The 72,089-nt window shown below is 41.1% G+C and overlaps 1 protein-coding gene across 1 annotated transcript; it reads left to right on the forward strand.

Annotated features, from left to right (window-relative positions):
• The first annotated feature begins 24,331 nt into the window (after positions 1 to 24,331).
• LOC140628531 (FXYD domain-containing ion transport regulator 5-like) lies at positions 24,332 to 51,903 on the forward strand. The gene is made up of 4 exons (XM_072817825.1): positions 24,332 to 24,828; positions 24,935 to 24,977; positions 45,842 to 45,903; positions 51,774 to 51,903. The coding sequence occupies exons 1-4, from the start codon at positions 24,449 to 24,451 to the stop codon at positions 51,901 to 51,903; spliced, it is 615 nt and encodes a 204-aa protein (XP_072673926.1). The 5' UTR covers positions 24,332 to 24,448.
• The last annotated feature ends 20,186 nt before the right edge of the window (positions 51,904 to 72,089 follow it).

Genomic DNA, 72,089 nt, shown 5'->3' on the forward strand with positions numbered 1-72,089 from the left:
TCAATGTCTCAGCCACTGTGAGGTCCTTGGTGATGACTCCAGGCCCACAGCTCCGGGAGCTGCCCCACATCCGGCTTCCAGAAGCTCCTCAGTGTTCTAAGGATTCCATTCATCGATTTTTAGAGCATCTGAAGGCTAAGCATGAGAAATGGAAATGGAGAATTTCTTTCCTTCCTACCGTTCTCTCTTTCTCCTTGAACCTTCTTAGTAGTTAGGGAGTTGGAAAACTGAAAAAGACCTAAGCAAATTGCCTAGCATTGCTCAAATGAGAACAGCCAAGCCAGGACGCACTCTGGTGCTCATTCTACAAATCTGTGCTTCCTGTAACTCAAACAGGTCTGTGTTTTAAGGAATTCATGGCATATGGGCCATAATATTCAAAGTGCCTGGCATTTCCTGCAATTTATGATCAGGCAGGGAATAGGTTGTTTTCTCCTTTTGAATGAATTTTTACATGCTTAGCTTTGGAGTTAATAAACTTGACATAAGTCTAGTTGCTAGAATAGGTAATGCTTTTTTGTTTCTCTTGCCGTCTGGACCCACATCTTCTCTTTCTCACCCCAAACCTCATCCCTACCCATGAACTGCCGTCACTGTTTCTTCTCTGGCCTTTAGAGAATGAGCAGTGAGATATTGTTCTCAAAGTCTGCATCGCAGGGGAAGAAAGATGATTTTGTTTGCTGTCTTCTCTATGAACAGAGAAATTCACAGTCCCTCTTCAGTGACCTACAGCTGTTAGACACTTGTCTGTAGATAAAGAGCTCTTCTTTTGGCTTGATTTTTGTTTTTCTGGTTTCCAAAAAGCCTTGTTGATTCAGGTAGCAGGGAAAGTCTGTGAATTCAGAAATAGCCTAACCCATGTGCTCTGTGTTTGGCAGAGTCTTTCGGAGTTGTCTTGAGTGTGAGAACCGTAGCTAGGTCTGTTTGGTCCAACTTGCTGAGAAAGTAGCCATTGCGTATTTGTTGTGGGCATTTAATGCTCAGTACAAGTTATACCAATTGATGCCAGTGAACTTAAGCAAATACCTGCACTAGTAATATTGATGTTTATGTTATGTTCTTGAAGTGAATTGGAGTTCCCTGTAAGCCTGACCCTCTCTTCTCCATCAAATCTCTGGTTGGCAATGCAAGCAGTGATTTTTTTTTAAGAACCTCAAATTGTGTTTCTCAGGAGTGCCTTCTAAAGGAGATTTTCCCATGCTTTGTTTTCTAATATCTTATGCGTGCAGTTCTTACCAGCTTGCAAGAACTCTTTAAAATGGAATCCCCGAATATGCCTGTCAAATGCGTTCTTTTCTGAGACAGACTGTCATGGGAGCTATTTAGAGCCTACATCATTCTGTTTGAGGGATGAATGCTGCACTTTCCTAAGCATATTCTTAACTCAAACAGCAAAAGGCTGCAAGTTTGCTGAGTATTTCCAGACCCAGGCAATTTGTCAGTGAGCTGTAGATCTTCAGGATTTTCTCTTGCACTAGGAGCCCTCCAGAAGTGCCACTGGAATTTCCAGAATGAGTCGTGAGTATAATGACTCCACTGGCATGGTCCTGGGTTCCCTGGCATCTAGAGAGAAGAAAGTCCTTCTCTCTAGGTTGAAACTACCCCTGCAATACACCTTGGTTAAAATATCTGGAATTCCTAAGCTAATATAATAATGAGGAAACCTCTAGGTTTCAAAGATCCCAGTTCAAATATAAACATCAGGAAAGCTAGGAAGTAAGTCTCCTGGGTTTGCAATTCATTACAGATGTGCAATTCTTGGGGTCTACGGGGGCACACAAAGTCCTTCTCTCACTGGGGGAGACAGAGGCTGGGTCAGAAAAGAGAAGCGCTTTCCAGGGAACTCAATTCAGCCAGGTACACAGTATCTACATTGGATCTTGTTAGTGGTTGATGAGGCAAGAGGGTTCCCATGGTAATTCCCTGAGGTTAGCCAGCTGTGACAGGGGAAAGTGATAGCCGAATGATTCATGAATGTGTATAACCAAACTGTCCCACGCAGAGTTCACAGGGTCACATAGAGACCAGCGTCTGAGGTCAGATTTCAGGCTGCTTACATGTTCTGTCCTGTAAGAAGACTGAAAAAGCAGTAAGTGTTGACTTGAATAATACCCCAATCCATGATTCAACACCAGTTAGGAAGGAATTTGTAGGGGCATGAGATGAAAAAGTGGCCTTTCTTTTCCTGTCACATGAGAATGGATGAGAAGAAAAATAGCTCATAATTTTACTTGGATTTCATTGAGTGTAGGTTGGTATCATTTAATTTGTTTGGATCTTATGGGACTTCTCAGATTCACAACTGATTTACCTGGGTTGTGAATTGATTATTTTAAAACTTGAATGATGGATGGTAACATTCCATGGTTCATGGTGAGATGAATTGAGAAGGGGAAACAATGACCCATGGTGTAAGCCAGAGGCACGTCAAAATCAGAATCTGTACTAATTAAAATAACTTCCTCTTGAATCTCAGATTACCTTGGGAAAGCGTATGATTTTCTGTACCAGCATTTCGAAACATTTGAGCTTCCGTGATGCCTGCTTGAGTCTATTCCAAATGCATTACCTCCTACAGATAGAACATGAGAGCAGGAATTGACTTTGTAAATAGTATAGATGAAATGAGGCCCAGTGATTTGACTTGTCCAGGCTAATAAGTGGTAATCCAAGACCAGAATATCAGAAAGCAGGGCTTTGCCTCCTAAGCAAGTTTCTTTAGTCTTCCCTCCCTTTAGCCACCCCAACTTTGAATTTGGTGGTGGTATATTTATCAAAAGGATTCCACTCTAGAGTCATCCAGTCTCATATTTTATTCCTTTTCTTAGAAATCGTAGTACAGCAAAGAAACGTTGATATTGCATTGTCTGCGTTATTTGCTTATTACATCACAGGAAGCACATACGAAATTGAAGAAGTCACTTTTTATAGTGTTTTTATAGTGTTCAGTTTAGAAATCTTAGTAGTCGCATTTATAAATGTTCCTGAATTTTTTTTGAGTAAGTCTACTTTTAATATAAGAAACTGCGACTCAAGCCGGTAGTCAAAAAACGTGTTTTCCTATAGGCATAGGCTTAGAATAAACTGAAACCATATTGAAGCAGGTTTATCAGCTGAAGTTGGAGAGGCGTTGCTGATCTAATTTTAATGTGTTTTTAGTCTGACAGTTGAGCTGGTAAATTCTTTGCTCTTAAACAGATTCTATTAAGAATTATATATTACTTGAGACTGTTTGATCCAGCATAGGTTTTACCCCGTATTTTCTTAAAGATTAAAAAAAATTTTTTTTTAAGTTTTATTTATTTATCCATGAGAGTCACACAGAGAGAGAGAGGCAGAGACACAGGCAGAGGGAGAAGCAGGTTCCATGCAGGGAGCCCAGTGTGGGACTCCATCTCGGGACTCCAGGATCACGCCCTGAGCCAAAGGCAGGCGCTCAACTGCTGAGCCACCCAGGTGTCCCCTCTTTTTTTTTTTTTTTTTTAAGTCATCTCTACCCCAACGTGGGGCTCAAACTCACAACCCCAAGATCAAGAGTTGCATGCTCTTCTGATGAGCCAGCCAGGCGCCCCCCCCTCCTGTATTTTCAGTTAGTCTCACAATTGGTAGGGAAAGGTCCTGGTTTATAATATGAGACAATCCCTTTTTTCTCTTTTTATTTATTTCTGAATTTTGTTTTTAGGCAACGAGTGTGTATTTTTGCTTGTATAGGAATTACAAATGCTTTTTACCATTTTTCGGAGACTGGAAATCCTACCCATGCTCCATGACTAGGTTCAAATACTAGTTCCCTTGTGAAGCATTATTGGTTTCTACTCCTCCACAGGTATCAGAAGAAATTCTTTCCTCTTCAATACTCTTAAACCTATTTCATTATAAATGTATGCCAGTACTTAATTTAAATCTGCCTTCAGGGACGCCTGGGTGGCTCAGTGGTTGAGCGTCTGCCTTTGGCTCAGGTCATGATCCCAGGGTCCCTCTGCCTATGTCTCTGCCCCCTCTCTCTGTATGTCTCTCACGAATAAATGAATTTCTAAAAATTGTTTAAATCTGCCTCTGAGTTTGTTTTGTTGAGCATCTACTACATGCTAGGTACTGGTCTAGGCCTAGGTATAGAATAGTGAACAAAATCTCCAATCTCATGGAGATTGTATTCTACTGGTTGTAGACAGACAATAAATGATTTAGTATTGAGAGAAAGACAAAGCTAGGTAAGGGATATAAGGACTGCTGGAGAGAGAGATATGTTACTATTTTTTATGGGCAGTTGGGGAATGCTTTGCTGAGAAGGTGACATTTGAGCAAAGATCTGAAGGAAGGGTGGGAGTGAGCCATGCAGATATTTGGCGGAATAGCGTTGCAAGCAGAGGGAAGAACAAGTACAAAGGCCCTAAGGCAGAATTGTGCTTGGCATGTTTGAGGAATAAACAAGGAAAACAATGATGTGGAATGAGTGGGGGGGGGAAGGTAGAAGGAGATAAGATCAGACTTTGAGCAGGACTTGGATTTTTACTCTGGGTGGAATGCAAAGTCCCTGGAAGGTGTTGAGCTGAGGTGTGACAGAGCTACACTGTTGAGAATAGACTTGTTGGCAGGCCAAGGGAGTAGAGGAGATAATGGTGGCTCCTCCTGGGAAGTTGTGAGAAGAGGTCATATTCTGGATATATTTTGAGAGGAGAGCAGAATGGTAGAATTGAGGGACTGGACATGGAGTGTCAGAAATGATGACTCCAAAGTTTTTGCCCTGAATAGCTGGAAAAATGGAATTGCCAAATACCAAGATGGGAACGCCAGGAGCAGGTGAAGGTGGCAAGATCAGGAGGGGATTTTTGTTGTTGTTAATGATTTTTTACTTTAAAAAATATTTTTAATTGAAATATCATCTTCTAATAGAAAAAAATAGTCATTGAATTTTCACAACGTGACTTCCCCTGAAACCTGCATCCAGATCAAGGAACAAAACACTGTCATAGACACAGAAGTAGTAATTTCAAGTGGATATTTGGATAGCAGGTCTGTTGTTCAGAAGACATGTAAAATTTGAGATTCATCAGCATATAGATGGCAGTTAAAGCCATGAAACAAGATGAAATCAGGAAGTGGGTGTGGGTAGAAAAGAGGTTTGAGGATGAAGCTGTGGGATCTTCTAACATCTAATGATTGGGGAGATGAAGAGGACACAGTAAAGGAACTGAGAAGGAGCACACAGTGAAGTAGGATACACCAAGAGAACATGAGAAGAAAGGAAGAATATCTCCTAAGTACATAGATTCTGCTAGATATTGGGGAGAAAGCAGTGAACAAGATAGACCATGTACCTGCCCTCAAGGAGCTTATGTCAAGGTATACAGACAGGTTAAAAAAATCATCTATCTATCTGTCTGTCAATCTATCCATCCAATCTGTCATCTCGCTATAAAGTATAAAAAAGACTGAAGAAAAAGCACAATGAAGATATTTGTGGGGGGATCTGATTTAGTTAGGAATGGCTTCTCTGAGGAAGTGATATTTAAGTTGAAGCTTGAAGGATAGAAAGGGATTATTCAAGATAAAATGTGGGGTATGTATTAATTTCCTAGGGCTGCCATAACAAACTACCATAAACTGGGTGGCTTAAAACTACAGAATTTTATTCTCTTACAGTTCTGGCAGCTAGAAGTTAGAAATCAAGGTGTAGCAAGGTCATGCTCTCTCTGAAGTCTCTAGGGAAGCATCCTTTCTTGCTTCTTCCAGCTTCTGGTAGCACTTATTGGCATGTGGTAGCATCCCTCCAGTCTCCGTCCCTGTCTTCACATGGCCTTTTCCTCTGTGTCCTCTCTTCTTATCTCACACCAATTATTGGACTTAAGGTCTACATTAAATCTAGCATGATTTCCTCTCGAGATCCTCAACTGATTACATCTGCAAAGACTCTATTTCCAAATAAGGTCACATTCTGAGATTCTGAGTAGACATGAATTTGGCTGGAGTTGGGGGGGGGGGCAGTAATACATCGTTCAATCCACTACAGAAGATGACCAGAAGAAATAATACTTTGAAGCAGTGATGTGATGGAGTGCTTTGAACCCACTCTGAAGAGCTAATTGTTAAGTTTTTAGCAACTTCGTCATCTGGTTCACTTAACATCAGTAGCTTGGTACTGGCCATCATGGGAATATTTACACCAAGGAAACTGCCAAAGGCTACAAATCGGGATTAGTTGTTAGTTGTTTTAATTCTGGAGAGGCTTAAGAGTTTTATTTTAATTCCAGTTAGTTCACATACAGTGTTGTATTAGCTTCAGGTGTATGATACAGTGATTCAACATTACCATACAATACCCGGTGCTCTTCACGACAAGTGCACTCCTTAATCCCGGTCAATTATTTCACCCATCCCCCTTACTCCTCTCCCTACTGGTAACCCTCAGTTTGCTCTCTATAGTTAAGAGTCTGTTTCTTGGCTTGTCTGGAGAGGCAGTTGTTAAACATTTAACCAGTACACCATTGGTTTGAAGACTCTTGAGTCCAAAAAAAAAAAAGTGTCTTGTAGGGCTGGACCATAATGAAGTGTGGTGCAGACTAAGGCATGCAGGGCCTTGAATACCTTAGCAAGGCTCTTGGATTTTAACTCAAGTACACCTGAGGTTTCTAAGAATTTTAATCAGGAGAGTGGCAGGGTCAGATTTATGTCATTGTTCTAGTCGTTTATATGCCAGTCTTTCCTAGGAGAGAGTGAGTTCCTTAAAAAGGATTTTATATTCATTGCTTTCTGCATCCCTCATGAAATTTTGCACATAAAAGACATTTGATAAATGCTAGTTCATGTAAACAGGGCTCTATAAATACCACACAGGTTGGTAAAAACAATGGTTAGTGAAGCCAGCAAACTCTATCAATCAGGAATACGTCATGGGGGAATCACAGGACAGTTCCATCATTATGTATGCCATCCTTTTAGCAGACGCACATTTAGAATTTATTGTCTACAAGCACTGGGCAGGAGGCGGGGGTGAATACAGCGGTGACAAATACACAGTCTTACCTGTAACTCGGAATCTTGTAGAAAATGCAACAAAAGCCTTTCAGAGCCCTTTTGTGATTAAATGTGTGCCAAAGTGAACATGAGAGGCTATCTTGAATTTGGGGAATTTGCGGAAGTTCCCATACTAAGCATAATTCTTGAGAAAGTATTGCCATCCAAACTGTGCTCCGAGTTCAATATTGCCCCTTACATGATCTTGGAGGCTTGTTATACCCTCTACTTGCCCACATCCACTATTCTGTCACCTTTATCCCTGCAGACTGAAGTAGTAGAATTCTAGGATGGCTCCCAATGACCCTTACCTTTGTATAATCTTCTCCCCTTTGAGGCTGGATGAAGCCTGTGAATATAAGATACTCAGTCTGTGTTGATGTTTGTTATATAACAAAAGGGAGATTATCCTGAGTGGGTCTGACATAATCAGGTGTTCTCTTTAAAAGCAGAGGGTCCACTGGCTGGTGGCAGAAGAGGAAGGCAGAGGTTTGACGCCCAAGGATTCAATGAACAGTGGCTGGTTTAAAGATTAAGGGAGCAGTGTGAGAAAGAATGTAGGTGAATTTCTAAGAGTGGAGCATAGCCCCCCTGTTGACAGCGAGCAAGGAAATGGGGACCTCAGTCCCAGAGCTGCAAAGAACTGAATTCTGCCAACAATTAGAATGAGCTCAGAAGTGGATTTTCTCCCCAGAGTCTTCAGACAGGAATCCAGCCAGGCCAGCACCTTGATTTCAACCATGTCCCACCCTGAGCAAAGAACCAGCCACACTATGCCTGACTTCTGACCTTGTACAGAACTGTGAGGTCCTACATTTGTGTTGTTTTAAGCTGGTGCTACATTTGTGGTAATTTCTTACCTAACTAGAGAACCAGAACCAGGGCTTCCACTTCGGAGGGCTGGCTCAAGAATAGTGAAGACAAAATGCCCTTCACTTACCCTGCTAAGGTGAGGTGAAGAAAGCTCAGTGCTAGTTTGTAGAGCACCAGCTGACCACAGAGAAATATCTGTAAGGCAGCAGAAGTTCCTAAGAGGGCAAGAGTGACATTATTACAAGGTGTTATCAATATGATTATGATTTCACAACTGTCCTGTAAATTCTAATCACGTTTATGGTATTCTGTGCCAATTCTTAGGTGATATGCTATTTTAAAAAAAGATTTTATTTATTTATTCATGAGAGACACAGAGAGAAGCAGAGACATTGGCAGAGGGGAAAGCAGGCTCCCAGCAGGAAGCTCGATGGGGGACTGGATCCCAGCACCCTGGGGATCATGACTTGAGCCAAAGGCAGACTCTCAATTGCTGAGTCACCTAGGTACCCCATGTTATGTGCTATTACAAATAACAAGCATGCCACTCTGTGGACCTTGTAGGCAAACCCTGGCCATGGATAAAGAAACCACATGAAATGCTACATCATGTTCTTTCACAATCCAAGTTGTTCTCTTAAAATCTAGTGTTTCTCTTTTTGCAGGTTAGGCAGGTGCTCTGGAGGGTGTGGGGCCTTGGTTAGAACTCCAGACTTCAGGGATCCCTGGGTGGCGCAGTGGTTTGGCGCCTGCCTTTGGCCCGGGGCGCGATCCTGGAGACCCAGGATCGAGTCCCACGTTGGGCTCCCGGTGCGTGGAGCCTGCTTCTCCCTCTGCCTGTGTCTCTGCCTCTCTCTCTCACTGCGTGCCTATCATAAAAAAAAAAAAAAAAAAAAAGAACTCCAGACTTCAGTTGCTCTAGAGAAGCAGCAGCTTGCACAACAGAAGCCTAGTGAGAGAAAGAGAATGCAATATCTCTAGAAATTTCCAACTGGTGCAAAGGGGCATTCTCAAAAGAGAATTTCTGATGCAGGGAGGCATCATGGCTCACTTTACTTGTACATATTGACATAACTGGCTTTCTGAGGCATGCTCAGATGAACAGAGATGATAAGTGATAGGTGCTATCGAGGAGAAAGACCTTCCTCTGGTTCTTCTAGTTGGACTTAGAGTCAAATTGACATGAGTGAGATTAATAAGAGAAAATCAAATTTAATAGGAGTACCTACAGGGAATCCACAGAGACATGGAAATTTCAAAGACAATGAGGCAACACGAAACTTATATGAGCTGAGGAGAGGGGTAGGGTCTGAGGATACAGGGAGGAGGAAGACTGTTAGTAGGAAGATGAGAGGAGAAGTTTGGAAAAACAAGGAGTAAAGAGGAATCTCTGTTAACAGCTTTTTCTTCCTGGTACAGGCTCTCCTTTCCAATGTAAATTTAGGCAGCTGAGAGGTAGGGAGAGAGCTTTTCCTGCATCTGCTGGGTTTGATTACTTTTAACTTGAAATAATCTTTATGCCAACATGGCACATTCTGGGTTGTCTCATCCTTCACTACCTCATGGCTCATGCATTGACTAGGACTTTGTTTTTTAATGTTCATTTCCTTCTGATTCTCCCTAAAAATGAGTTCTGATTCAAATTTCATGCTTCCTAGCATCGTTTACTTAAGGCTGGGGCTCTACAGGAGTAATCAATCTTCTATGTAAAATTAATGCATGTTGGGCAGGAGGAGGGTGGGTACAGATGACAGGGAATGGCTTAAGGGAACCGGTAAAGGAAACAGAAGCATCTTCCCCTTCTCCCATGCAGATGTCCTTGAAAAATAATATAATAAACCCATAATAATACGTTTCCTTTATATAGTACTTTTGAATCAAAAGCATTTATTATCTTCATTGGACATATACACGAACAGTGAAAATCAGTAACTTCCCATTGAGAAGAAATAGATCTGGCCAAATATCTAAAACAAGATACGTGAATGAGAAGAGAATTAGCACAGCAAAGCACTGATGATGCAGAGGAGGAGGAGGAGGAAGAGGAGGAGGAGGAGGAAGGTTTTAGAAGAGGGTTGGATGGGAGGGAACTTGCTGAATGTGTACCAATGGTCTTGATTTTAGAATTTGTGTGGTTTGGGGGACCTGGATTGCTCAGTCAGTTAAAGGTCTGCCTTTGGCTCAGGTCCTGATCCTGGGGTCCTGGGATCCAGCCCTGAGTTGGGCTCCCTGCTCATTGGGGAGTCTGTGTCTCCCTCTGCCCCTCCCCACTCTTGTATGCTCTCTCTCAAATAAATAAATAAATAAAATATTTAAAAATAAATAAATAACATTTGTGTATGTGTTTTGTTTAAAAAACTTGTATTGATTTATTCATGAGAGACACAGAGAGAGGCAGAGACATAGGCAGAGGGAGAAGCAGGCTCCCCACAGGGAGCCCGATGTGGGACTGATCCCAGGACCCCAGGATCATGACCTGAGCCAAAGGCAGATGCTCAACCACTGAGCCATCCAGGTGTCCCTGTGTATTTGAGGGTTTTTTTTTTTCTGTTTCAGGTAACTTCTAGAGTGGGCTAAGAAGAAAGACTCTCTCCCACTTGATAAAGATAAATTCAAAGGGAGAAATGAATTTTATTAATTAAATCTAAAATATTTCTTACAGAAAATATTTCACGGTGGTGTAGGGAAGGAAAAATCATTTCCCCTCTGTCCTCCTAGGTTCACTGGCCAAGGCTTGTGAATCAAGTTGATAAAAGAACCGAATAACAGGAGAAAACAGTTTTGATTACATATGTGTACACAGGAGTTCACAGAGAAAAATGTTGCTCAAGTAGGCAGCCAGTCTATTGAGGCTCATATACTATCCTAGGCTAAACAAAGGAAAAGGGGTTTGGGGTTTCTGGGCAGGGGATATAAGTTATGGGGAGGCAAGGGGAGGAAATGTATGGTAAATTAGGGTTGTCTTGTAAACAGATAAGAGTCTCTGGGTGATGAGTTGTCTCCTGAGGAGTAGTTCTCTTCCCGGTAGAATACATCTTTACAAATGGAAATTTCCTTTATAAATGTAAATTTCCTTTACAAAAGGGAAAATTTGTCCTCTATTTTTAGGCAGTGAGGGGGAGGTAAAGAGCTTCTCTTGTGTCTGCTGGTTCTCAATTGCCTTTAGCTCAAAATAATTCATATGTCAAAGAGGCATATTTTGGGGTGGCATATTTTGATCTCTTCAGTAGGTACATATCAAGTTTTCTTTAGAAGTGGCTTTTTTGGTGTCACTTATTTTGCAAATTCTTCTCACATATTTTTGCCTCTTTAAGTTAGAGAGAGAAGGAAAAACCTGTCCAGTCAACTTACAGCAATATTTCCTCCGTTCATTACTTTAGGTGAGACATATCTGAGGGAACACTTGAGCAGGGACAGAACAAATCCAGGTCAATTCATTCAGCAAATAACAGTTGAGCCAGGGGCCAGGTAAGATCCCTGCCTTCATGGAGCTTACAGTCTTGTGGAGAGGAAACAGAGATTTAAGAAGTGAAACTTAAGGGCCACCTGGGTAGCTCAGTGGTTGAGCATCTGCCTCTGGCTCAGGTCATGTTCCTGGGGTACTGGAATCGAGTCCCTGCATAGAGCCTGCTTCTCCCTCTGCCTATGTCTCTGCTTCTCTCTGTGTGTCTCTCATGAATAAATAAATAAAACCTTAAAAAAAGAAAGAAGTGAAACATAATAAGATACTTGAAGGTGGCAAAGAGGATCAGAATATACCACCCCAAAATATGCCACTTTGGCATAAGGATTATTTTGAGCTGAAGGCAGTTGAGAAACAGTAGACACAGGAGGAGGTCTCTGCCCTCCCCCTTTAATGTCTAAAAGCAGGGCAACAATTTCCTTTTGTCCTGGTGTCTCATTCTCACTTACCAGGAAGAAGAGAATGACCCTTAATCATCAGAATTGACTCTTATCCCTGGAGATGGCACTGACTTGAATCTGCATAATGAACTGTACAAAATAGCCCTTATCTACCATTAATTTCCCCCATAAACTTACCTTCCCACAATTTACTGCCCCTAGGAACCCAAATCCCTTTTCCTTTGTCCCATCACTTTTTCACAATTTATCATTCCTTTGCTCAAATGGTATATAAGGCCCTGGATCTAATCACCACTTTGGACTTTTCACTTCATTTCCATATAGCCTCCTCCACCCTCCTCAACACCTCAACAGCCTCCTCCACCCACCCCCACTACACACACATAAAATTTAAAGTATCAATTAACTGTGAATGTTTTTTTTCTCCTGTTAATCTGTCTTTTATCATTTTAATTCACAGGCCTCCTTCAGAACCTAAAAGGGTAGAGTAAACTCTTTCTCCTCCCCTATGCTGGTGGTCACAGTTATGAAGAAAAAAATGAGATAGAGGATTGAGAGAGGTCACTTAAGTAAGGTAGTTAGGGAAGGCTTGTCTGAGGAGACATCTTAGTTGAGACCTGTAAGGTTAAAAGGCACAGGCCATACCAAGACCTCAGAAAATGCATTCCAGGCAGAGGGAATAGCAAGTGAAATATCTCTGGGTTAGATGTCAGCCTGGAGTATCTAACAGGCAGAAAGAGAAGGTCAGAGTGGTTGCAGTTGACTGCACTAGGGCAAGAGTTGAATGAGATGAGGTCAGAAATGTTGGCAAGGGCCAGATCATGCTGGATCTTGTAGGTCAGTGGTTCCCAAACTTGAGTGAGCATCAAAATCACCTGAAGGACTTAAACTTAGTACAGGTTCTTGGACCTAACCCCTAGAGTTTTTGATTCTGGGTATCTGGGGTGGGTCCCAGGATTTGCATTTTGGAAGGACCTGAGTTCTTACCCTACTTCACTACACCTTGAGTGACACCATTGAGGTCACCAAGTCTCAATTTCCTACTTGAGTATTAAACATCAGAAATGAAAACTTCATGAGGTGTTAAATGATCTCATCTATGTGCTAGAACAGGGAAAATTTAAAGTCTTATGATTGTTAACACAGATTACATTTCTGGGTTGCAAACAAAGGAAGTCCCAAATGTAGCTGTGGAACATGCTAAATGAAAGAAGGACACAGAAGAAGGAGGAGATGCGGAGAGTTGCAGGCATGATTTTTTAAAGATTAAATTTAGGGTTAAAAATATTTGTTAAATAGAGAGCCCAATTTGGGCCAGAGGTTAGGTTTTTAGACTGAACTTGAATGTTTTAATCTTGAATGCACTTATTCATAGAGCTGTGTGACTTTGATCTTTGAAGAAATAAAACACTCTGTTAAAGGCTCAAAAGACTTTTGTCAGAGGAGACCAGTAAGCAACTCTTAAACCTTTTTGAAGTAGAAATGATTTTAACTGCCCAATATTTTACCCATCAGGGGAGAGGGTTTGGTGAGGCTCACCCTAGGGGCTGTCTTGGACAGTACCTTTAATGCTGATAACAGCTGGGAATTTAACCTAAAGGTTTTCGAACATAATGTGTGTGTATGGGAAGAGTCAATATTTATTTAATTTTAGATAACACAATTGAGAAAGACTGGAGGTAAAACAAGGTGTGTGTGTGTGTGTGTGTGTGTGTGTGTGTGTGTCTTCACATGTGTACTGGATATTCCTGTTTCTAGTTTGTTGCGGTAAAAAAAAAATCTACTTGATCTATATGGAGAAGTTGAAGATGAGGATAGAAATTAAAGTACTCTTATTTTCTTAAATGACTTGACACTAGTCCTTACACATTTTCAAGGGCAGAAAGACCAACAACCTTATAGTTTTGTATGTAAGCAATCCTTCCATGCCTCTGTTTGGTAAGAGTCAGGTGGTAGAACCCTTGTGTTTTATGTTTGAGCTATTTGAAATGAGAAGCGGATAGCAGGAGACTTTTTCTCAAAATTTCTAAGGAAAAGGCAGACTCCTATCTTATAGGAATAGTGTCTATGTCATGCTTTGTGGGTGTGGGTTAGATCAGAGTTTTAAGTTATATCTAAAGTGATCTGCTAAATCCTCCTTCACTCATGTTCTCAAGAGAAGGGATAGGATTGGAGAAGACTTTGCTTGGGTATCCTTTACTGGAATTCAAATCCTGGGAGGCTGTCACACTTTCAACTCTGATCAATTAACAGGGACTAATGATATTGACACCTAGAGTTGATGAGGTACAAACCCAGAAGGGAAAAAACAAGAGGTGATATCTGAAGTGGTGGGCTGGTGCCAAAGTGTAGATGTTGGCCTGGAGCCCTCTCCTTTACCCCAAATGTAGCAGGCCCTATGATGATGGTGCAGGAAAGTTTGGGTAAGACTCAGGTTACTTAGACTAGAAAGTGGCTCCATTGTAGTATCCTCTTGATGGAACTTTTTAATGCATAGAATAAATACCTACCTGATATCATGTCCTTTTGACATTTCTCTAATGTGTCCAACAGCTACAGAATGGGTTTTTCCCCTAGGAGAGATTATACTGGTGGACTCATTCTTCTCATGCCTTCTCTCATTTCCCTTCCTGCTCTCAGAACTCCATTCAATCTGCCTTCATGGAGATGGTCATTCCTGGATGGAAAATTTGCAATTCAGGTACTGCTGGCAAACCAGGGAGGTGGTAGACAAGGAACTTGGTCTATGGAATCAAACAGAGTTGGATCAAAAGTTTAGCTCTGTGCTTACAAGGTTGGTAACATCAGGCACCCTTGTATCAGTCAGGGTTAGGACAATAAAACAGAAATTCCTCTTGGTATTTTAATGAGTGATAACACAGAGACTTAGGTGCTTATATGACTTGGAAAGGCTGGAGGAACAAAGGTCAGGGAAAGCCACTGCTAGCTTCAGAGACTTGGAAGCCTGCTTCAGGTGTCTAGGAAGGGAATCACAGGAGACCATCATCGATAGTCATGGCTGTAGTAGCATCACAGATGGTGATTAGTGGAGAAACCCATGGAGGCCAGTGGGGAAAAAACCATGTCTTTTGACACATACACGTGTACCTGCTGGTGCTTCTGCTTCACCTTCCAAATTTTGTGCATCTCCATTTCATTAGGGGAACCTAAAATGAATCTAGAATCCTGCTGGCAAGGAACTCTGGGAAAGGTGGTTCCCAGACTTCTAATCCCTGAAAACCAAGAGAAGCATGGAAGAAGATGCAAAGAAATGGTGAGTGCCAGCATATTCCATGTCTGGCAGAGTAAGGCATTATATCCTCGAGCCTATGTCATCATCAGTAAAATAGAGATCCTAATATCCGTAACTATAGCTATCACCAAAAAAATGTATGCAGAATGATCAATACAGAGTCCTACAACCATTTGTCCCTTTTTTGGAAAATCATCATATGATTATAGAAAACCAAAACGCTTTTTGAAAGGAAAATGTACAAAAGAACTTTTGTGCTACTTATTCTTTTTTTAATATAAGAATAATGAAAGCATTCAGAACATGCCACTCCAAAATATGTCACTCTGTATGAGGATTATTTGAGCTGAAGGCAACCAAGAAGAAGCAGACACAAGAAAAACTCTCTGCCTCCTCTTTCTTTCCCAGGAAGTGCAGGAAGATTCTTAATCACTCGAGACCACTCTAGACTTTCATCAGCCCAGAGATGGCACCAGAGGCATTACTAATTCTGATTTTCCGTTCATTTCCCCACATATTTGCCTTCCCACAATTTGCCATCTCCCAAAACTCAAAGTCCTTCTCCTTCGTCACTTCTCTAAAATATATTCTTCTTTTGTTAAGATGCTGTGTAAGTCCAAGTTATTTTTTTTAAAAATGTTTTATTTATTTATTCATAAGAGACACACACAGAGAGGCAGAGACACAGGCAGAGGGAGAAGCAGACTCCCTGAGGAGAGCCAGATGTGGGACTCAAACTCAGGACTCTGGAACCACACCCTGAGCTGAAGGCAGATGCTTAACCGCTGAGCCACCCAGGCATCCCTGTAAGTTCAAGTTCTAACCACCTCTTTGAGTTAATACTTAATAATACTCGTCACTGAATATTCCTGTGTATATGTACAATGCACATGTTAATAAATTGTTTTCTCTTGTTAATCTGCCTTCTGTGAGTCCAATTTGCAGAGCCCCAGTCAAAGAACCTAAGAGGGCAGAGGGAAAAAAGGTAAGTTTCTCCTCTTCTATGACAATAAATGCTGATTATAAAAATGCTGACCATACCAAAAGACAAAATGCTCTGGACAGTGAAGGAGATTATTGTATTCATGCCACTGCAAGAGGAAGATGGTCATTAATTAGAGACCTCAAAAAAGAGGAGAGAACACTTGGGGTTTTATAGAGGCAAGTAAACAAGGGTGTCATGGGGCAGGTGGACAAGGAATCTTATGGGAATCATCAGAAGGCATGAGAAAAGGTGGAAGTGGGTCTTATCTCTGAATACCAAGGACAAGGTGGTCCTTTGCATTTGCTCTTTCCTGGAAAAGGAGGGGCAACTTCTTAACCATTGCTGTTTCCTGGAAGCCCAGGACTCAGATAAAATTTAACATAGTCAGCAACTCCCTGTGTTGAAGACAAATAACATGAGCCACTTAACAACTCAAAGGTGATCATAAACCCGAGTGTAGAAAGAAGGATCTAAGAAATCGTCTTTCTGGGACTCTTGTTGTCATTGGTCCTATAAAACCAGTTAAACCAAAAAACAAACAAACAAACAAAACAAAACAAAACAAAACAAAAAAAAAACAGTTAAACCATCAGTTGAGATTTGCTGTCAAAGGTAAGTTGTTTTAGGATTCTGGAGATCAGGCATTTCAAAAGAGGGTTGTCTGAAGTGAAAAAGAAATGCTGATACAAAAATTACAACCCCCTCACAAAAAAAACAAAAAACAAAAAAAAAACAAACCCAAACAACCCAAACTAGATCCCCCCAAATGGATGGGGGAAATCTTTAGCTCAGGAATCAAGAGAATTGTAGATGTTTGACATATTTCTTTCCTTGAATGTAATTATTAACTGTAAAGATGTCAGAGAAATTTGGGGGAACAAATGGATTGCAGTTGCTTTGAACTACTGTGCATGCACCCTCTTTAAAGGTCAGAATTCTGTGAGTGCCAGTCAGGCAGCACAGTCCACTGACCTTGAAGCTCTTAAGTCAGTTTGTTCATACTCTTAGTCATGTTGTCCAGTCTTGGTTACCACTCCTATCAGGGCGTGCATGACCTGAACATTTCACTGGACTTCTTTAGTGGTCCAGACAGTGGTTCTGGTCTGTTGCAATAGTGAGTGTCTCAAGGGTTATATCAAGTCTTTGCGATGCAACTTGAAAGGTTTCTTTAGGTCCCGGGGAAAAGGCCAGCTGCAAGGAAGCCCAAGGTCTCTGGGCAGTCAGGTTTTAGTTTGTGGTGACTCTGAGTCAGGCAGGAGGGAAAAAGATTGGATATGTTAGTTTGGAGTTTATAGTTATTGCCAGATACTGAAGAAAACTGGAAGCATTGACAATTTAGCAAGAATGGATAATTTGGGCAAAGTAACAGGATCCAGTCCAATTTGCTGGTAGGAACCAACACTGTTTTTTCCAGAGGGAGAAGAAGTCAACTAAATCTCTGTCAGACAAGATAGCATTTGTATATCTATCAATTACCTGCACTTTACAAAGAGATGGGAAATAGTTCATTGATGGGAACAGGATCACAGTCTGGCAGGCTAGAAGAGTGTGCTAGAAACAATGAAGAGATCTCAACTGAAATGAAACTTGTCTCTGCCATTGAGAACTATTCCCTTATCAATTCTTTTTTTAAATAAAGATTTTATTATTTATTCATGAGAGACACAGAGAGAGAGGCAGAGACATAAGCAGAAGGAGAAGCAGGCTCCCTGCGGGGAGCCTGATTCAGGACTCGATCCCAGGACCCTGGGATCACTACCTGAGCTGAAGGCAGATGCTCAACCACTGAGCCACCCTGGTGCCTCTTCCCTTACTAATTCTATGAAGATTTGTTATACGGTTGAGACCATAATGAATTTTCAGTTCAGTATTTTGATTTATCTTTTATGTGCTTTTCCCTCCTCAATGAAAAGGAATTCTTTAGAAGGGGAAAATGTTATATATGTATAGAATGACACATCATTCTGAAAACAGAATCTATTTTCAATGCCAAAAAAAATTAGCAAACAAGGTTTAAACATCAACAGGATATAAATTGGGAAATTTAGAGAGGAAGGAAATGATACCACAAAATGCCAAATATTTATGTACTGGACTCTCACAAGTGACTTTTCACATATTTATTTTTGCATCTCTCCAGCAGGAACTAGGCATGACCACTGAGAAGCTCTTTATTGAAGGACAGGAATGAGTGTGTTTTGATCCTAATTAGAAACAGAGTTGTGTCTGCCTCAGTGAGAGGAGAAGCTAAAGTAACACAGCAGTCATTGTTCCTGCTAATTTGATGTTATGATTCAATGTGGTGTTGGAAAACTGTTCCCATAGGGCCAAACCCAACTTTGGGGGAGAAAAAAAAATCCCACATTTTCTACCCTCTTAGGTTCAGTGCTTGGAGGCCTGCAAATTAATATGACGAAAGGCAGATTATCATTGATTGACATAGGTATTCAGTAGTTCACAGAAAAATGTGACTCAGAGAGAAATTAGAATTTGGAACTTCTATATCATCTCAGTGGGGTATGGGGAGAAGCAGAGGTCCTTAAGAGAAGAGATGGGAGATATGGTAGTGTTGTGGCAATGGCTATTTGGGTGTGGTGTCACCTCCTCCTGTCCAAGAGAAGAGAAGATTAGAGTTGCTCCTGGGAAGGGGATTTATGACAATGGAGCTCTTTGGGAGATTGGTTTTGTCATATCCTTTGATCCTCGGAACTTAAATGCCTTCAACTCAAAATAATTCTTATGCCAAAGTGGCATATTTTGGTGTGATACCACGATCCCTTTCATGGCCCTCTTTTATAAACAATGCTTTATTGGAATACATCCATGCCCATTTATTTATACATTGTCCATGGCTGCTTTTGCCATAAGAGTAACAGAGATCTTATGGTCCACAAAGCTGCAAGCATTTACTATCTGGCTCTTCTCAGAAGAAGTTACTGATCTTTGATTTAATTATATGTAGTATATAAGTAGATATACTCCACATTTTGTCCCTGAAGATAAAAAAATCTCATACAGATAAAAACATTGTGTAGAGAAATGTATTGTGTGGCCTGGCTACTGTCAATAAACTTCAGTTTAATACATAATTTTTTTTTTGAGCTTCTACTATGTGCCAGGCCCCATGCTCGGAATATACCCCTTACCTCTGCGCTCCAGGAGCTTTTCTAGCAGGGAGAACCAGAGACAGGAATGCTTGCAATCTGAGGTAGCTAGTGGAAATGTTAGAACAGAGAAGAGCTGAACAAGAGAAGAGAGACATGGGCAGGGAACAAGATTCTGTGAGGATCACCAGGGAGGGATGGTGAAGGAGGAGTGATTTAAATGATGCATGGAAAAAACTGATAGTACATGGACAGGTAAGGATGGGAGACCAGAACATTCCACACAGGGAGAATACCATTCATTCCCTCATTCATTTAACAGATCTTTATGGCGCACCAGATGAAATTTCTGTCTTCACAGAACTTACACGTCAGAGAGGGAGAAGTGTTTTGAAGCAAAAAATAAAAATGCTCTGACAGGGGGATCCCTGGGTGGCTCAGCGGTTTAGCACCTGCCTTCAGCCCAGGGCCTGATCCTGGAGACCCAGGATCGAGTCCCACGTCAGGCTCCCTGCATGGAGCCTGCTTCTCCCTCTGCCTGTGTCTCTGCCTCTCTCTCTCTCTCTCTCTCTCTGTGTGTGTCTCATTAATAAATAAATAAAAATCCTTTAAAAAATGCTCTGATAGGAAAAAAAAATGCTCTGATAGGAAAATGGCAGGTGTTTTAGGGAATGATTACCTTGTCTTCTATGACCACAGAGAAGGATACAGGGGGGTGGGATGTATCAGGAAACCATCTTGTCTGGAAAAATAAACAGGATCAGATCATGAAGGGCCTTTAACACCAAACTGAGAACTGTGTTTTGCGTTGCCTTTTGCTTTTCCATTTTGTTCCTGTTTCTGCCTTGGCATAAGGGCTTGAAGATGATCTGTGTGCTTTATGTTAATAGACTGATGTGCTTTGGAAGATAAGCTCTGGCTAAATCACAAGGAAGAACAGGGTGGTGGTGGGGTTGAGGGGTGCAGAGAAGGAAGCCACTTCAGAGGCCAGAGTGAAGAAGTATCTGCAACAGAAAGGAAGTGGGAAGAAAAACGATTGCAGAGCTAGAATGACAGTACTTAGCAATTGACAGATCATAGAGATCGTTCTGAGGATTTTTAAACCGGGGAGAGAAGTTATTGCTACTCAAAAGACTGGAAGCACGGGAAGGGAAAGTTGAGGTGTGGGTTATGATAGATTACTTCCTTCTGCCAAAGGACAGTCCGGAACTTCACGGTGCCAAGATGTGAGCCACATCTGGATAAGTCCACTAAACATATTATTTTAAAAACACGATTCAAACTAGCTATTTCCGGGTCTGGTTTTGAGACTTCTCAGCCTGGAAACATAATTTCAAGCACCGTCATATCTTTAATAGTTTTGAAACCTACATTTTCCCATTCTAATTTATTTTTTATTTTTTAAATTTGATTTTATTTAAATATAATTAACTAACACACAGTGTACGATTAGTTTCAGAAGTCGAGTTCAGGGATTCATCAATTGCATATCACACCCAGGGCTCATTCCATCACGGGGCCTCCTTAATGTCCATCACCCAGTGACCCCGTGTCCCCCACCCGCTTCCCTCCATTCTAATTTAAAACAAAAATATCAGCTATATAACACTCTTTAAAAATGGGACATATTAGCAAATAAAAATGTAGCACTGAATCCTTAAGACATGGAAATTAATATTAGATTGACAGTTTTGTTTTTCATACTGATAGTTTGGCTTTCTCTAGACTAGAGGAAACTCTGTGACTTTTATAATGACATTTTCTATGAGTTAACCCTGCCCTTGTCCTTTGAATGACTGAGAAAGAACAGGCCATGGAAGCCCTGGGAGTGAATAGTCAATCCCTGACGCTGGAAGACAGAGTTGCATAACATGAGGCATCCGAAAGACAAGAACTGCCCCGATCCCCAGACTTTGTCACTCTCTAGCTGCTAGCCTCTCTACACCTAGTTTGACAGGTTAGTTAGTTAGTTAGCCTCTCAATGCCTCTGTCTCCTCATTTTAGGATGGATATAAAGACACTGCCATGATAATTAAATGATCAAAATGCAGGTAGAAAGCAGCTGGTATGTGGCCTGGCCTGTGGTCAATGTCAGCTATGATTATATTTCTATGGGAGGCAGTCATCCCTTGGTTCATGAGCAGGGCTGATGATGCAGGCTGGTAGTCTGTGCACCTCTGCTCAGTCCACCCAAAGGATTCCCTTTTTTTTTTCTCACCGCATCAATGTATTGAAGCAGGATCTTGGTATGAACGCAGGAAATTCCTTTTATAGATGTTACTTTTTGTATTCTCATTTTCTCTTTTAAGGATACTACATTTAGCTCTTCTGTCTCTTTTGGGCAAATTGCTTAGGTATGGGAAAGACTTTGTTTTTCTTGAAAAGTTTGAGTTTTTACTTCCTACATTCTTCCTTAAGCTCAAGGTGAATTTGAGGCTGGATGGGATCTCTAATAGGCTGATGCTTTATAAAAGTCTGTGGTAAATTTATATGTCTTCCCTATGGAGATTTTAACAATTTGAATACGATCATCTCTTTCCACTCTTACTTTCTACCTTGGAAGTTTGGAGTTAGCCTTCTAAGAGTATTTATATCACCAGGTGATACAAAAGTCACGCTTTCCACATTCCATAAGAACATTGCTATGTTATTCAGAATTCTCCAGAGAAACTGAACCAATACAACAGATAGATAGATAAATAGATACATAGATACATAGATATAAGAGATTTATTATAGGAATTGGCTCATATGGTTTTGGAAGCTGAGAAATCCCATGATCTGCATCTGCCTCCTGAGAACCCGAAAAGCTGGTGGTATAATTCTGTCTGAATCCAAAGGTCTAAGAACAAGAAGCACCCATGCCCAAGGGCAGGAGAAGATAGATGTCTTAGCTTAAGCAGAGAGTGAATTTGCCCTTCCTCCCCTCTTTTGTTCTGTTTAGGCCCTCAGTGGATGGATGATGCCCTTGCATTGGTGATGCTAATTTTCTCTATTCAGTCTACTGACCCAAATGTTAATCTCTTCCAGAAACACTCACAGACAGACACACCCAGAAATCATGCTTTGCAAACTAATCCCCTAGCCCAGTCAAGTTGACTCATAAATTCAGCCATCACAACTGATCTTCCTTCTGAAGGACTTCCTGCTTTCAATTGTGTTTTTTGTTGGGGGTGGGAGATTCTTTAAACTAAGTAGCAGAGTCAGTATAGAAAATAAGGCCTTTGCTTGTTCCTTCATCAGCATGACCAGCACAAGGAAAGTGATGGTTAAATACATAAGAAAAGGTACCTGTTTTGTTAGGTTGGTTTTTTTTTTAAAGATTTATTTATTAGAGAGAGAGAGAAAGAGAGAGAGAGAGAGATTGCAAGCAGGGGCAAGGCAGAGGGAGAAGCAGACTCTCCCTTGAGCAGGGAGCTGAACACAGAACTTGATCCTAGGCCCTGGGATCACCACCCCAACTGAAGGCAGACACTCAACCAACTGAGCCACCCAGGTGCTCTGTTAGGTTGTTTTTAAATGCACTGCCTTCTAGTTTCTTGGCTGCTTTTGGCCTGCTTTCCATGGAATTTGGGAATCTGCAAGCAAATATGCTGGGGCTATTTGCTATGGGAGGGTACTTGTACTTTTGGCCTTGTGATATAGCAGTGTGGGAAGGCAGATAAAAGTCTTGGGTCCTGAAACTCCTTTCGTTGGAAACTGGATAACTCTGGTCCATGCTAAAAAAAAAAATCAGAAAAAAAGAGGATGCTGAGTGCTGGAATTATGCCTTCAATTAAAATATATCATCTTTCCACAATTGGAGAACTAATTGACATGGACAGTCATATAGGTGTCAGTTGACTGTCAAAGTAGTTACCCGTGTGTTTTCATCATCTTGTTTTCAGAGAACTGGCAAATTCTATCATTCTGGGGAGTTTTGGGCCTTTTTGAGTAAAAGATGAAAAAAGCTGTGTCTAGAGTGATATCTAGAAGGGTTTTCATGTCTCATGCCTACTTTATTTTTTTTAAAGATTTTATTTATTTATTCATGATAGTCACACAGAGAGAGAGAGAGGCAGAGACACAGGCAGAGGGAGAAGCAGGCTCCATGCACCGCAGTCTCCAGGATTGCTCCCCAGGCCAAAGGCAGGCGCCAAACTGCTGCACCACCCAGGGATCCCTCATTCCTACTTTAAATTTAAAGCACAGTATGTTTGAGGATGGTTATCTGTGAGGCATAAGTTCTAAACTTTGCTCCCTGCCCATCTCTTATTTCTGTACTATTTTGAGCATGTTCTTCACTAGGAGTTCTTGGTACAATTAGGGACAGAAAGTGATTCTGTTCATCTCACTTATATTAATTAAAGCATGTTCAGCTTTTATACAATTCTCATAACTGAGTTTTTAAAAAAGATTTTATTTATTTATTTTTAGAGAGAGAGCAAATGAGAGCAGGGGGAAGGCAGAGGGAGAGGGAGAGAGAGAGAAGCTCAAGCAGACTCCATGTTCAATGCAGAACCCGATATGGGGCTTGATCTCAGGACTCTGAGATCATGACCTGAGTGGAAATCAAGAGTCAGACACTTGGGATCCCTGGGTGGCGAAGCGATTTGGCGCCTGCCTTTGGCCCAGGGCGCGATCCTGGAGACCCGGGATCGAATCCCACGTCGGGCTCCCGGTGCATGGAGCCTGCTTCTCCCTCTGCCTGTGTCTCTGCCTCTCTCTCTCTGTGTGTGTGACTATCATAAATAATAAATAAAAATTTAAAAAAAAGAGTCAGACACTTAACCAACTGAGCCACCCAGACACCCCTCATAACTGAATTTTAAGACCAACATTAGCTGGTCTATTATAGCAATTGTATGTATTAATTTTCTCTGCCAATTTGATTTCATTTGCATTTTTTCTCTCTTATGAGTATTCTTTGAGGATAACATCACTACTAAAAGTTCTTTTGTTCTCCAGGCACCTTTGTATGAATTAACTAAACCTATGTTTAACTCAACAAAACACATCTGCCCATTTGTTTAATTGTATGAAAATAGCTTTTCTTAGTGAGAAAGAATTCTTTTCTCATCTCTTTGATTTAACATCAAACTTTCTTGTTAATTTCTTTGTTATTATGTAAGGGTCTAATTAATGACTCACAAAAGGTTATTCATGGGAATGAAAAAAAAACTGACCTTGTCAAAGATGCCTTAATTGGAGGAAAATGTGATATCTTTCCCACATGCAGTCATGGTTTGGACATATTGGTTTATGTTCCCTGAGACCCAGTTTTCTTCTTTTGTTTTTAAATTTGAGTTCTATGGTCTGTGAATTGCCATCTCAATGCATGCATACTTGACACGTATGCATACACACTCACACAAGTGAGTGGACACCCCACCAGTCCCAGACACAGTCCACCGCGAACCCCAGTCCACACCTCGGATGGGCCTGCAGACTGGTGGAACAACATGGGAGCAGATGGAGGGGACCCAGACCCCACAACTCCCGGAAGCGTCTGAGCTTCTAGCAGCAGATCGGGCGATGGCAACGATGACAACGGGCAAGAGCAGCCTGAGAGCAACTCCTCCTGAACCCACCAAAGGCACCACGCTCTCCAAGAGACAGTCTCCAGGCAGAGACATCAGGCGGGACCCCCCACTCAGGCCAACTGGTTCCAGCGAAGACGACCCCTTCTCCTACGACGAGGACACTCTCCGGAAGCGGGGGCTACTGGTCACAGCTGTGCTGTTCATCACAGGCATTGTCATCCTCACGAGTGGCAAATGTAGGTGGTTACCCCAGTTATGTCGGAATTATAACAGGTGGAGGCCGTAGGAAGTAGGGGCCGGAAACACCATCGATGGGCACCCCAGGACTGAGTCCTCACCAGCTCACCGTGCCCAGCCTCCTCCCTCCCCTCTCCTACAGAATAGTCAGTAAAGCCCAGCCTGGGAGGGAAGACCCGGATGGAGTGGGGGGGGGGGTGGGGGGGGGCTGACGGCCCGAGACCCCTCTGCTCCTCACCCTGCCCACCCTGAGGGCTGCCTGGCTCCCTGGGCACTGTCCCCCAATTACCCATTCTGTTCAGACGAAAAGTAAAGCACTGTGGTCCTTGAGAAAAAAAAAAAAACAGATTACTTGGTTAATGAAATTAAGTAGCTGGACTAGTAGGTTTTTCAAAGTTGAATCAGGGTGTCTGACACTTGGGGGAAAAAAGGCTGGTATGTGATCAGTTTGATGCTCAGAGCCAGGCATGAGGGAACTCGGTCCTTAATAGTGAGCCCAACTCTTCCTGCCATGTCATAGATGTCAGTAGGAGAAAGCTTTCACTCAAGGGCGCTGTGATTATGCCTCAAGCAACTGTGGAACAGTGGTACTGGGAACCAGAAATAAATATGCTCTTCTTGTAGTCATTTATTGCTTTCACAGAAACAGTATATCCAATGGTTAATTGAGTACATAAGTCCTTATTTGTAGAAGACATCATGAAGCAGTCTCTCAAAAGAAGCATTTTCAAAAATTGAAAAGTTCGACACTTGTGATAAAAGGGAACTATGCTAAAATCAACTGCACATATTTTTGTAGATATTTGACTTAAATATTGACATTTTGGAGCACTAAATATAAATGGAGAACAACAATTGGCAATGTTGCTGATTGAAGTTATGTTTATATATTTCTTTTTTCTTTTCTGTTTTTTTAGAGAGAGAGAGCAAGCTGGGAGGGAAGGGCAGAGGAAAAGGAAGAGAGAATTTTAAGCAAGCTCCACACCCAGCACAAAGCCCAACGTGGGGGTCTATCCCATGACCCTAAGATCATGACCTGAGCCAAAATCAAGAGTTGGACACTTAAGTGACTGAGCCATCCAGGTTCCCCACAGATCATATTTATATTTCTATTATTAAATTTCAACTATATTTTTATTTTTATTTTTACTTTATTTTATTTTATTTTTTTAAAGATTTTATTTATTTATTCATAGACAGAGAGAGAGAGAGAGGCAAAGACACAGGCAGAGGGAGAAGCAGTCTCCATGCAGGGAGCCCGATGTGGGACTGGATCCCGGGTCTCCAGGATCACACCCCAGGCTGCAGGCGGCGCCAAACCGCTGCGCCACTGGGGCTGCTCTCAACTATATTTTTAAAGATGAAGTCTCTTTAGTTTATCTTACTAATACTGTTAATGATAACAAGCTAATATTTCATATTTGGGAGAAATTCATGCTCTTATACTTCTGTAACACAAAGCAATCTTCTGTTTTTGTATCAAATGAATGGCAGATTATTATGTGGCAAAAATATTATTACCTTTCACAGTTCATTCAACCAATCAATAATACTTTCTGAGCACCTACTATGACAAGGCTCAGGCCCAGGAGCATTAAAGAATACAGTCCAGAGTTTTTCCTGTTTCCTGCTCCTTGAATGTATCATGTTTTCTATCTTGATTCTTCATTTACTTCTGTCCACCAAAATGCTCTCTTCTCATTCTCTAAATCCTACTCATTTCCATCAGACCTAGGTCAAGTGTCTTCTTGGAAAATCCTTTTCAAACTACTTCAGGGCTCAGTGATTTCTCCATTGTCTAAATTCTCATGCAGTTTGTTAATCGTGGGCAATGTTTCTTCTACCTTGGTATATTTTTGTTCTGATTCATTTGTCTTAATAGAAAGGAAAACCCTTGGGCAAGGTGAGCATTAGTTGAGGGAAAGAGACAATGTTTTATATTTGTGTTCCTCACAGTGACTTGCTTGAAGTGCATTGTCCCTGAGAAGTGATTTGGGAATTCAGAGAAGACAGTGATGCCTGGAATAAGGTCAAGGAAGGGTTCAAAGAGGTGAGATTTGATCTGTACTTAGAAGGGTAGGTAAGATTTAGGTAAGGGGAGAAGGTGGCGGTCATATTTCAAAGGAGAGTTGAGTGAAGGACAATTATGAGTGAAATTGAGGACTTAGCATCAAACAGAAATGTATACTCTCCAAACTGTTAAAGCCTGCCAAGGAGATGGATGAGTTATGGAGCATACTGGTGTTTTAGCTTCCTGAAGCACACAGCAGAGTATTTAAGCCCAGAAAGTGGGGGAGAACAAGTGATGCCAAATGCAGTGATTTCTCATTGGCTGTTTTTCTTATAAGACTTTACTGGTATATACTTTTTCTCTACCTCTCTTTTTCCAACATGATTTAAAGAATTTTTTAATGTGGGCTATTAGGTAAGAGATTCAGAGGTTTCCTCTTTCATCATGGGAAAAACTAGGAATGAACCTCTTATAAAGATTAAAAAGTCCTTTGACTGAAATATCCTAGAAGAGAGGTCAGGCTTTAGTTAGGGGCACACAAACATAGAAACAATCATTGACCAGTAAACAAGCTTTCTCATTCATTCCTACTGGGAAAATTAAAGTTCTCATATCAAAGAAGAGTGTGAAGTTTTACTTTCCTCTTGACTTGAACACTATGATGAAGAATGCCTATGGGCTGTTTGGAATAGGGAAGTTGACAATTAAGTAACAAGATTAGGAGAAGCTCTGGGATTTGAGAAACTGAAGAATTAATGAATCAGTAATTTTCCACTAACTAAATTAAGGAAATTGCTACATATATTTGGCAACACGAGTGGAGCTGTGAATTCCTTCATCCTGGAAAAGTTCTGAAAGTAAATAATTATGGGCTTCATCCATGTAGCATAAAATTGTATTCAGTTGGACACTACCCAGTGAAAATTTTATGATACTTGAGAGTGAGAGGTTAAATATTTAAGAGGATAAAAAGACATTGAATATTTTCAATGCTTGTCATTAGGGATGTGCAAATTACAAACATGTATTATCTCATCCTTGAAGCAGAGCCCCTAAAGATTTTTCCAACTCAACATTTTTTAATACAGTTCAATTACATGGAAGTAATATGTTCTGTCCTTCATGTGTTTATTTATTCCTTCATCCCACAAATATTTATTGAGCACTTAACTATGTGCCAGGCACTGTTCTAGCAGCTGGGGATATAGTGGTGAATAAGAAAAAGAATGTATTCTTACGAAGATTGCTTCTAATAAAGATAACCACCAACTAGAAGAGAAAACCAATCAATATATAACATAAAGTTAGTGTTTTATGTTATTGTCTTATAAAAAAGAATAGGGCAGCCCGGGTGGCTCAGCGGTTTAGCACTACCTTTGGCCCAGGGCTTGATCCTAGAGGCCCGGGATAGAGTCCTATGTCGGGCTCCCTGCATGGAGCCTGCTTCTCCCTCTGCCTGTGTCTCTGCCTCTCTCTCTCTCTCTGTGTCTCAAATAAATAAATAAATAAATAAATAAATAAAATCTTTAAAAATAAATCAAACAAAGGTGCCTGGGTGGCTCAGTCAGTCAAGTGTCCAACTCTTGGTTTTGGCTCAGGTTATGATCTCAGGGTCATGAGATCAAGTCCCACATTGGGCTTGGAGCTGAGAGCAGAGTCTGCTTGAGATTTTCTCTCTCCCTCTGCCCCTCCCTCCACTCTCTCTCTATGTCTCTCAAATAAATAAATATATCTTTAAAAAAAGAATAGAACAAATTGAGGGGGTAGAATATTATAAAACAAGAGGACAAGGATAATTTTTCATAGAGTAGTGAGGGGGAAACTCTTTGAGGAGGTTATATGTGAGATGAAAAGACAGAATTATAGAAGTTCTATTGAATATTTCATAATTATGTTGGAGAAAGCCATATAATTTATAGTATTGAGTCTTAACATCTCATAATTTAGTATATCTGTCCAATCAGATTATCTTTGATGAAGTTTCATACTTTGTTTACTATAGGTCTTATCCATTTCTTGTTAAAATTTTCTTAGGTTTGGTTGTGGCTCAGGTTGTGATATCAAGGTCCTGGGACTGAGTCCAGCGTCGGTTCCCTGCTCAGCAGGGAGTCTGCTTCTCCCTCTCCCTCTGCTCCTATCCCTGTGCATGCTCTGTCTCTCTTGTTTGCTCTCTTTCTCAAATAAATAAACAAAATCTTTTAAAAATTATTCTTAGGTTTAAAATAGGTTTGTTTCAGGGCAGCCCCGGTGGCTCAGCAGTTTAACGCCACCTTTGGCCTAGGGCCTGATCCCGGAATCCTGGGATCGAGTCCCGCATCAGGCTCCCTGCATGGAACCTGCTTCTCCCTCTGCCTGTGTCTCTGCCTCTCTCTCTCTCTCTATGTCTCTCATGAATAAATAAACAAAATATTTTTTAAAATTAATAAAATAGGTTTCCATTTTAAGTGGAATATTTTGTCATTACAGTTTTTATCTGATTATAGTTAGCATAGGAAAGCCATTAATTTTTTGATATTTATCTCATATCTTGTATATCTTGTATAAGACAGTTACTCAACTTGTTAGGTCTGCCTTGGGGGGAAACAATAATATCACTTTTTTGTGTTGACTATATTATCTAGAACAAAATGGAATAATAAGTTATGATCACCTTTTTTAAAAAAGATTTTATTTATTTATTCATGAGAGACACAGAGAGAGAGGCAGAGACACAGGCAGAGGGAGAAGCAGACTCCATGCAGGGACCCAATGTGGGACTTGATCCCGGGACTCCAGGATCATGCTCTAGGCTGAAGCTGGTGCTAAACCACTGAGCCACCTGGGCTGCCCTATTATGATCATTTTTTAAACAAATTCTGACATTAAAAATCTATAACATTCATTTCGCCAATATGTGGGATGCTCACTGATGCTTTCTTGTAAAAATCCTTTTTTTCAAGTTCAGGAAGTTTCTTTTTATTATTTGTTTGCTAAGAGGTGTTTAGCAGGAATGAGTATTGAATCTTACCATATGCTTTTTGGTGACTTTTTATGCTAGTATATGACTTTTTTCTCATTTAATCTATTTATGTGAAGTATTAGATTAACTTTTCTTAATGCTGAATACCCTTATTTTTATGGGACAAACCCTTTTGGATCAAAATGCATTAATTTTGGAATGTGATTGGTAATGTTATCTCCATTGTTATCGATATGTTTTTCAAGATTTATTTATTTATTTATTTATTTATTTATTTATTTATTTATTTATGACAGACAGAGAGAGAGAGACAGGAAGAGGGAAAAGCAGACTCCATGCTGGGAGCCTGACACAGGACTTGATCCCAGGACTCCAGGATTGCGCCTTGGGTCAAAGGCAGGCGCCAAACCGCCGAGCCACCCAGGGATCCCCCTTTTTTTTTAAAGATTTATTTATTTATTTATTTATTTATTTATTTATTTATTTATTTCAGACAGAGAGAGAGAGAGAGAGAGGCAGAGACACAGGAGGAGGGAGATATTATTATCTATATTTGTTAGTGAAATTGGTATATAAATTTTGCATGCACGCATGTGTGTGTGTGTTGTGTGCTCACTTTGATTTTGATGTCAGTCTCATTTGTGCTATCCATATAGAATGAGCTGTGCAACTTTCTGGATTTAGATTGGAACCTTAAAGTGACTGTCCTTGAAGTTTTGATAGAACTTTCTCTTAAGTGTCCTTTGTGTGGTGTCTTTATTTGGATAGGGTAGCCCTTCGAATAACTTGAAATTTTCCTATGGTCACTAGATAATTTTGGTGGTGTGCTGCATCTTCAGTCAATATTTGTGATTTGAATAGGAAAGGATATTTGGGAACATACATAACAGAAAAAAGATTAGTAGCCAGAATATATAAAGAATGTTTCCAGTGGTTGTTTTCTTTAATCTGATTTTATTAGTTTGTTACAACCCTTTTATCTTTATTTAAATATTGATGAGAGGCTGGAATTAATTATACCAAATTCACAATTATGATTTTTCTCTGTGGGGAGGAAAGAAAAGGGGGAATGGAGATATGCATCTTACCAGTTTTGACATGATCATTTCTTTGGTCTTTATTCATAAATATTTCATAACTCAGTTTTTATTTCTCTTTTTTTTTTAAAGATTTTATTTATTCATTCATGAGACACACACACACACACAGAGGCGGAGACATAGGCAGAAAGAGAAGTAGGCTCCATGCAGGGAGCCCGATGTGGGACTCCATTCTGGGACTCCAGGATCACACCTTGAGCTGAAGGCAGACACTCAACCATTGAGCCACCCAGGTGTTCTTTTCTTTCTTTCTTTCTTTCTTTCTTTCTTTCTTTCTTTCTTTCTTTCTTTCTTTCTTCCTTATTTCTGTTTTAACTTGAGTCATTTAGTAGTTTTTAAAAAGTTATTTATAATTTCTTAGTGCATAGCTCTTTATTAGCTGTTCTTTTGTTGTTAATATCTAATTGTATTTCATATATGAAAGAATAGGTCTATATGATATTGATCTTTTGAATTTATTGAAATATTCTGCGCTGTAATGCATGGTCTGTTTTAGTTATTGCCCCCATTAGTTGAAAAAAGTAAGCGGTCTATTTGTTGGATTCTGTGTTCTACATAAGTTTGTTAAGCCAAACCTATTAATCGGGTTCAGATCCTCCATACTGAAGTGTATTTTAAGGCAGTCAATCTGTCAAAATATGAGTGAGCATGTAAATTACCCACAAGGATTCACTCATTAGTTCAACAAATATTTATCAAGGATCTGCCACATGCTGGGCCCTGTTTTAGGTACTGAGGGTATAGCAGTGAATTAAACCAAGATTGTACTTTCAAGGGACTTACCTTCTGGTTGGAGGAAAGACAATAAATAAACAGGGTGCACGTGGGTGCCTCAGCCGATTGTGTGTCGGATTCTTGATTTCCTCTTGGGTCATGATCTCAGCATTGTGGGATTGAGTCTCTCAGAGAGAGATTCTCTCTCTTTCTCTCCCTCTCCCCCTGCCACTCCCTCCCCCGTGCTCTCTCTCTTTCCAAAATAGATAAATAAATCTTGAAATAAATGGACAGACAAAAATATCCATAGTATTTCAGGTGATAAGAAATGGGAAGAAGAAAAATAGAGCAGATACAGAGACAGAGAATGACAAGGATGGTGGAAGTGGGGGATGGATGCTTTTTTAGAGTAAGAGAGCAGGTCTCTCTGATGAGGTAACATTTGAGCAGAATGGACAAAGGGATAGGGAATCCAGTGCCAATAGCTGGGATTCAGGGATCCAGAGGGAGCCCAGGAACCAATTATGTCAAACACCAATAAGAAAATCCGAGTAAGTGCTTTTACCTCATCTGTTTGTGCAGAGCCCTGAACTTGCTCTCAGGGACCTTGCACATGAGCAGAGATTTGAATGTGGGCAAGGCATGTGGTTATCTGGAGGAGGATGTCCTAAGCCAAGGAAAGTCTGTGCAAGGGCTGAAGTGAGAATGTGTTTGTGAGATAGCAGGGGAAGTCAAAGGAGCGGTAGGCACCATGGTCAGGTAGAAGTAGTCCAAGGACTTGAATGTCAAAGTCAAGTCATAGTAAAGCTTTGGATTTGTGCTTTTGTCAATTGTTTTTCTGCATCAGTTTTTACTTTACATAGTTCAGTTCTTTAAAATATTTTTTTGATTTGTACATACAAACTCAAGACTGATATAGTTTCTTTTTTTTTTTTTTTGGAGATGGATGGAAGGAGAGAGGGAGAGAGAGAGAAAGAGAGAATCTTAAACCGACTCCACTCCCCAGACGTGGGGTTCCATCTCACGACCCTGAGATCATGATGGGAGCCGAAATCAAGAGTCAGATGCTTAACCAACTGAGCCACCCAGCTGCCCCTGATATAGCCTCTTTGTATATCATTCTTTTTATCAGCACAAAATACACTTCTTTGTCTATTAAAAAAATTCCTGGGCAGCTCGGGTGGCACAGCGGTTTAGCACCGCCTTCAGCCCGGGCCTAATCCTGGAGACCCAGGATCGAGTCACACGTCAGGCTCCCTGCATGGAGCCTGCTTCTCCCTCTGCATGTGTCTCTGCTTCTCTCTCTCTCTGTGTCTGTCATGAATAAATAAATAAAATCTTTAAAAAAAAAACCCAGTATAATTAGCATACACTGTTATATTAGTTACTGTTTTTGTACTTGAATTTAATTTTGTCTGATATTACTATTGTTTATATTTTCATAGAAATGTCATAGCATATCTTTGGCAATTCATTTATTTTCAGTATTTTTTGCCATTTTACCCTTTAAATATCAAAAAGCCCAGCATTTGTTTGTTTTAATAGAAGAATTTAAGCTTTTCACTATTATTATGATTGCTGGTACATTTAGATTTTTTTTAGTCATCTTATTTCTATGTACTATAATACCCTGTTTCATGGGATGCCTAGTGGCTCAGCAGTTGAGCATCTGCCTTTGGCCCAGGACGTGATCCTGGGGTCCTGGGATCAAGTCCCACATCAGTCCCTGCATGGAGCCTGCTTCTCTCTCTGCCTATGTCTCTGCCTCTCTTTCTCTCTCTGTGTGTCTCTTGAATAAATAAATAAGATCTTTTTTAAAAAAACCCTGTTTCTTCTGATTTCCTCTTCCCTTTGCCCACCTACATAATGTAATACCATCATAATCTGGTGTCTCATTTTCTTTTTGACCCCATCACTAGTAACTCCTGCCTTGGCTCACTCGGCTCTAGATATACCAATTTTGCCTGTGTCTCAGGGCCTTTACACTGACTAGCGTCTGGGATACTCTTCCTCCATACATGCATTTGGCTTACTTTTTCCTTCTTTAGATTTTTCCTCCTATATCACCTTTCACTGAGGTCTTTTGTGACCACTATATTTATAACTGCACTCTCAAGACTTTCTATACCATTTCTTGCTTTATTTCTGCCCATAGCACTTTTTACTATCTAACATATGATGAAGGCACAGATGTGTGATCTGATTTATTCACTGCAGTGTAAGTTTAGCATACTGCCTGGCATGAATTTCCACACTTACTAAATATTTGATGAATAAATGAATGATTGATTGAACAAATGAATTTTATTCAATAAACATGTTTTGAATAGCAGCTAGGTATTGACAGTATTCAGAACTAGGGAAATAGAAATTACCGATGAAGGTACAGTTTCTGCCTGAAGGGCCTTGTGTTTTAATAAAGGACACCAACGTATTTTTTATCACCATGTGATAGAAATAACTGTATACTATGGGGTCCAATAGAGCATTAACACTACAGGGATGGGAGAGAATTCAGGAAGCCTTCTGAAGAAGATGGTATCAACATCGAGTCTTGAAATATGAAAAAAATATTAGCCAGATAGAGAAGGGAAAGGCACCACAGGCAAATGAACGTTATTGTTTTTTGCTGTGGTGGTAGTTTTGGTGGTAGTTATTAAAAAAAATTGAGAGATTTATGGGGTCCCTGGGTGGCTCAGTCAATTAAGCATCTGACTTGGGCTCAGGTCCTGACTCTCCTAGTGTATCATCGTAAGATTAGTTGTAGCCTACCACTGCATCATGATGCCTATGTCATTCCCCTCACTTTATCTCATCACGTACACATTTTATTATCTCACATCACAAGAAGAGTGTGTACAGTAAAATAAGATATTTTGAAAGAGAGATGGCATCCACCTTTTATTACAGTAAATTGTCATAATTGTTCTATTTTATTATTATTGTTGTTCATCTCCTACTATGCCTAATTTAGAAATTAAACTTTATCATAGGTGCACATATATAGGAAAAAGTATAGTATATATGGAGTTTGCTACTATCTGAAATTTCAGGCATCTCCTGGGGGTGCTGGAACATATCCCCTTGCAGGCAAGGAGGGACTTCTGTGCTCATTTGTTCAACACTAATATACATGTAAAGTATTTTTGGAATTGCTAAATCCCTGTGAGAAATTTATCAACTAGAATACAGTGTCTATGTATGGTCCTTTTTTTTTATTTAGCCTTAGATTATCTAGACAAAACCCTGTTTTCACAAGTGAATCAGAAATGGTTGAATACATAGATAAACGGGGAGAAGAGACAAGTCTTGCTTACAAAAGAATTCCAAATAATGTAAATAGATACTCTCTCCTGCAGGAAGTGGAGCTTAATGCCCCATCTCCTAGGGTAGGCTAGACTTAGTGACTCATATCCAGATTAGAGTAGAGAAAAGGAAAAAGAATACTTTACAGCGGGAGGACATAGCAAACACTACACTAACCAAGTGATGAAGGTTAACGTTACCAGTAATAAGTGCTGTTGATAACATATGGCACCTGATGTGCTAGAAAGACACTTTATCTCTGTGGTATTCTTCCCCCAAACTCATAACACTGATATAAACCTGAGAAAACCATCAGCCAAAGCCAGATTGAGGGATGTTCTACAAGACACAAGGCCGGTATTCCTCAAGAATGTCAAGGTCTTGAGAAACAAGGAAAGACTGAAAAACTATTAAGGACTAGAAGAAGATACTGGGGAGACATAACAACAAAATGCAGGGCAGCCCAGGTGGCTCAGTGATTTAGCACCGTCTTTGGCCCCGGGGTGTGATCCTGGAGACCCGGGATCGAGTCCCACGTTGGGCTCCCTGCATGGAGCCTGCTTCTCCCTCTGCCTGTGTCTCTGCTTCTCTCTCTCTCTCATTCTCTCTCTCTCTCTCTCTGTGTGTGTCTCTCATGAACGGATAAATAAAATCTTTTAAAAAAATGCAACATGGTACCCTGGATTGAACCTTGGAACAGAAAAAAGGATGTTAATGGGGAAACTGGTGATATCCAAGTAAAGCCTACAGTTTAGTTAATAGCAACGTACTAATGTTGGTTTCTTTTTGACAAACATATTCTGGAAACAACAGGGAAAACTATGAGAGGTATACAGGAACTCTCTGTACTACTATCTTTGTAACTATTCTATAAATTTAAAGTTATTCCCAAATAAACTTATTTTTTAAAGTTAATTAGGTCAGCTCCTTTTCCCCTCACAATCTTCAGTGAGGGTATGTTATACATTTGTAATATTCTGAAATTCATTTGTCACAGGTTCCATCCTATCCTAGAATGCTTTGACATCTTGGTTGATTTTTTTTAAAAAGTTATATATGATAAAGTTTACTTTTTGTGCTGCAAAATTCTGTTTTTTTTTTTTTTTTTACAAATGCATAGAATCATGTATCCACCACCCCAGTACCAGACCAAAGAGTCAGTCCCATCATACAAAACTTCTCCTGTGCAATCCATTTGTAGTTAACTCGTCCTCTACCCCAATTTCTGGCAACTACTGATCTGTTTTCCATCCTATTGTTTTACCTTTTGCAGAATGTTGCATAGATAGGATCATATAGTATGTAGCCTTGGATCTGTTTTTTTTTTTCACTTATCAAAATGCATTTATGATTCATCCACGTTGTTGCATGAATCAAGTGTGTTCCTTTTATTGACAGAATTCCATTGTATAGAGTAATGTAGTTTTGTTGTTGTTGTTGTTTGCTTTTTTGTAATATCTGTTGACAGATATCATGGTTGTTTCCAGTTTGGAGTGATCATGAATAAAGCTGCTTGCAACATTAACATACAGATTTTTTTTTGTGTGTGAAAGATGTCTTTTTGTTCACTTGGGTAAATATTTAGGAGCAGGATTGCTGGGTCATATGATAAGTGTATTATGATTTTCATTTATAAGAAATTACCAAATTATCTTCCAAAACAACTATCCCATTTTGCATTTCTACCAGCAATAAATAGATTCCTATTACCCTGTACCCTTGACAGTATTTGGTATTGTGATCGGGGACCCCCAAGACCACCCTTAAGTTCTATAATTCATTGTAAGGACTCACAAAACTCAGAAATGCTGTTGAACTTATGGTTATGGTTTATTATGGAGAAAGGATATAGATTAAAATCAACCAAGAGACACACATAGGGCAGGGTCTAGGAAATGAGAAGCTTTCAGTTGTCCTCTTCCAGTGGTGTCATAGACAGAGCTAACTTCTCTCAGCAGTGATGTATAATAATACACACAGAGTATTGCCAACCAGGGAAACTCACCTGAGCCTTGACATCCAGAGATTTTATTGGGGCTCAGTCACATAGACACGGCTAGCTGCCTGTGTGGCTGACCTAGTTTCCAGCTTTGGGAGGTGATACCTACCACATGACCCAAAGTCCCCATCACAGATCACATTATTAGATTATCTGGTGTGGCCTGAGGAACACTGCCACCCCCCTCCACCCCATTAAACAAAGACACTTAGCATAAGGAATTAAATGTTACTTCTCAAGAGCCATGGACACAAGCCAGACCTCTCTTTGAGTGAGGTTAATTTTACACAAATAAGGACTTAATATTTTCTAACCCATTATATGAGCTTATATTCAGAAAACTGAAGCTTTTTCTGTAAACAAAAATAATCAACTTTTCATTTAAATTCCACAGTACTGTGGTGTGTGTATGTGTAGAAAGGGAGGGGAGGGACAGAAGAAGGGGCCAGGAGAGATTAAGATTATAGTAATGGTATATTTGGGAAAATTTCTACCTGGGTAGTTCAGTCAGTTAAGCATCTGCCTTTAGCTCAGGTCATGATCTCAGGGTCCTAGGATCCAGCCCTTGGGATCGAGCCCCATGTTATGGAGCTCCCTGCTCAGTAAGAAGTTTGCTTCTCCCTCTCCCTCTCCCCCCGGTCAAAAAAATAAATAAAATCTTTTTTAAAAATGCAAAACTTTTTTTAAAATAAAAAGGAAAATTTCCCAGATTGTATTACTGTCATTTATGTATTTGGTTTCCTGCTCCATTTTGGTTGCTAGGAGGTATGGGATGAAGCTACAGTCTTTCGTCTATTCTTTCCTCTTTTGTAAAACTTCTGACACCCGTATCACTTAGAATTTAATTAAGTTGTACATTTGTTTTTCACTTTCTTTCATTGCTGTATTTATTTATGATTTTAGGGTTAATAGGACACATGCATGCTGGACAAGGTTTTCAAAGGTCATTGTCAGATTGCAAGTACAAGATGAGACACTGACACTTATATTTGCCTTGCTTTCCTTCCAAAATCCTAATGAAACATCCAAATAGATATTTAAAATATATATATCCATCTGTAAAAGCTCTAAGAAAAAAATCAGGGGACCTTCAGTGGCCCAGAAATTTTAAGTAAGTGGAAAGATTTCTAGAATGGGAAAAACCAAACAGGGATAGTTGCCTAGACAGTAGCCTCTTCTTCTCCAGAGAGCCAAAGACATGCCAAGCTGTGAGTCCACGAGCATACAAAGGAAGAGTGGGCCATTAATGTAGTAAGGAGGTACCCTAGGGAAGACATAACTTATAGATTTAGTTCCTAGTTCACACAGCGCCTTTGTGCATACAAAATGATGCCCCTTATAGGCAAGTGAATTACGAATGGCACATCTTCCTCAGAGAAAAGAAGCAGAGAATTTACCCACCCCAGAGCACCAAAATTTTGAAGGGAATGTAACTGAATTTCAGCTTTACTCACTGCCCCAGGAGGATGCCTCCGTTCAGGGCAAAACTTCCACAACCTTAACTGGATGTTTGGTTTGTCTTTTTCTGCTTTATTGCATCTGCAAGATAGGTAATACAGAAGTTTCTCTGCCCTTCCCAGGGAAGGTGGTTCTGCAGTGCTGTGTTGAGAGGGTTCCTGTAAGGCAGCACAAACAACATTCTATTGTTTTTAATATCGAAGCCCTCCTTAGAGGCTATCAAATCTACTACACTTCTGGTTCTCTCCCAAGTGAAGCAGCCCCGTTCCTCCTAGGTCCTTCCTCTTACAACTAAAAAACACTTTGGAAATAACACAAACAAGCATAGGAAGACTCTGGAAGGTAGAAAGAAGGAAGACTGCTTAGGGACTGTTGGATTGAGAAATGACATGGGAGTAAGTTTTTTTTTTCCTTTAAATATTTTATTTATTTATTCATGAGAGACACAGAGAGAGAGGCAGAGACAGAAGCAGGTTCCATGCGGGGAGCCCAACACAGGACTGGATCCCAGGACCCCGGGATCACGCCCTGAGCCAAAGGCAGATACTCAACCACTGAATCACCCAGGTGTCCTGGAAGTGAGTCTCCTTAGCTTTCTCATTGCCTCCCATATAGCCTGGAGGAGCGGCTGCAGAAGACGTGAGGCTCCTACCAACAGGCACAGACAGAAGAAAAGCTCCAAGAAAAGCCTGTTTCCCCTAGCCAGAGGAACAGGAAAAGGGTGGTCTTATGGGACAGCAAATCTTTTTTGATGATACCCACTCTGCTCCAACCAAGCACATCACAGTCCCCCAGCACAGTTCCCACGGGGCCAAGCAAGGAGCTGATCCGCCTAGTTCCTACCCCGGGGCCTAATGGAAGCAGGCAGTGGCATGCCGCTGTCCCTGCTTGGTAGTGTCAGGAGGCTGAGCAGATCATGTTATGTAGGACATTTCAGGTAATCTTAAGGACTTGGATTTTTACTCTGAGAACTCAGTGAAGGATTTTGAGCTGGGAATGGCATGATCTGACTTAGATTTAACAGGATCTGGCTGGTGGGTTGAAAATAGGAGGGGGAGAGGCAGAAGCAAGCTGTATTTTCTTTGTGGAACCGCAAGACAACTCAATGAGGTTGCCAGGGCACATTTTATCATATTACTTTTGTGGTTAAGACAGCTGAGACTCAGGTAAGAGGCATGTTCAAGGTCACACAGCCAGCTTGGCCCAGGGCTGCGTCTAGCACCCGGATCTTCAAGCTTCTGTGAAAGGAGTCGTTAAATGTACAAAACTTCAAGAAGATTTTAAAAGAGCCCCTGCTAAAATGCTGCTAAGTGTTTGTGAAAATTGCATCAGACAGGGGCAATCGGGGAGAGCAGAGACAGAAAAGACCCGGAAGAAGGATGCTAAAAATAGGCCTGCATTGTCTCCTTCTACCATTAGATGGCGAGTTTCTATTTGTTACGGAGAAAATGGTGCCACAGTTTCCCCAGGATTGGACAGAAACGGTGAAATTAAGGACTGAAACGAATGAATGAGTGGATCAAGGCTTTGAAAAAAGCAAAATCCAATTGATCCAGAACAAGTGTGAGGCGGTGGGAGAGGACGATCGCGGCTCTGAGAACGGGTATAGAATGAACACAAAAAAATTGACAATCACAGCTGACAGCACAAATTAGAGCATTGATTTTCAAACAGCAGGTCGTAAAAGAGAGTAGTTCCTAAAAAATCAATTCAATGAGGGGGCAACTAGCAGTCTTTTAATTAAGAAGAATAGAAAATAACAATAGAAAATATCAAAAGAAAAAAAAAGAAAATGTCAAAATATGCTGCACGTGGTAAGATCGGAATTAATTTGTGACACTTGTCCGGTTTTATAAAAATAAATACGTATGTGTTGAGCAAAATGTGTTTAAAAGATTTTTTTTATCGTGGGTATGGTCAAAACAAGTTTGAAAGACACTAGGTGAGATGAAATGTATATGAACAGAAGGATTGTTCCCACTTGAAAGACACATTATTTTGTAGAGGTGTTTCTCTGGGTTATAAACTTTCTTCCCCCACCCCAGTCTCAGGGTTTATTATGGTCTGAATTGTATCCCCCCCCAATTTATGTACAGAAGCCCTGATCCCTAGGACCTCAGAATGTGACTGTATTTGGAGATAGGGCCATTAAGGAAGTGATTAGGCTGGGCCCGAATTCAGTCAGACTGGTGTTCCAGGAAAACATGAAAACAAAGAAATGCCAGGGATGTGCCTGCATGGAGGAAAGACAAGGGAGAGAAGCCTCAGGAGAAACCAAACCTATAGACACCTTGATCTTGGACTTCCAGCCTCCACATCTGTGAGAAAATAAATCTCTGTTGTTGAGCTACCCAGTTTGTGGCGTTGGTCATGGCAGCCCCAGCAAACTAATACAGGGCTGGCATCTGATACCTATTTCTGGAACCTGGGACAAGGAAAGACCTGGGCCAACTGAATGTCCTGGTGCTTTCTAAATGAGAGTTCCTGAATTCAATTCAGTTCTTCACAGAGGAAAGTGCATAAGCTCTTACACCAAACGTACCTGCATTCTTATAGCCACTCCATCATTTTAATAGACATGATTTTGGCTTAGTTAACCTCCCAAGATTAAATTTCCTCATTTATAAAGTTGTACTACTCATACCTTTCCTGCAATGTTGATGTAAAGATTAAATGAGTCAATTATCTAGAATTCCTAACAGTCAATAAATCACTGTCATTTTTCCGTTGTCATTGTAGTTGATGTTTATTAGTGGTATGTATTCATTTTGTGGTTGCTGCAGGTTCTGTCTTTCCTTCGAAGGTATACTGTCTTCTGGGAACATCTGGTGAAATGGTTAAAGGGTAGAGTGGAAATAAAAGAAGCTGAGAAGACCAAAATGATTTGATCCAATGTAGAAAGGGTTGGCATCAGGGGTGGGTGTGGGAAGAGGGGTATTTGTCACATGGTTGTGTGATGCAACATCCAGTTCAAGTCATTAAGAGGTTAATTAGTAAATGGACAGGAGATCTAAATAATGATAAAAATAAAATCATACAAATAATAGATAAAAACATGAATAAAGCTCTTTTTAAAACATTTTTGACATAATTGTGGATTCATACACAGCTGTAAGAAATAATACAGAGAGATCATGTGTGCCCTTTACCTAGTTTCTCCTGCTGACAACATCTTGCAAAGCTATAGCACAAATAGGTAAATTCATAGAGACAAGAAGCAGAATAGAGGTGACCAGGGGCTGGCGGGGAGAAGGGGTATGGGGATTAATTATTTCATAGTTATAGAGTTTTTGTTTCGAGGGATGAAAAAGTTTTGGAAATAGCGGTGGTGGTTATTACCACATTGTGAATATGTTAAATGCCACAGAATTGTACCCTCAAAAGTAGTCAGAATGGTAAATGCCATGCTAAGTATATTTTATCACAATTTAAAAATCCCACAAAATCCTGTCGTGAACTGAATGTTTGTGCCTCCCTCTCTGGTTCATACGTTGAAGCCCTACCCTCCAGTGTGATAGTATTTGGAGGTGGGTTCTGCAAGTTAATTAGTTTTAGATGAGGTCATGAGAGTAGGGGCCCCATGATGGGATTAGTGTCCTTATAAGAAGAGGAAGAGACACTAGAGCTCTCTTGGCCATGTGAGGATACGGCAAGAAGGTAGCCATCTTCAAGCCAGGCCCTTAGAAGGAACCAAATCTGTGGCACCTTGATCTTGGACTTCCAGCCTCTAGAACTGGGAGAAATAAATGTTTGTTGTATCATTTGATATCAAATGTATCATAGCTACTCTGTCTATGATATTTTGTTATGGAGGCCTGAGCAGATTAACACACCTATAGGACAATATCACAACCAGAATATTGACACTGATACAGTCAAGATGCAGAGCAGTTATATCACCAATCGGGATCCTTCATGTTGCCTTTTGCAGCCACATCCTCCTCCCTTATCCCTGACTTATGGCAACTACTGACCTGTTGGGCATTTCTATTCTTTTGTCATGTCAAGAATGCTATACAGATAGAATCATATAGCATGTGACCTTTTGAGATCAGATTCTTTTTTCAGTCTAATTCCCCTGTTGCTGTATCAATAGTTTGTTCCTTAATATTGCTAAGTGATATTTTATTGCTATGGATGTACCGCAGTTTTGTTTACCCGTTCAGCTACTAAAGGACATTTGAGTTATCTCCAGTTTTAGGCTATTATTAAGAAAGCTTATATGAACATTTGTGTACAGGTGTTTGTGTGAACATTAAGTATTCATTTCTCTGAGATATATGCAGAACAGTGCAAATGCTGATGTGTATGGTAAGCTATGTTTAGACTTCTCGAAAAGTGCCGCACTCTTTATCAGAGTGGCTGCATCATTCTCCATTACCATTAGCAATGTACCAGTGATCCAGTTTCTTCATATCTTTTAAAGCATTAGGCATTTTCACTATTTTTTTAAAATTTAGAACTATTCTGACAAGTGTGTACTGATATTTCATTGTGGTTTAAGTTTGCATTTTCTTGATGGCTAATGATGTTGAATGTATTTTTTTTTCTTTATTTTTGTCAGAGAGAGAGAGTGAGAGTGTGTGAGCACAAGCAGCAGAAGCAACAGGCAGAGTGAGAAGCAGACTCCCCACTGAGCAGGGAACCTGATGTGGGCTAGATCCCAGGACCTTGAGATCATGACCTGAGCCAAGGCAGATGCTTAATGGAGTGAGCCACCCAGGAGTTCCGTTGGACATATTTCTATGTGTTTATTTGCCGTTCATATATTCTTTTTGGTGAAATGTCTGTTCAGGTCTTTTGCTCATCTTCTCATGTATTGTTTATTTTCTTTACTGTTGGGTTTTGAGAGTAGTTTTTTTTTAAAGTAGGCTTCACACCCAGTGTAGAGCCCAATGAGGGGCTTGAATTCATGATCCTGAGATCAAGAGTCAGACACTTGAGCAGCGGAGCCACCCAGGTGCCCAGAGAGTTCTTTGTAATTCTGGATATTAAATTTTTGTCAGGTATGTAGTTTGCAAAGATTTTCTCTTATCTGTTCCTTGTCTTTTTCACTTTCTTATGATGGCCTTTCACAGAGCAATAGTTTTAAACTTTGATGAAGTCTGAGTTATCAAGTTCCCTTTTATGGATTATGCTTTTGTGCTCAAGTCTAAGAACTATTGGCCTAGTCCTAGATCATGATGATTTTCTCCTATCATTTTTTTTAAAAAGTTTTATAGTTTTACATTTTACCTTTATGTCTATGACCCATTTTTAGCTAATTTTCTGTAAAAGGTATGAGGTTTAGGTAGAGGTGGGTTTTTTTTCTACCTAGAGATGTTCAGTTGCCCCAGCAGTATTTGCTATAAAGGCTATTCTTCCTCCACTGAATGGCGTTTCACCTTTGTCAAAAAGCAATAGAGCATATTTATGTGGGTCTATTTTTGGCTTCTCTATTCTGTTCCATTCATTTATGTGCCTATTCCACAGCCAATACCACGTTGTCTTGACTACGGTAGCTATATAGTAGGCCTTAATATTGAGAAAAGTGATTTCTGCCAGTTTATTCTACTTTTTTGATACTGTTTTTGCTATTACAGGGCCTGTATTTTTCCAAATAGATTTTAGAATAAGCTTGCCTATGCCTACAGAAAACCTTGTTATTTTGGATGGAATTTCAATAAACCTATAGATTAATTTAGGGGGAAATTTGGCATATTTACTATGTTGAGTGTTCTAATCAACGAACACTGTATGTTTCTCCATTAATCTGGTTTTCTTTCTTTCCTCAGCATGTAATTTTCAGCATACAGATCTTATACAAGCTTTCTTCAGTGTATACTTAAGTATTTTGTTTTCTTTGGAGAGGCTGTAAATGGTATCATATTTGGAATATTGGCTTCTACATGTTTGCTGTTAGTATATAGAAATGCAATTAGGGGATCCCTGGGTGGCTCAGTGGTTTAGCGCCTGCCTTCAGCCCAGAGCATGATCCTGGAGACCCAGGATCGAGTCCCACGTCAGGCTCCTGCATGGAGCCTGCTTCTCCCTCTGCCTCTCTGCTTCTGTGTGTGTGTGTATGTTTCTCATGAATAAATAATAAATAAAATCTTAAAAAAAGAAATGCAATTAATTTTGTGTGTTGATCTTGTATCCTTCAACCTTGCTAAGCTCACTTATTATTTCTAGGAGTTTTTCTTGTAGATTCTTATAATCTAGCTACATAATCATGTCACCTGCAAATAGGTGGTTTCATTAATTCCTATGCAATCCATATGCCTTTTATTTCTTCTTATTATAGTGGTTAGAACTTCTAGTGCTATGTTGAATAAGAATGTTAAGAGTGCACACGATTGCTGGTTCCCAATCTGAGGAAGAAAGCATTCAGTCTTTCACCATTAAAGTAAGATGTCAGTTGTAGGGGGTTTTTTTGTTTTTTTTTTTTAAGATTTTTTTTTAAGTAATCTCTACATCCAACATGGGGCTTGAACTCACAGGCCCGAGATCAAGAGTCATGTGTTCCACCAACTGAGCCCCCCAAGCACCCCAGCTATAGGTTTTTTGTAGATATTTCTTAACAAGTTGAGATGGTTTGCCTTTATGCCTATGTTGCTGAGAGTTTTTATCATGACTAGGTATTGGATTTTGTCAAAAGCCTTTTTCGTGTCAATTGATATGATCATACAATTTACCTTCTTTAGCTTGGTAGATTACAATGGTTTATTTCAAATGTTGAACCAGCCTTTTATGCTTGAAGTAAATCCCACAAGGCTATGGTGTATAATTCTTTTTATGCATTGCTGGATTAGATTTGCTAGTATTTTAGGGAGGTGTTTTGTGTTAAAGTTTGCTAGAGATATTGTTCTGTAGTTTTTCCTTTTTTGTACTGTTTCTGTTTGGTTTTAGTATCTGGGTCATATTAGTATCATAAAATGTGTTGGGAAGTGTTCCTGTTTGTGCTATGTTCTGGAACCGATTGTGTAAAATTGGTGTTAATTCTTCTTCAAATGTTTGGTAGAATTCTCAATGAAACTATTCAGGAGCTTTGTAATTACAAATTTGGGTTTTTTTTCCAGTGGTTATAGAACTATTCAGGTTGCCTGTTATTTCCTTATGATGGTTGAATATGGTGGTTTGTGGATTTGGAGGAATTGGTCTACTTCTAAGTTTTCAAATTTATGAGCATACAGGAATTCATAGTATTCCTTTATTAACCTTTTAATGCTTTCAGGATCTGTAGTGATAGCCTATGTTTTATTTCTTATATTGGTGATTTGTGTCTTCTAGCTTTTTGATCTTTGTCAGTCTTGCTAGAGGTTTATTAGTTTTATTGATTTCTTAAAAATAACTTTCTTTTGTGTCATTGATTTTTCTGTATCGTTGTCCTGTTTTTAATTTCATTGGTTTCTACTTTTATCTTTATTATTTTCTTTCTTCTACTTCATCTGGGTTTATTTTGCTCTTCTATTTCTCATTTCTTGTTTTTAACCAATCCCTATGTTCTTCTTTCCTTTCTAAAGTTCCAAGCATCTGTTATCATTTCTCTTCTATTTAGAGAATCTCCTTTAGCCATTGTAGAAGGGTAAGTTTACTAGTAACACATTAGTTTCCTTTGACTAAGGATTTCTTTACTTCCTTTTTATTCCTGAATGATATTTTTGCTTGATAGAGAATTCACAATTGACAGGTCTTTTCTTCCAGTACTTGAAAAATGTGCTATTTCCTGCTGGCTTTCATGGTTTCATGTTGGAAATACCCTGTGATTCAAATTGGTGTTCCACTATAGGTAATGCATTATTTGTCTCTGACTGCTTTCATCTTTTTTTTTTTTTTTTTTTTGTCTCTTTAGTTTTCAGAATTTTTCAGAAGTTTTGTGTTTGGGCATGAATTTCTTTAGATTTATCCTGTTTGGGGTTCACTCAGCTTTTTTTTTAAGGTTTTATTTATTCATGAGAGACACACAGAGAGAGAGGCAGAAACACAGGCCAAGGAAGAAGCAGGCTCCCTGCAGGGAGTCCAATGTGGGACTCTATCCCAGGACCCTGGGATCATGCCCTGAACCAAAGGCAAATGCTCAACCGCTGAGTCACACAGGCATTCCTCCTCTTTTTTTAAAGAGAGAGAGAGCATGAGTAACAGAGTGGGGAGGATGGGCAGAGGGAGAGGGAGAGAGAATCTCAAGGAGGCTACATACTCAGCGTGGAGCTTGACACAGGACTCAATCTCATAACTCTTGAGATCATGACCTGAGCTGAAAACAAGAGTCAGTTGCTAAACTGACTGAACCACCCACGTGCCTTGTTCATTCAGCTTTTTGAGTCCTTTAGAGTTTACCAAACTTAGAATTTTTTTAGCCATTATTTTTTAAAAGACTTTTTCAGCCCCTTTCTCTCTCTCTCTCCTTTTTGATATTCCATGATATAAATGTTAGTTCTTTTGCTATTGTCCCATCAGTCCTTGAGACTCTGTCCACTTTTTTCTCTTATTGTTCAGATTTGGAAAATTCTATTGATGTGTTCTCAAATTCACATATTTTATCTTCTGTCATTTCATCTCTCTTGATTATTGTATTTTTCAGTTTGATAATCTCTATTTGGTTCTCATATAACTTCTATTTCTTTGCTGAGATTTTCTATATTTTTTCCTTTATTTGGAGAGAATTTATAATTGCCTCTTGAAACATTTTAATGATGATCACTTTAAAATCCTTGTCGGGGGCACCTGGGTGTCTCAGTCGGTTAAGCATCTGCCTTCGGCTCAAATCATGATCCCAGGGTCCTGGGATGGAGCTCCACATTGGGCTTCCTGCTTGGCGGGGATCCTGCTTCTCCCTCTCCTTCTGCCTGGCACTCCCCCTGCTTGTGCCCCGTCTTGCAAATAAATAAATAAAATCTTTAAAAAATTAATAAAGTCCTTGTCAGATAATTTCATCATCTGATTCATCTTCATACTGTCAATGATCTTTTCTCATTCCTGTTGTGATTTCCCTAGTTCTTGCTATGATGAGTGACTTTTGATTGTATCCTGAATGTTTTGGATATTATATTTGTAGACTCTGGATCTAATTAATTCTTTTTTTTTTAAATAAGCAGTCCCTGGTTGAGGTGTAGCAGGAGGGCTAAGTGGATATATAGGTTCAGTTTCTTCTGGTCTCCGATGATACTACCATGGCAGATGCAAGCACTGATTCTCATTGCCTTATTATAGATATATGGGATGAAAGTTTAGCTCTGTCCTTGGTTCCATTAACATGTTTCTAGTGAAAATGAGGCACTGACTCATGTTACCCCTCTGCCTCTTAGTGCGGATGTAAACTCAGCTCCTCACTGGTCCCCACTGACATTAATGAGAGAGAAAACCAAAGGTTGACTCACTGTTTTTTTGCTACAGGGTAGGGGCAGTACTTTAGCTTTGTGCTGGACCCCTCCGACACCGAAGGAGAGAAAGAAGAAAATGGAGGGCTACCAACCCCCATCTATTACTACCTCCTTTTGCCTTGTTGATGCCTGGTGAAGATGGAGGCTCATTTCCCAATGGGGCCCTGATAATACTTGGGTAGAAGGGAAGCAAAGTTTGGATTAACCCACCTCATTCTGCCTCATTAATTTTGGGCGGTGCTGGAGGCCCACCTCTACACTGGGCCCTGCTGATGGGGGATAGTTACAGAGGAAGAGGGAGTGGTAACTAGCCCTGTTTCATCCCATCTTGTTCAATATTGTAACTGGCTTGGCATGGAGGAGATTCAGCTTCCTCCTGGGCCCTGCTGACACTAGAGGCAGAGGAATGAATAGTGAAGCACTGACTAGACCTTACTGGCACCACTTTGTTCAGTGTGGTTGATGCAGATAGGGTTGGACACTTAGCTCCCCACTGTTAAGCTCTGCTAGCATTTGGGATGAGGGGAGATTAGAGTACTGAGCATCAGTACTCCTGCAGGGGAATCCAAGCACCACTTGCTTCTGCCAGTGGGGGTTGAAAGATCCTACAGGGTAGGGGAGTGGTGCAGTTTTTCTCTTGGTTGGTTGGGGTAGTAGTGATAATACCCCAAACTTTTCTGTTGTTATGTCATCCTTTTCCTGGTCCTTTGGCTAAGGATATCAAGCTTTTTGTGGAGCTTGTTTTTTTATCTGTGCTTGTTGGCAGTTCTGGTTTGGAGGTTTTTGCAGGGCTTTGTCTGGGATATATAAGGGAGGCAATGAAGAAACCCACAGAGTTCTCTTGTTGCTGTCAAGTTTGCCATCCCTAAGAAGTTGATTTTCTTCTTTGCACCCTTTCTCAGAGTCTTCTTATGCTCGTTTGTTGTGTTATGTCCAGGGTTTCTTAGTTGCAAGAGGAAGGCCTTAGGGGGAATGGGGCAGTTCCTCTTAGCCAGAACCAAAAGTTCCTTGTATTTCCTTTTAACCTAAGAGTAGAGAAAGCTTTTTGAACTATGACTCAATATTTAGAATCAATAAATAGAAGATTAATACATTCTATTTACATTAAAGACACATAATCATAATCAAATGTAAAGGGACAAATATGGAAAAAATATTTGACATATATATGACTGACAAAAGGTTAATCTCTGACTCAATGAAGAGATTTTAACAATTAAGAAGGAAAAGACTAAAATTTTCATAGAAAAAATTGGCAAATGGCAGAGTTCACAGAGAAATGCAAATGACATTTGGAAAGATGTTTACTTTCACTCACAATAATAGAAATGCTAATTAAAACTACACTGTTACCATTTTACCCAAATCACATTGGCTCAAGTCCCAAAGTTTGACAAAACACACTGTCAACAGGCCTGTGGAGAAACGAGCATTCTCATGTGTTGCTGGTGGGAGTGTAACAGGGTACAATTCCCAAGGAGGGAAATTTGGCAATATCTATCAAAATTACATTTACCCCTTGACCTAGCAGTTCCACATCTGGGAATTTACCCTGTAAGTATGCCTGTATAGTTATGAAATAATAAATGAACAAGGTTATTTATTATGGCATTTTTTATTGAATAGTGGACATACAGTGTTACATTCATTTCAGGTGTACAACAGTGATTCAACAATTCTATACATTAGTGCTCATCACAATAATTATAGTCACCATACATTATTGTGCTGTTATTGACTGTATTCCCGATACTGTATTTTCATCCCAGTGGCATTCTTTTTCATAATGAGGACTGGAACTATCTGAAATGTCCACCAGTAAGGGATCTCTTGAATAAATGAAGGTATAACCTCATAATGAAGTATTACACACTTGTATAAAAAGAATGAGAGGATGTCTGTGTACTGATATGGAGGCTGTTTTGCTAAGAAAATGTGCAGAGCATGTATATAGTGTTTTATCTTTTGTATATGAAAGGGAAGAAATAAGAATATGTATATGGATTTCTTTCTTTCTTTCTTTCTTTCACAAAAAAATACTGGAGAGGGTGGCTGCAGCCACTGGATGGCTCAGTCTGTTGAGGGACATACATTTGATATTGGCTCAGGTCTCCATCTCAGGGTCATGAGTCTGAGCCCCTCACTGAGCTCCATGCTGGGTGTGGAGCATACGTCATAAAAAAAATACTGGAAGTAAACCAGAAACTAATAGAAATGGTGACCTATAGAGGGCTTACAGAGGGACTGAGGAGGAGAGAAGAGGAATTGGAGAGAGATTTCTCTGAGTATGCCTTTTTACATAGAACTCTTTGGAAATACATAAATGTTTAGCATCCAAAGAGTACAGTGAAATGAAAAAGAAGACAACGCAAAGCCTAAAATTGGAAACAAACAAAGAACTTAATGGTGACAGAATCACACAGAGACAAGAATTATTTCAAATAACTTATGAACATAGTACTTAGACTGTGCTGAAGTCAAAAAGAAAGGAAAAGAAATCTTGAACGTTACTTGGTAGTTTTATTGTTAGTAGCAACCTTGGTTTTGAAAATTTAAAACTTATGTAGGTATATGTATGTATTATAGATAGAGCAAATAACTAATTATGTTAATTATATCCGAACCAAAATTTCCAGTGTAATAGAAAATATATGCATGTATAAAGTAAATATTTGGGAAATCCTATGATGTTAAATTTTAATGAAAAATATCAACACCATCTCTTTTTTTACATTTTTATTTATTTATTCATCAGAGACACACAGAGAGAGAGGCAGAGACACAGGCAGAGGGAGAAGCAGGCTCCATGCAGGGAGCCCGCAGTGGGACTCGATCCCGGGTCTCCAGGATCACGCCCTGGGCCGAAGGCGGTGCTAAGCCACTGAGCCACCTGGGCTGCCCCTCAACACCATCTCTTGATTAACATATCTGTATATCTGTATCATATATATATTTATCTCATGATTACTATACAAAAGTATATAATATATTGTAAATGTAAATATATATTACACATATATGTGTGTGTGTGTGTGTATATATATATTTTTTTTTCAAAGACCAGCGACATAATTTTTGGCCCAGTGCAAAATAAAAATGCGGAGCCTCTTGTTTAAAACAGCAGGAATAGGGGCGCCTGGGTGGTTTGTCCGGTTAAGTGTCTGCCTTCAGCTCAGGTCACGGTCTCAGGGTCCTAGGATTGAGCCCTACATCAGGCTCCCTACTCAGTGAGGAGTCTACTTTTCCTTCTGCCTCTGCCCCCTGCCCCCTGCTTTTGCTCTCTCTCAAATAAATAAATAAAATCTTTTTTAAAAAGCAGGAATAAAGTGCCATTAAAGTACTAAAATATAAAGTATTTTCCTTTCTTCCATAGTCTCTTACTCATTCAACTTGTCATGATACTTTTTATTTGCTATTTTATGTTGTTCTAAGTAAAGAAACATTAAAATCTTAAATTAATAGCATGAATTTTACCCTTCATCTTTATATTGTGCAATGTTAGTTTTAAAAGCAAATGTAAGAGCATTTAATTCCCATGTGGAATAACTGAAATTTCACAATTTTTATTTTGTGACTTGTCCTGGAGACTGCCTTGAGCTGGTCAGAAGAGGCTAACACAAACCAGATTCTGGAAATGAGAAGGAAGAAGAAAGGGTCTCCGTAGGCCCAAGATACTCCCTTTGTACAGGATACTCATGGCAAGTGGAGATGCTCACAAGCCCTCCCCATGGGGCATGTGGGACTTCCAGCCTGATGGTTGCTGGGTTCTTCCTTCTAACAGTCTCTAGACTAAGACTGGGGGCAGAAAAGCCAAGCCAGGCCTCTCCTCTTCCCATGGGGCCTGCTGCCCCACCCCAATAGTTAATGGGAAACCTCCAAGTATATTGCGACCTCTGTACTGGGATGCACTATTGACGGGGATTGGTAGTGGGTGAGAGGCTACCCTTGGCTAGTCACCTGCTGAATGTGACATGGGTGTTGCCAGCCTGCCGTGAGGATGCCACCACTGCACCTTGTCTTGAGATCTTGTGGGGTAAACATACTCAACCCTGATCTTTCTTGTGTTCTCACCTAGGCTTTCACTGGGGACAAAGGACAACAATGGCTATGGAGAAAGGTTGGAGATGGAGAGGCTGGGCAAGACCCAGAACACTAGCACATGGGGGAACGGCCCCCAAGAACCTGTCTCAGGAAGCCAAGCTTGAACCAAGGCTCCAAGTCCCTGGTGCATGCTCCATTATCACTTGGCTTCATTTATCAGCACAGATCTAGAGATAAAATTGCAAATAATTTCAAGACAGTGATTACAGAGCATTACACTCCAAACACAAGGCTCTTTTAAACATGAGCACTTGTGTGACTCTACAGGTAGCTCACCCCTGTAGCTGGCTCTTCCATTCTGTAGTGCTGTTCACTGACCTGGCCTAGAAGCAGTGATATCCCAGTAGCAATAAGCTTATATTGAAACCAGACCGTGATTTCTAAATACCATTCTCTAATAAAAGGAAGCAGTGCTTCTTGGGGAAATGGTCTATTCTTGGCTTGGTCCAGGCAAAGTTTAAGGTGAGGCTGGGGCTTCTTATGTCAGAAATCAAGAAAGCACTGAGACACCAATGGGATTGTGTCAAAGGGACACAGGAGCCAGCTTAAAGGGGCTCTCATTGGCCAAATGTGGGACAATTGAGTGTAAAGAAGAATAATGACTGTACTTGCTTATGATTGAATTAAAACTATGAGTTCATCATGATACTCAAATGAGAACGAGAACTCATTAGTGCTTGGTGATGACTATAATGTCACTACTTTGTTCTGAAAATTGGTAACTAAAGGAAAGAGTTAAACATTTACCCTGACTTTGTAGGAAAGGCTTTAGTTCATCTCTATTTGATTCTCTATAGGTGAATGCCAACTATCAATTGCAAATGAACTTTTACAGTAGCATCATTTTGCCACCTTGCAAGAATATTCTCCACTTAGGCAAACTTATCAAAGAATGCTAAAACTATTGGGTGACAGATTGGTGGAAGCAGCATACTCTCGTGTGGTGCCTAAGCACCTCCCCCTCAATTTACTTTCTAGGGGAGCCTGGGTGGCTCAGTCGGTTAAGGGTCTGCCTTTGGTTCAGGTCATGATCTTGAGGTCCTGGGATCGAGCTCCGCGTTGGGCTCCTTGCTCTGCAAGGAGTCTGCTTCTCCCTTTCTTTCCTACTGTGTACATGTGTATGTACTCTCTCTCTCTCTCTCAAATAAATAAATTAAATCTTTTTTAAAAATTACTTTCTAATTGCAAAAGGAAAGACTCTGCTTGGTTGTCATGACCTGAACCCAATGATCATGCTTAACATCAGTTTCAGTGAGACAGCTTGATGTTACATAATGCAATATGAAGTGCACAACATCACTTGTGTTGTACTCTTGCTAAAAATGTTCAGGGATGCCTGGATGTCTCAGTGGTTGAGCATTTGCCTTCAGCTCAGAGTGTGACTCCAGGGTCCTGGGATCTAGTCCCACATCAGGCTCCCCACGGGGAGCCTGCTTCTCCCTCTGCCTATGTCTCTGCCTCTCTCTCTCTCTTTCTCTCTCTCTCTCTCTGTCTGTCTCTCTCTCTCTGTGTCTCTCATGAGTAAATACATAAAATCTTTAAAAAATAAAAAATAAATAAAAATGTTCAACCTGAATCTAATCTCTAGGTCTAACATCTGATTTGTGGGTATATGTATTTGCCAGGGCCTCCATAACAAAGCACCACATACTGAGTAGCTTAAACAACAGAAATATATTGTCTCACAGTTCTGGCATGTGAAATGCAAGTGTCAGCAAGGTTGATTCCTTCTCAAGGTTGTGAGGGAGAATCTGTTCCAGGCCTCTTGCCTAGCTTCTGGTGGTTCACTGGCAGGCTTTCATGCTTCTCGATGTGTGGAAACATCACCCATCACTGCCTTCATGTTCATATCGCATTCTCCTTGTGTACATATCTGTCTTTACATTTCCCCTTTGATGAGGACACCAGTCATTTCGATTAGGGACCCACCCTACTCCAGTAGGACCTCACCAAAACTCATTACACTTGACCCTTGAACAACACAAGTTTGAACTGTGTGGGTCCACTTATACGTGGATTGTTTTTACAGAACTATAAATGTATCTTCTCTTACTTATGATTTTCTTAATAACATTTTATTTTCTTTAGCTTATTTTACTATAAGAACGCAGTATATAATACATAGAACATACAAAATATGTGTTCATCAATTTTATGTTATCTGTAAGGCTCCGGTCAACAGTAGGCTCCTAGCAGTTAAGTTTGGGGACAAGTCAAAAGTTACACATGGATTTTCAACTGTGTGGGAAGTGTGCCCCTAACCCTTGTGCTGTTCAAAGGTTGATTGTACATCTGCTACAACCTTATTTCCAGGGAAGGTCACACCTGAAGTACTGAGTTAGGGCTTTAACAGATGATTTCGGGTGACACACATAACATAACCATAGGAAATCTAGAGAGAGAGGAACAAGTTAAATACCGCCACAAGGAAATAATCAAAGACAAATCCAGAATGTGAGACTTTCTATAGTCTTTTCAAAAAGAGAATGCCATTTATAAAAAAGAAGTAGGGGGGCTATTTTAAAAGAGACTAAAGAAACCAAGTGCATGAGCTGTGATTGAATCCTGGTTGAAAAAAGAAACTGCTATAAGACATGGTGGCGACCCCTGGGTGGCTCAGTGGTTGAGCATCTGCCTTTCGCTTGGGGCGTGATCCCGGGGTCCTGGGATGGAGTTCCACATCGGGCTCCCCGCAGGGAGCCTGCTTCTCCCTCTGCCTATGTCTCTGCCTCTCTCTGTGTGTCTCTCATGAATACATAAGTAAAATACTTTTAAAAAATAGCTCAGCAAAAAAGAAAGAAAGTAAAGAAAAAATATATATACATGAAGCAAACCTATATATATATATATATATATATATATATATATATATATAGTTGTGTACATAGGTAAAGAAAATATAACAAAAGGTTAATATTGGCTGTATTTAAATGATGGAGCTATAGGATGTTCATCGTATTCATCAACTTTCTGTATGTTTCAAGTTTTTCATAGTAAAAAAATTAACAGCAAATGAAAAAAGGTTTTTGGGAGTTTTTTGGTCCATTTGTTTTTTATTTATTTATTTCTTTTTTAATTTTATTATTATTATTTTTTGGTCCATTTGTTTTTTAAAGAGAAAAGTCTCTGCCCACCTTTCTATTGAAAATGGAGCATAGGGGGAGAAAAATCCAACAGGCTTAAGGTATAGAAGATAAAAATTCAGTCAGTGAGAAAGGAAAATTTGCTGTCAGAGTTGTTCAGCAGTTGGGCTGGTTTCCAAGGGATTCCCCCTCAAAGTCTTTATTACTGTGAGCTGGAAGCTGGAGCACAGACTGTCAATCAAGAATGATTTGAAGGCCCCCAAAAGACCTGCTGACCTCTAAATATCTCCCCCGCCAGCTTCCCATGTGGCCTGAAATCCCTGTAACCTGGGTCAGTTCTTAGGAATCAAGTCTTTTTCTCACTATTCGGGGGCTCCCTTTTAAAATGCAAAGCTGGGAGGGTGCCAGGGCCCTATTAAGTGGGGACAATTGTCTGAGGAGCGAGCACCCGCCCATAGGCCTCAATTCTAATGGCTCCTTCCCAACCCCCTACCACTGCTGAGATTGGACAATGCATGCTCCAGGAAACTGAAATTGGACAATGCGGGCTCTAAGAAACTTCTTAGGTGAAGATACCATTTCAAGAAAGCTTATTTTCCGTGAATAAAATGGGGTGCATGAGGTCATTGCTGTTTTTACTTTGTAAACTGGGTGGCATCTGAAAGCTCCTTAGAACACTTCAAAGAAGCCTCCTAAACTCTTCGGGCCTCCCACCCCTTCCCTTTGTGACTGAATTCTTACTGACCCCAAAGCTTTTCAATGAATGAAGAGTTTCCAAGGGGTCTAAAAAATACCTGAGACAATTAGGGAAATGAAAACCAGGGGGTCAAGATGAATTGACCCTTGGCGGAGGATTTACATAAATAGGTCCTAACCTCTGGCTGTGAATAAAAGATAAATGCCCTATTAGGGTCAGAACCACAGTTCAAGGGCATTTGCGGGGCCAAGCCTGGCTTCTCTGCTATGGCAGGAATTTCAGGAATGCCACTGATCATTGTGTGTTGGCAGAGCGCTGGGGGTTGCAGCCAGGCTAACAGAAACCCAGCCCTGCCCACTGGGTGAAACTGTAGCTCTCCCACACAGCGATCTGCATGTGGAGAGCGTGGGAAACCTGGATGGAGAGGCCGAACCCAGAAGGAATAATGCCTTTACACATGGGAAGGATGCCGGCTCCTGCAAGGTGACCGGATTCGCACTTTAGATGGTGGTAGGGACCTGTGAGCTGAGACGCAGAAAGGGAATATCCCCCGTGATGAGCCAATTTGCTCCCTCCGTGGGGGCACAGCTCTGTGAGGCATCTGCCCCTTCCCTGTAGATCGGATGACCCCGGACCTGGAGGGCCTCCACCACGGTGCCCTCAGCTGCTCCCTAAGAAAGAAGCCATCCGAGCCTGGTACCAGTGAATGTGTAGGCAAAAAAAAAAAAAAGTAAAATTGTGACCCTCATACAGATCAAAAAATTACCATGTGTTGGAGATGATGGCCGAGGGAACAAGGCACATTTTTCTAACCGATTTCTAACAGCAGCAGCCCGGATTTCTGCGGGGGTAAAGAATGTTGAAATGAATTGCAAATGGAGGCAGATTGAGTCTGTGGACCTCCCCCCTCCTCCCTTCCCCTTACTCGAGGGAGAAAGAAGTCAATTGAACCAGACAGCACATAATTTGCATCTCTATCCCTTACCTACCACTTAGAGCGTAATAAAACGGCTCCTGGAGGAAGAAAGTGCTGTAGGCAGTGAGGAGTCTTCCACTGAAGTATGAATTTTCTCTACAGGGGCGAGGCAGCTTGCTTTTAAAATATTGCCCCAGAAAAGCATCCCCTCCATCTGCTTACCTCTCACCCCTGCCCCAGGCCACTCCCCCCTCCCCAATCCAACCACGTACAGACTTTCATAACCCAAGAGTGAGGTGGGCTCGAGAATCTTTGGCCAAACTTCATTTTCAACCTCCACAGTTTTCTACCTTACTTTATTTCCCTGTCCCAGAAAAAGGCACCCAAATCCTGGTTGAGTTGTTCCCACCAGGAGGCTGAGGACTTGGGACAGGGAATCTGCTTGCTCTGCAGCTGTTTGGATCAGCAAATGCCCTCTTCTTGATGGCCATCCTTGGGCTCATTTTGCGGAGAGTCTCCAAAGTGACCCATTGCATCACGGAAACAAAAGGCCAGGCTGTCCTGCGGTTTACTGCACCGAGAGTCTATCTTTTTTTTTTCATATTGCATCAGAGAGGGTTGTTAAGCTTGCTCGAAGTGCTAACTCTGACTTGATATTTAAAGTAACAGATGGAAATGTGGGGCCCTTAAAATGGAGCTCTTTCCTCTATACCTGCATCGAAGTGAAGAGGCAGAGATTCAAAGCAAAATTATGTTGGAGAATTACTTCTCATTCCTGGATTGAATTTCTTATTTTTATATTGTTGCATAAGAAATCCACGGCAAAAAAGCATCTGCCTTCCAATCCGGGAAATCTTGTTCTAGGCTCATTTATTTAAAGACAAACAAATAAAAACACCAAACCCACTGGCCTAGGCTTTGGCTGACCACTCCCCACCCTCACCCCCCATTTTCCTCTGGAACAGTGATTATGGAGGCACTACATGAATTTTATTCTATTATCAAATGAACAAAGCCAAGGCTGGTGATGTTGAGAAAGCATGAGAGAAAAAAAAGATATCACGGTGACAACACACTTCTTCAGAGTTCCATCCAAAAGCAAATAAATGACCTACTTATGGTTCTGTAAAGAACCATGCAGACTCTCACATGGAAAAACTGCCCTCAGAAGTGTGCATAAGACCCTGGTCTGTGAAAAGGAATTTATGCAGGGCTCTCTTCACATTGGCATGCAGGTATGTGAGTGTGGGTTAGTAGACATTCCTTTCTGACTCATTACCCATTTGGACCCTGCACACCCCCTCTTTAGTGCTTGAGGTACTTTTTTCCAGCTTTCCGAGGGCTGGGACAGAGATTGATGGCATCTTGGTGCTCTCTGAAGGGAAGCTGCCCCTGTCCCTTTGCACTTTCCTTTTGTGGCTAATTGTTAAGTCTTGCTGGCAAGCTTTGTCAAATTAGGATGGCAGAGCTATCTCTGAGCTGAGAGCTCTTACCTGTCATGGGCTGTGGTATGTGTAGACTTTTCTGGCAGTCTGCCAGTCAATACATATTTATCAACCAGACAGGCAGTAATGTAGGGGAAGAGACACTTTACCCTCTTTGTTCTGTACCTGGGGCCTGTGAATTAAACTGACAAATTCTAGATTAACGGGAGGGATTGATGTTAATATTTTTTTTACATTCAAGAGGACTTCACAGAAGAGAAGTGAAAACTCAAGAAGTAATTAGGCTTGGGTGCTTAAATATCATTTTGACAAAGGGTGATAAATTGTGGAGAAGTGACCATATAAAGGCTTGGGATTCCAGGGGCAAGAAAGGTGGGAAGGTGACTAAGAAATATATGGGAGAAATTAATGGCGGATCACGGTTGTTTACTAAGGTTTGTTTAGGCAGACTCCTCTTGGTACTTTCTCTGCCTTCAGTGATAAACGTTGTTTCCCTCTTCCTAGCCTGGGACAGGGGAACTCCTCCACAAGGGAAACTTTTACCTTGCTTTTAGGCAAAGCACTTTCTGTGTTTTTTTTTTTTTTAATTTTTATTTATTTATGATAGTCACACAGAGAGAGAGAGAGAGAGAGAGAGGCAGAGACACAGGCAGAGGGAGAAGCAGGCTCCATGCACCGGGAGCCCGACGTGGGATTCGATCCCGGGTCTCCAGGATCGCGCTCTGGGCCAAAGGCAGGCGCCAAACCGCTGCGCCACCCAGGGTTCCCACTTTCTGTGTTTGATTTTTTTCAATAATCACACCCAGACACCCTGTGATTATTATTTGGCATAAATAATCCTTATGCCAAAGTGGCGTAATTGGGGCTGTCATGTTCTGATCACTTTCAGTGAGAAAGCATCAAAACGGCTTGCAGGGCTTTGAAATACTTGTGCCACTAGAATAAGAAAGTGAACGTTTAGCGTGGCCTAGAGAGCCGGAGGCCATGGCAGATAAAGACAACTTCCCCCATCTGAGTAGAGGGCTCAGAGGGAACCAAAAGCAGGGATGAGAGCCAAGGAGGAGAAGGAGTTCTGAGACGGGCCTGAAAAAGAGGGTCTTTGACCAAGAGTTACCCTAGTGTCACAGCTGCCCCTACTGCCCCAAAGCTACATCTTGGAGGTGGGATGAAGAAAGAGTTGATGTTTAGCATCTCATGCGTGAAAAGAGGCTGAGGGAGAGAAAAAGATGGAGAAAGGAGTAGCATGCTATGAATCTGCTCCTGTGCCACAAGTTCCTGGAAGTTTTTTGTTGGATCCTGTGTCCTGTTGTTCTGCAGTCTCTGCAAAGGAAAGATGAAATCTATTGCCTTATAGGTATAGACACAATCACCAATGAAGGGGATCTGAGTATACCATCCCCAAATGTGCCACTTTGGCACAAAGCTTATTTGGAGTTGAAGGCAACTGGAAAGCAGTGATCATGAGAACTCTCCCTTTCTGCCTAAAAGCAGGGTGTAAATTTCCCTTTGTAAAAGTGATATATATCTTCATTTGTAAAGATGTCCCCTTCTCCCATACCAAGAAGAGGACAAGACTCTTATCGGAGAATACCTTGTGTCTGCATAGGTATTCTCTTACCTCTCTCCTTACCTACCATACACTTCCTAGTCACTTCCCCACAGTTTACTGCCCCGAAGAGCCCAAACCTGTTTTCCTCTGCATGGTCACTTCTTCACAATTTCTTGCCTTTGGTTAAAAATCTTACTGCCTTTGAGTTTCATGTCTGTTCTGTGAAGCCCCTGTGCACATAAAAATATTAGCATCAATAAAGACACATAAATCTCTCTCCTGTTGGTCTTTGCCAGATTAATTTACAGGCCTCAGGAACTGAACATAAGAGTATAGGGGACATTTTTCCTCCACTCACTTCGTTTGACTTCGTTTGACTGCTCAGGAGAAGAATTATTGGATTTCTTCCCTACTGTTTCTATTAAACATGTGGTTTAACATTGTGCTGGATGATCACCAATTAGAGATCTCTGTAGAGGCTCCTCTAACACGTTGCTTATTTTGGGAGGGAGGACAGTAAATAAGACCCTCATGACCATGTGTTCAAGTGGTGGTTCCCTGAAGGCCACAGCTTTATACCTTTGCAAAGCTGCTGTACTGAATCATAGCAGTCCAGGAAAATTTCCTGGATTCAGACTGTCCTATTATTCTAGAAAGTTCATTTTTCCTTTCCCCCACATGGAGCTGCTTAGACAGAGTGACCATAGATCATGGACTATAAAGTCATAGTCAATTAAAGAAAATGACTCTTCCATTCCATGTCTTCGGGGCTAGTCATGGAAGCCCAGGGACTTCCGAGCTGTCAGACCAAGGCACTAGGCCAGTTTCCCAGTGAAACCAAGCAGAAAAAAGCAAAGAGAGCAATCATCAGGGGAGCCATAATTACTGTTTAAATTTTATGTTTGCAATTTAATTCTATGAATCAAAAAAGGGAAGTTCTGTGTAACACGTGCTAAGACCACATCATTGTGATCAACAGCATTTTCCCCCCAAATTTTATTTATTTATTCATGAGAGACACAGAGAGGCAGAGACATAGGCAGAGGGAGAAGCAGGCTCCCCAAAGAGGGGCTGATGTCGGACTTGATTGCAGGACCCCAGGATCATGACCTGAGCCAAAGGCAGATGCTCAACCACTGAGCCACCCAGATGCCCTGTGAGCAACAGCTTTTTGCTCTCTTCATGATCAGTGGCCTCTTAGTAAAAGTGTGTATTTTGAGTTTTGCAATACCTGACACATTATTGTAAGGAAGAGGGGTTTTTCACAGGCTGAAGAGATCTGAGAAAAGCAGCAAAACTTATCTGGAGCATATATGTTTGTTAGAGTGTACAGTTATTCTATGACCAACTTCATTTCTATGGTTTTCTAAAGAAAAGATTTGTGAAGATATCCCATTATAAACACAAACGGTCGCCTGTGAATTATCCATGATGTCTACATAGATTTTCCTTGAATATTTATACAGCCAGGATGTTTGAGAGCTTGGGTATCATCTTCTCTAACATAAACAATTTTCTGTGAAACCTTTCCATGTTAACTTGCAGTACCTGATTCTCAAACCTGATATAAATTTAATGCATTCCCTTTTCCCACCAAATGTCTTTGATGCTAACTGTTTTGCTATTATTCTCAAAATATACACTGTATTCTCCCAACCCTGGGCCCCAAATCCCACAGAATGAGGGTAAACCACAGAGTAGCAGAGAGAAAACACCTCTCTGTTCTGTGGATGCTATTTTGTGTTGGAGGGAATAGTAGCATTCACAATTTAGTCTTCTGGATTTAATTTAGAACTCCTTCAATTGGTGCCTTTTTTTTAAAAACCTCAAAAAAGCAAAATGGCAAGCCCTAAATGCCTGTTTTTCTACTCCTTTGGCCCAAGGAGTTACCCAAGGCTCAGAGCACGTACATCATTACCAAAATACCGCCTTGTATGTATTTTTGAGAGACAGGGATGAGTTTTTAATGTTTTACAGCCCTGCTTTGGAGCTCTGTGGTGCTTTTCTTTTTGGCAGCCAATCTGTCCTACACGTGACAAAAACAGTTGCTGCGTGTAGGTAAGTTCAGAAGCAGAAATCGACCCAAAAAACCCTGAAGATTCCAATAACTCGGGAGAACCCACTAGATTCTGACCATCTAACGCTCTCATCTCTCCTCCCAGTCTCCAGTGATCATAAAGGTGATTGGAAGCTTTTGAGCTCCTGATTTAATCCCAGAGTCATTTTTCTCTGTGGGTGACTTGGATCTGGAGATAGAGAACCATGCTGTCAGACAAAGCCATGTGGAAGGCTGAAAGTTGGCTGGAATGACACTCAAAGCACAGTTTATGCTGCTGGAGTACTTCCTGTGTGCCCTTTGAAACCCAGCTCTTCAAAGTGAGAGCTAACTCATTCTGTCTTTCTGCTGAACAAATATATTTGCTGCTTATCATCTTTTTTTTTGCCACCCCCACCCTAATTGACTTAGCTAACATTGATTTATCAAAGCAACAGCATTGCTCTGACTGAGTCATAAGTTACACTTTTACCTGACATTATCTGGGACCTTAGAAACGAAGGCATAAAAATAATGGAGGTTTTGTGCACAGACGTATGCACACGCACACATGTCTGTGTCTTTCTGTTTGCTTCATTCATCGTATTTTCTCATTTCCACTGTCCACCTCCCCGCCATGTCTAGCTCACAGTGGTTTATGAGAGAGTTAGGTTTTCTCATGAGCCAGTGGGTGATTTTTCAAGTTGAACCCTATTAACATCGGTTACTAATGCTTATTTTTCAAAAGTTTGTCTTTGCAAGACTTTGTTTTTAGGTCAGAAAGTTTATTTCTCTCCAGAGAGCTGGTGTGGCAAGAGGAAACCGAAGCTAGTCTCTGGGTGTGTGTTTGTGCTAATTTGCTGTACAATCAAATACGGATATAGGTCAATAAAAGCTGTTCTTTGATCTATTGCTACAAAGGATTCATTGTAAATACATTACTGGATAAGAGGGTTACAACTGCGTAACTGCCCTCTGGGAACAGTGCCCTGTGCCACCCTTGAGCTCGTGCAAGAAGTGAGACATCTGGCTTCAGCCTGCCTGGGTTGTTTTTTTTTTTTTTTTTCCACTGTGACAAAAAACACATAACATAAAATTTACCATCTTAACCATCTTAAGTGTACAGTTCAGTAGTTTTAAGTATAGTCTTGAGTTTTACTTTCTGAATTATTATTATTATTTATTTTAAGGAGAGAGAGAAGGGAGTGGGGGGAGGGAGAGGGAGAGAGAATCTTAAGCAGGCTCCCCACCCAGAGTGCAGCTGGATGCAGGGCTCAATCTCACGACCCTGAGATTACGACCTGAGCGGAGATCAAGAGTCAGACGCTTAACTGACTGAGCTACCCAGGTGCCCCCTAAATTATTTTTAATAGGTAGCCACAGTATCATTTCATTTGGGGGCATCCCTGAAACAAGAGAGTGTTTAGGCAGATAGATAGCTTTTTGAAAGAACAACAGTAATAACAGCAACAAAAAATTTGGCAAGCAAGGCCAATATTTCTATAGGTAACTATTTTGAGTTAATACCTGTTATTATTATGTGCCTAGCACCGGCCAAGGCATCATAAAGAATGCAACCAGACGTGACCAATGACCTCAAGATATTTATACTCCTGTTAGGGGATGAAGGGATCCGAGTCAATCACACTCACTAAAAAGAGAATCAAGACTTCTAACGTATCTACCTCATTCGGTGTTTATATGTAGAGGCACGTTTCCTTTTACCAGTAAAGGTATAGTCTGTGTAATCAAGTTCCAGAGCAGAGCAGCCAGTTGAAAAGGTCATTGTTTGAAGTCACAGGACCTATTTAGGTGTGACAAACAACCCTTGGTGGCAGGGGATTTGGAACCAACCTCTGCCGAGTGCCAGTGTGGGGCCGGTGTGGGACCAGTGTGGGGCCAGTGTGGCCTGTAAGAGTCTCAGTGAGAGAGCAGGGGAAAGGTCCTGGGTCCGGAAAGAAAGCGATATGACCTTGACCATGTACTCTAGGTTTCCATGGTCAGCATCCTAGCCCTCTTCCTCTTACCCGCCTTGTAAGGCTGGAGGGCAAACTGGAAATCCAAAGGTATAACCCTGTCCCCCAAATTGTTTGATCATGACAAATAAAAGAAAAACATTCTCCTCCTTCCTTCCTTCCTTCCTTCCTTCCTTCCTTCCTTCCTTCCTTCCTTCCTTCCTTCCTTCCTCCTTCCTTCCCTCTCTCCATTCCTCTCTCCTTGCATTCCTCTTTGCCTTCCTTCCTTCCCTCCATCCTTACCTCTCTCCCTCCTTCCTTCCTTGTTGTTTGGAGATGTGTCTGGGTGTAGGATGAGCTGTTGGGAAGATGTGAACACGAGATCCCTGACACAGAGCTGGCACATATTCTATGGAAAAAGACTCCCCGTCTCTGCTCCCATCTAGAACTCTGCAGAGTCACTCAGTCAGCCTTCAACTATAGCCCATTAACTTACAGCCAAGTTGGTCATCTAACAAGTGATAAGACATATAAAACCATTTATAATCTCTAAAGTGCCAGGCCAATAGGAATGATATGATTTCAGTGTTTATATTGTTAAAATCAACTTTTCAAAAGTAACTTCTCTGCCATTTCCTATAAAGGCAGCGTCTTCTGCCCCTGGCCCTGGAGGCAAAGTGAAGGAAAGGAACTGACTTTTTCTGGTTCACACTGGAAATCAAACTGGGCACACCTCTCCTCTAGTCTCAGTCAGGGACTCATTTGTTTTTATGTTTTGTTGCTTGCCTTGACCTATGGGGCAATCAGCATGCACGCCTGTGTGACATCCCCACAAGCAAACGCGCTCGACAAAGCATATTAGACTACACCACAATTGCTGTAGTGAATGTCTTGGATCTGTTCTAATCGGTGAAAGAGTGCATCATTCAGAAACTTCTATACCTTATCACCATTAACAAATTATACATGACTCGTCTCATAAATGACCCCAACAACACCCTTGCTCGTGACTAAATGTTTCCAGCCTCAGTCTAGAGCTCCAGGAACTGAATTGTTCTGCTTTTGCTTGCATTGACTCTACTTCTCAGAGGCTCTCACTTCCTTTTGGTTCAATGATTTCTATGCAATTCCACAGACGTTGAGCACCCGCTACGCCCAGGCACTCAGATGGACTCATAGGATGCAGACCTGAGGCAAACCTGGTTTCCACTTTCCTGATGCTCACAGTCTAGTGGCAAGCTGCTTCCATAATACTCTCCCTGGCTGCCTCTCGTTTTTTTTATTAGTGCCTCCTGGTCCCAGGTGTCTCTTTCCTCCCTGCACCTGAAGTCCCAGCAAGGCTTGTAAGAGACCTTTCAGGGGTGTTGGAGATTCCTCTCTGCTCTTATAGATTCTTTACTCTCTGGATTTATATTTACCGAGGTACATTTTATTGCATCTTAGCCTACATGCCAAGTGCTGTGTGCTTTACCGTATTTGATCCTTGCCACCCTAAGAAGTAGGCACAGATAAGGAAACTAAAGCTAAATAAGACAAGTGTCTTGTCCGGGGTCCCATAAGCAGTAGCAGGAGAGCCCTGGCCTGAATGAGGGGAAGTCTGATTCCAGAATCATTGTGTTATTCTAAGAGTTAAGTGAATCTTGGTGCCCATGATCTATAACCATTGATTGTGAGGCATTGAAGCAAATACTCTGACCATGATTATTTGAAGACGCATTTCCATATATTTTTGATTCATGCCCCAGGTCTTAAGATTCCTTTAAGACAGCTATGTCCACCAGAATCTTTATACATTTATGACAAGGAGTGAAAAAAGTCCAAACAACTTTTAAGAGACCTAGTACTTACCAGTCTCCCCAGCAAGGTATACCATGATTCTTGCCTAATTGGCAAGTACATTTTCCATGAGGTCCAGCAACCTGTTGATAACATAGGGCCCCATGCCAGAGCCCACAGCAGATTCAAGCATGGCAGAGAGCTCTGGAATCAGAGGAAAAAACACAGCTTCTATTGTCTATGTTGAAGAGTCTTGGCTTTTTGTTTTGTTCCTGTTGTTCCTGTTGTGAGAAATGGCCAGAGACCTGCCTGATATACCAAGTAAGATAGAATCAATGAGAAAGACATTTCAGGAATGGAGACACCACTATTAGTCACGTGGTTAGTCTGTAGCACCTATCACCTTGTGACCTTTCGTGAAGCTTTGATCCTATAAATGCAAATGGGTTTTTTGACCCAGTTTGCATTTAAAATCTGCCCAGCTCTGGAAGAAATTGGTCGTTACCATGGTAGCCAGGCTCCATAACAGAAAGTTTTCTAATGTATTATTTTCTCTGCATGGGTTTCAATTAATAACTCATGGGGGAGCTTCTATAGACCTTAAGTATGCTGAGATCCACATTGTAAGAACTAATTATGTGTCTCTCCTGCCTATGAAAGGTTAAGGACAAGGATTAGACTGGCCATACAGGGAACCTGAAAGGTTCCTGGACCTCTACACATTTCTTATCAGTGCTGTTGAGAGGCAACAAGAGCTGGCAAAAAAAAAAAACCCCAAAGGAATACAAACTTGTTATGTGCTCAAGGATACTCACGCACACTCAAAAAGATAGGCCCAGGGTTGGAAGGCCCAGTGCTTGCCTTCCTGTTAAAAAACCCTCTGATGAAGCAGGATGCCTTGCTCCAGTTCAGTGAAGAGTATATTATTTCATCCTACTCTGCACAGAGCCAAACAGATGAAGAAATGGGGCTAGGTGCTCCTACACGTTCCCCCAGCACCCTCTTTATTGTGATTGCCTATTGACCTGTGCGCCAAAATCAACTGCTAATTTCAGATGGGCCGGGGCTATGTCTCTCTCATCCATCCCATAGCAAAGGTTCAATAAATGTTTGCTGCTGACGAAATGAATGAAGCTTTAACAATGCTAATTTGATGAAGAAATGCTAACAGACAATGGTCTCCATGTGACTCAGTGATGTGATCGGAGCCAGAATGGAAAGTACAGGAAGCTGTAAAAAGAAATGGAGGCTCAGAGGCCATGTCCACTTACTCAAAGATAGAAGAGCTGTGGTGAGTGTGGGAAAGGCATGTCTGGGCTGACCAGAGGCAAATCAGTAAGAAAGGCAGGATGGGGTTTAGACCCCCCCCAAAAGAAGAGCACTCTATGAAGGGGGATTTTGTAATTTGAGGAGCACATAAGCACAATGGGAAGGAGTGGGAGGATATTGTCCAGACTGAAATGAGGTCCTAGAGAATCAGAAACCAATCTCCTTCAGGGAGTGAGGGGGGCTGGCATGCCACCAGAGCAAGGCCAGTGAGAGAGGAAATGGGCTGGGGACCAGAGTTGTAGATGTACAGAACAGCGTCCAGCTGATTCCAGGAGCAGCCAGGTATTGCTTGCACCTGAGCCAACCCTGAGATAACTTCACAGCCAAGCAATTTGGCACCAAGGACCTGGCTATTTGGTGGTCAGAGTCCTGGAGCGGTTGCCTACATCCTAAAGGGGGTAGACCCCAGGGTAGGCGAACCTCGTGCCAAATCCAGTCTGCCACCTGTTTCTGTAAATAAAGTTTTATTGGAACACAGCCACTCCCATTTTTTGCCATATTGTCTGTGGCAGCTTCCCTGCTACAATGGCAGAGTAGTTGCAATAGAGACCAGATGGCCCACAAGACCTCAACTATTCATGAATTGGGTCTTTACAGAAAAAGTTTGCTGACGATGGTGTAGAGAGCCAGACAGGGGGGTGGGTGCTCTCTCTGTCTACTATGATGACCGAACACAGTGTGTGGCATGGAAGTGGCCTTGTCCTTGGCTCCAGTCTTAGTTCACTGCAGACAAGTCACTTCATTTCCCTGAAGCATGCTTTGCCAATCATGATGTGGTTGGTAATTACCACCTTTTCTACTTCACATGGGCCTGTGAGAAGTAAAGGGGAGAAGCTGTGGGAAAATATTCCGCAAAGTCCTCCAGTAAGTTGTCCACTGAGATGGCTAGCCCAGGCATCAAGGAGTTGTTTGGCCAGCATGGAATTTTTGTGTTACCTTCTCTTTAAAAATCTGTGCCCAAACCTCTATCCCATGATTTGTTTTCCAATTTTTTTTATTATGGTACGCACAACATAAAATGTACCATCCTAGCCATTTTTAAAAAGATTTAAAAAATTTTTTTATTTGAAAGACACAGAGATAGTGAGAGAGAAAGAGAGAGCATGAGTGGGGTAAGGGGCAGAGGTAGAAGCAGACTCCCACTGAGCATGGAGCCCAGTGCAGGACTCGATCGATCCCAGAACTCTGGAATTATGACCTGAGCCGAAGGCAGACGTTTAACCAACTGAGTAACCCAGGCACTCCCAACCATTTTTAAATGTACAGTTTGGTGGTATTAAATGCATTCATAATGTTACATAGCCATCACCATCCGTTTCCAGAACTCTATCTTGTAAAACTGGAAGTCTGTACTCAAACACTAACACTAACTCCTTCATTCTCCCTTCCCCCTACCCTGGCACCCACCATTCTACTTTCTGTCTCTATGATTTTTTAAAAAAGATTTTATTTATTTATTTATTTATTTATTTATTTATTTATTTACTTGAGAGAGAGAGAGAGATAATGCAGGGAGAGGGGCAGAGGAAGAGGGAGAGAGAGAATCTCAAGCAGACTCTATACTGAGCTCAGAGCCAGACATGGGGCTTGATCCCTCAACCCCAAGATCACAAGCTGAGTGAGGATCAAGAGTTGGATGCTTAACCAACTGAGCCACCAGGTGCCCCTGTCTCTATGAGTCTGACTACTCTAAGTATCTCATATAAGTGGAATCACACAGTACTTGTCCTTTTCTGTCTGGTGTATTTCACTTAGCATGATGTCCTCAAGGTGCACCTGCTGTTGGGGCATGTGTCAGAATGTCCTTCCTTTTTAAAGCTGAATAGAATTCCATAGTATGAATAGACTACATTTTGCATATCCATTCATCTACTGATGGACACTGGGTTGCTTCCATGTTTTGGCCGTTGTGAGTCATGCTGCAATGAACACAGGCATATGCATGTCTCAAGACACTGCATTCGGGCAGCCCGGGTGGCTCAGTGGTTTAGCACCGCCTTTAGCCCAGGGCATGATCCTGGAGACCTCAGATCGAGTCCCACGTCAGCCTCACAGCATGGAGCCTGCTTCTCCCTCTGCCCCTGTCTCTGCCTCTCTCTCTCTCTGTCTCTCATGAATAAATAAATAAAATAAAAAAAAAGACACTGCATTCACTTCTTCGAGGTATACATTGATTTTCTTGATTGAGTTTCATTACTTAAAATGGAATGTTTTTCATAAAACCTGGGAAGTTGTCAGCCATTATTGAAGTATTTTGTCTGCCCGGTCCTGCCCCCCTTTCTTTCCAGCACTCCCACTGTGCGTATATTGGTGTGTTGAGCAGTGTCTCTACTGTCTCTGAGACTCTGTTCGTTTTCTTCATTCTCTTCTTCAGGTTGTGTAATCCCTTTTGATTTATCTTCAACCTTCCGGATTCTTTCTTCTGCCAGCTTGAATCTATTGAGCTCCCCAGTAACTTTTTCATTTCATTTATTGTACTTTTCAATGCTGTACTTTCTCTTTGGTTCATTGGTTCATTCATTCATTTGTTTGCTTATTTATTTTAAAAAAATTTTTAAAGATTTTATTTATTTATTCATGAGAGATACAGAGAGAGAGAGAGAGATACAGAGAGATCTGAGAGAGAGAGAGAGAGAGAGAGGCAGAGACACAGGCAGAGGGAGAAGCAGGCTCCATGTAGGGAGCCCGATGTGGGACTTGATCCCGGGACCCCAGGATCATGCCTTGGGCCGAAGGCAGATGGTCAACCGCTGAGCCACACAGGCATCCCTAAAATTTATTTATTTATTTTTCGAAGTATAATTGACATACGATGTTACATTTGCTTCAGAGGTACATCATAGTGATTCAACATCTTTATATGTTATGCTGTGGTCACCACAAGGCTGGTTCTTTGAGAAAATGTGTCTCCCTGGATCGATATTTTTTTATTTCATGAGCCATGTCATCATACCTTTCTTTATTTCTTTACACATGCTTTCCTTTGGTTTTTTGAACATATTTATGACAGCTGCTTTGCAGTCTTTTTCTACTAATCTAATATCTTGGCCTCCTCAATGGCAGTTCTATTGCCTGGTCTGCCCTGCTCATGGATCACCATTTCCTGTTTTTTTGACTATCTTATCTTTTTTTTTTTAATGGGACATTTTATAGACTATGTTGTACGAACTCTGGATTCTGATTACCCTGTTCAACTTCCCTCCTGTCCCCCTCTTCCCAGGCTTCTTGTTGTTGCTGCTGATTTAATGATGTTTGTTCATTTGCTTACTTCTTTAGTGGACCTGCCTGGGCTAATTCTGTGAAAGCTACTTCTCTTGTAGTATGCAGTTTGTGATATGACTGCTTAGAATTTTTCCTATTCTCACTTTAAGCCTGTCACCTTAAGGGCCACGCCTGGTCTGTAGAGTTTATTGGTCAGTTAATGATTGGCCAGAGGCTGTGTTTATGCTCCTCCCTCAACCAGTAAGCCCTCTGGCCCTTCACTGTTGGATCTCTGTGCCACTTGGGGACTGTTTGCAAAGTTCAGAGACTTTGCAAGTATGTTCCACATTCAGTCAGGGACTAAAAGCTCAGGAGTACCTTCTCTGGATGCTCCTAAGAGGGCACAGTCTTGCATATGCACACATCTTTCTGGAGCACCAGGGATGAGTCTGATCTTAGCAGGTCTCTCTTTGTCTCTTTTCCCGGGATCCCCATGTTACATTTCTGGCTGGTCTGCCATTTTGTTTGCCTGTCTAGTATCATGGAGCTGTTAGACTTCTCTTATTGCCTGTATGATCTCTATTGTTTTTAACAGTACTCCCAAGCATAGATTTCTCTACACTGTTCCAAATAAAGTCCTCCCTCTAAGAAAGGACTCAGTTCTGCCAGTCTTTATCACAGTTTCTCATGCCTCCTCCAACACGCCAACCCCAGGAAACGTTGGAGCCATAGAGACATACAGAAACCAACTGTTCTACATGGCCTGCTTTTCCTTCCCAGAGTCAACCCTCTGCTACAGATCTGGAGCTGTAGGGAGTATGCGCATGTGGACAGGGGCGGGGAGTAGGGAGAGAGTGGGGCATCAGCTTTCATATGGTGCCCCACATAGAGTAGAACCTTCACACTATGGAACCAGAGCTGAAGGAGGATGGGAGCTGCTAGTCTTGGGCTGCCCCACCTTCCCAGAACAGATCTTCCACAACACAGACCTGGGGGAGATGGAGCAGCCCCTCCCAGCTCAAAAGTCCAAGGCTTCTATTGTCAATTTTCTTGAATAAAAGCTTCTGATTTAATTGCTGTTTCTGACAATTTCCCCAAGTTTTATCATTGTTTCTCTGTGGAGAGGATTTACTGAACTCTTTGTTCAGCCACTCTGGAAGTCTCAGTCCTACCCCATGATGTGTTTACAGCAACGTGCTGAATGTTTTTTTGTTCTGTGAAAGTGTCAGATTCATGGAATTTGGGGGAAAAAATCATCCAAGTTCATATGGAAACTCGCAGGTTCTTTCCCTCCAGCTGTAACACCCTGGTGAGGCACATTGTTTGTACCCTTTATTGAGGTGGATGGTTTTTGCTGTGCCCTGTGGGGCCCCAACAGATCCCTTGCCTCTCTGTTAAAAGTGTTTGGCAGAGTGGAGGGAATTTGTGTATCTCTAGCTCAGGAAAGATTGACAACCTGATAACAAAAGACTGTTCAAATCCTTTTATGGGGCCTGGTTAGGCTCTCCTGACCTCTGCATACATCTCTCACCAGGTCCAGTGAGCATACATCCAGGTCATCTGTGGCCCAATCCCGTATGTCTGGCTCTCCTTCTTGCCTAGATTAATTAACCCAGACACCTTTGGTCCAGCAGACATCACACAATAGATATTGCTGTTAATTGTTTATGCCTCTGCCTTGCTCTTGCCGGACTTATAGCCCCTTTGAAGCAGAGTCTCATCGTGCTCCAGGAGAGTACCTAATACATTCTCGAGGGAGTAGTATTTATAATAATAATAACTAAATATAATAATAATAATGATATCTAATATAAAGCTCTTACTATGGCCCCACAACTGTTCTAGACACATTTATTAACTCACTCAAGCCTCACAGCAACCCTGCGAGAGACACATTATTAATACCTGCATCTTGCAAATGAGGAAACCGAGGCACAGAGCATGTAAGTGATCTTGCAGTAAAACTGGGCTACACTACACCCGCTAAGAGAATAATAATTTGAAGGAGAAAAAAAATGTTGACTGCAGAAAAGAGGGCCAAGCCTCCTTGGGTCTCTGATAGAATAAAGCCCAGGGATGCCCTGGAGACAATGGAGTTTGCTGATCACGCTCTGATGCTGGGGAAACAATGATTTTGAGGCCCTAAGGCTTTGAAGCAATACCATCTCTCACTCGCGTTGGTCTGTAGCTCCTTTATCCAAAGGCTCTGGGTGCTAATGGGGTGGGGGGGTTTGAGGCTTTCCTGTGCTGCCTCCTCCCAGAATTTCCAGGGCAACCTCTTGAGGGTGGGCTGCCCCCATCGCC

The sequence above is a fragment of the Canis lupus genome, chromosome X (genome assembly GCF_048164855.1).
Source record: "Canis lupus baileyi chromosome X, mCanLup2.hap1, whole genome shotgun sequence".
Lineage (NCBI taxonomy): Eukaryota > Metazoa > Chordata > Mammalia > Carnivora > Canidae > Canis > Canis lupus.

Coding starts and splice junctions, on each gene's coding strand:
- LOC140628531 (XM_072817825.1), top strand. CDS start 24,449: ATGGGCCTGCAGACTGGTGGAACAACATGGGAGCAGATGGAGGGGACC. Junction 24,829..24,934: donor TTATGTCGGAATTATAACAG/GTGGAGGCCGTA, acceptor CCTCTCCTACAG/AATAGTCAGTAAAGCCCAGC. Junction 24,978..45,841: donor GGAGGGAAGACCCGGATGGA/GTGGGGGGGGGG, acceptor TCCTTTCTAAAG/TTCCAAGCATCTGTTATCAT.